General features: G+C 37.1%; 1 protein-coding gene across 1 annotated transcript; it reads right to left on the bottom strand.

The window, feature by feature from the left end:
- Window positions 1-4,165: 4,165 nt before the first annotated feature.
- LOC106903314 (BMP/retinoic acid-inducible neural-specific protein 3-like) lies at window positions 4,166-43,256 on the bottom strand. The gene is made up of 8 exons (XM_088005067.1): window positions 43,033-43,256; window positions 25,510-25,700; window positions 21,778-21,968; window positions 17,315-17,420; window positions 16,869-17,105; window positions 14,438-14,660; window positions 8,294-8,636; window positions 4,166-5,406 (listed from the first exon to the last, which is right to left on the bottom strand). Exons 1-8 carry the CDS (start codon window positions 43,251-43,253, stop codon window positions 4,636-4,638), a joined length of 2,283 nt encoding a protein of 760 aa, XP_087861193.1. The 5' UTR covers window positions 43,254-43,256; the 3' UTR covers window positions 4,166-4,635.
- Window positions 43,257-72,089: the final 28,833 nt, after the last annotated feature.

Here is a 72,089-nt window from a genome sequence, read left to right on the forward strand (position 1 = left end):
AACTGGATTTGTAGTTCTATACCATCGTAAACTGACAACAAAAAGTCAGAGATTTTCTAATCAATACTTTCCTCTGGAATCATAATGTCACAAGAAAGACTAGAGCAACTGCTGGGGAAAAAGCAGCTTATGAGCAGCAATAAATTATGGTGAGCTGCCTCGACAGAAAGGGTTTTCAGGGACCAGTCTGGTAATTGCGCTATGAGCAGAGTGCTGTTAAACATTGTAATTATGGACAAACTACCTAGGGATTTTTTACTTTGCTGGAGGAGGCATACGCTCTTTAGAGGCATGAATAAATACATAGATATATTTAAGTCCCGCACATCCTTTTCTTTTAAAAAAAAAAAAAGAAAAAAAAAGGATCATTCAACTCCCTAATTGCTCAGACTGTGTAGTTTTTAAAGCGTTTTTCATAAAGATGTGGGAGAATATTCAGAGATTTTTTGTCTCAAATCTTTCCTCAGCAGTTCTTTTCAAACCAACCAAAAACATTTTTGGACACTTAGCCGCCCCCAGGTTGACACAAAATCACAAAGGATTCACAAATGCAACCGGAGAGTGTGTCCCTAAATACTCCATGCTTGCTCTCCCTATGCTACGCTGCAGGACTCATTTCCTCTGTGTAATTGACACTGCTTCTTTCAGGGAATAGACATGCTGACATTTTGCAATGCATTCCACCACTTACATTTCATCAGACACTACTCATCCATAAACAGCCCCCGTCCAACGTAGCTTTTGACATAAGTTGAAGTTGATGGGAGGAGTAGACAAATTGAGGTGATGACTGTTAACCTTCACAGGTGCTTGACTTCCCTTTGCTCCATCGTGTCACTGAAGCTCATACAAGCTCCCTGATTAGAGATGGCATGTTGCACCTGACATTAATAAAGCTGATAGAATATTTGACCTGCAGTGCAGAAGCAAAGCATTTGATCAGGGACTGAAAAGCGCTCCAGGTTTTTGTATCTCTTTAGCTTTATTAAATTACTTTTAAACTGGAAACAATGGCAACAAGATTGAACTCAAAGAGAAAACTGAGCATTCAAAAGCTGCTGTAAAATTTCCTATTTTAAACCTGGGACTTTTCGGCATCCAAAATTAATAGTCTTGCTCCAACAAAATGTCAAACAGTGTTTACCCTCCACGTGAGTTAGGGATTACTTTGTGAAACTCGTAAAATATATATATATTTTTTTCAGATTAGTAAAGATAAAGCTAAAAGAACACTATTCCAGTCTTTCCGCTATGCTATTTAGAATTGACAGAAAAAGAGATTTGCTTTAAAGACTCCATTCTCACTTGTGCAGAATGAATTATGCTACAGTTCAAATAGTCTTGAAAGTAAATTAATAAAATTAAGGCTTGTCCTCAATTCCTTTTAAATTTCTTCCTGCTTTACAGCTGTTATATGCAGCTGTATAGCTTGCTTGATTATGTAGAAATTAAGCAAGCTTAATTTTTTTTTTAATAAGTAGAAAGACTTTATTTTTGTCTTTCTAGACTAAAACATAAGTTTCAGTCCAGCAGGTCATACTTCATGCACCTCATGTTTGTAAACAGTTTCCAACTATACCCTATTGTTTTAAACTGCCAATCCCCCCAACAAAATCACAGCAAACAAGAGCATGATCAACAATTAATGACAAGCAGTGATCGCGCAGAAAAAGTAGCTTAATTTCTGATCACTCATTTTTCCTTGTAAAAAGTAAGTTAGTTGCTTTAATGACTACTTTATTTTAAAAGTAACTAAGTTAGATTACAAGTTACAGCTATCAACTGTAACTTGCAACTAGCAGCTATCAACAGCAGCCCCCGCTGCCACAACATAAAACAACCAAGGCGAGTCAACCGCATTTAAGGGTAAATAAACATCATACGGGATTTTATGTTAACATCATCCCTCTCATATATGAGATACATATGAGATGATTGTGCCAAAGTTCCAAAGGCTTGCACCAAACAGCTTGGAACTTGACAAGTTGCAAAACTGATTATGCAAAAACCGTACAAAGAACCTGCAGAGTTCTGAGAAATACGGGTGATGTAGGAAATAACTCCACTTCATATTTACATTGTTAAAAGGGGTTGCACTTATTTTAAATACGCTTTTAAGAAAACATCCAGGTTATGGAAATTTTGTGGCCATGAATGAATATAATTACACAAACAAACAACACTGAGTGCAGGATAATGACACTGATTAAAAATAGAGCACTTTACTTTGCTCCTTCTTCTCCGAGTGCTTTGACAAGGTGACACAACCACATGAAGACATTTTGTGCAGGCATGGCTTGGTAATGGTTTGCTTTCCTTTTGAGTGGGACAGAAATGCAGCATGCTGTCTGAGCTAATTTGTATTTGTTCTAAAAGTGGGCACACTGCTGAAGCTGCATGTCAGCAGTACAATAGCAGCAGCTACTGTCCTCTGTCAGTGTCTATACTGGATCTGTTTAACCACAGCTCAGTGCTGTGCACTCGTGGCTGCTCGACAGAGCCCACTACCCAACCGTATGTGTTTGCATAAGGGAGTTAAAAATGTTCACAACAGCTTCATGTTGCTGCAATGTGTGCAAAGCAGAAAAAAACAAACAAAAAAAAACAACAAAAAAACACTGCATTATTGCAAATTCTGTGTACATCTTCAATAACAGAGAAGATAAGAAAAATGGAAAACTGAACTAAAACAGATTCAGTCAGGCCTTATTCATAACACACAGCCCATTGCACTGTATGCTCAACTGGAAAACAAGCATACAGAAAATATTTTTTCAGTTCCTTCCTTCCTTCTTAATAGACAATGTAAAAACCACTGCATAAGTAATCACAGGGAAACATAATTAAAATTAATTACAAAAAATACCTTAAATATGGGCTTGTTCAAGTCAGTGCTGTTAAAGCTGCTTATATTTATGAGCACATAAAACCATCTTCAAGTCTTTATGATGATGAAATCTGCTAAATTATATTTGACAACATTGAAAAAGAACATTTCATAAAAAAGGATCTCTCTCTATATATTGTAATCTTGGATCAGAGTGTGGGACAAAGAACATCCAGGATTGTTGCTGTCAGATGGGTCTGAGTATTTTAGAAACTGAACATGTATACTTTGATTTTGACACATAACCATGTCTTGTGTTAAGAGAGAAAGGCCCAAAAAGTAAAAAAAAAAAAGCACTGTTGACAACTGAGAGTTTTAGAGCATCATCTTCAGTTGTGCAGCACATTGAACCATGAAGCAGACTTCAAACTACAACAGAAGACCCCACAGGGTGCTACTCTGGCAGCCAAGGAAAAGAAACCAAGGCAATAATTCAGTCGGTCATCTAACTTATGAAATGAATAAAACTGGATGTTGCCTGGTCCAACGAGTCTCAATGTAAGCTGCAACATTCAGACGGTAGAGTCTGATTTTGCCTTAGAGGTGTCAGTGAGCATCATTCATAGGAGAGTATTGTTCACCTTTTGCTTGCCAAGGATCATGCTTTTCTTCCCAAATATTGTAGTTTACCATTGGGGCAGAATAAGATGGAAGATGGGACACAAAAATTACTACACATTGATACCCTCTGGACTCGGGTATCAATATAAGGATCTGGGGTCTAGCGGTTGGGGAGCCACTGTTTAAATATTACAGCTTAGCTGGGTATTGGTGTTGACCATGTCATGGTCATACTGCACCCGTCTTCTTTTGGCTACTAACAATAGGCTAACACACCAAATGCTCAACTAAGAAATCTGAAATTGTTTTTTGTTTGTTTTTTCTGTGTATTTATTATTCTTCAGACCTCAAAAAATTCTGGGATGTAATGGAACGGAAGATTTCCATCTTGGATGTGCAGATGACACAGTAACTGTGCTGCACCACTATGCTGATATGAACCCAAATCTGAGGAATGTTTTCAACAGCTTGCCATACGGGAAAATAGTGCTAGCAATGTGTACCTGATAAAGAGGTTAGTAAATGTATCTTCTTGTTCAGTGTGTTTTTTATCTGCTGTAGAGGCATTTATTCAAACCGCTCGCGTAGAAAAGCCAAAGTTAATCAAACAAAAGGAAATTATATTTGTTTTGTGGCTTTCAAATAAATTCTCTTCACTCTAGCGGGTTTAAAATACAACTTTTCAGTGGATCCACTCTGTTATAACATGATGTCTTTAATATCAATTTATCTACAAAATCTTGTTTTACACCACTGCAATCTTCAAGTCATGGAAAGTGCACAGTCACTAAAGCAAAGGAACATATAAAAAATACAAACAAACAGAGAGTACCATTTTAACCATAAAATGTCTATTCATTTAGCATTGGTACTTACAGTATAAATGAGCAGAATCATATTGAAACAGGATGGTTCAGCTGTATGTAGTGGTTTCTGAGTTTCTACAGCAGAAATATTATTTTGAGAAACAGTTGTGCATTTCCTCAAAGATCCAGCCCATTTTTTTCCCACATGGCACTGAAATGGGCATCGTCCAGTACATTCTTCAGCTGTCCATGGCTGGTTGCCTCATGATTAACCATAGAGTTTGATCATTAATAGAGACAAAGCACATGTGTATGCATCTGTATCAAGGACTTAAAAAGTTTTCCTTGTACACAATTTACAATTGAGTTTTCAACCAGCTGTTAACTGCACAGCTTGGTGGTCTCATAATCCACTGAATTAGGTAAACGTGCACTGAAGGCCTGCAAGGAGGCAAAAATGCGAACCACCTCACTGGGAGTGAGTTTGAGCCTGTGGCGGAGGAGACAGGCGAACAGGTCCATCTTTTGTTGGCCTGCAGGGGAGAGGCGATTCACACGATCTCGTATTTCCAAGAGTTGAAGGATGGCCGTGTCCTGGGAACCCTGTGTGTAAGGGTAGTCCAGCTGGAGGATCAAGTCACGAATTGCTTCTGGGTCAAAGTGCATACTGTAGCCAAACACTTGGATACTGTTTATCTTCATGTAACCCAGGCTCTGAGCAGGATCAGTAATTTCGGCAGGTTCGTAATAAACACTGTCATTTGCTCCGTCCTGAGTCTTTATCCGGCTACGAAGGTAGATGTGGATAGTTTCAAAGAACGTCTTCCACTTGTTACCCAATGTCAAAGTCCAGTTGTAACACTCGAAGGGTAGGTCCAACTTGGTGGCCTTCCAATCCGGAAAACCATTTTCATTGACGGGGATGTACCAGCTCTCTGAGTGGCTCCCACCAAAAGGGTTGATGTAAAGAGTGAGAGCAGGCTCCAGGGTACTGTTCTTTGTAAGGCAAACTTGAAGGGATATTCCAAGCAGCATATGAACCATGTTGGTTTTATACTTGTTGCTCTTTAGCGTCAACAGCATCCTCTTCCTCCACGATGGGTCAAACCAGCTGTTAAGTCTCATGTCGTTGCTGATGAAAATAGCATGAACCTGTGTGACCGAAAACACACGAAAAAATCTAATTAGTTCAGTTAAAACACATGATGTATATTGAATGCATGCAGTTTTTAGAAAGCTTTATATTTATATTATCCTTGCAATGCAACAGCACTGAAAAAAGACAACATTGTATTGTACAGAGTTGTATAGTTCACACTGTGCATTTTCAAAATCCTCATTCGAGTCTATGTAGCACAGTAAGATTCAACACGATGCTAGATGTATATGTAGATATAGGATATGCACAATATTAAATGAACAGCAAGCCGTGCCATCATTGCTGCTGTTATTAGATTTGGTTTCTGAAAAGGAAGAGGAAAGTCAGGCTGGGAAAAAAGAGCAGCAGACACACTTCACACCTCTTTATCATACAAGTTCAAGGCCTTAAATTTTCTTAAGATAAGAAGCAGATTTAGTTTGTCGGGGACAACAAATTAACCAACTCAAAGCATTGTTTATATTTTTTTTTCTTCACTACATCTAACAAGTCTCTTAGAATTTGTTTTTATAAATGGTAACAAAAGACTTTTTTTTATATGAAAGCATTTATTTTTAACAACTTCCCTTTTGAATCATAAGTTTTAATTTCATCCAGAGATTTTCTTAGTAATTAAAGCATTTAGTTGTTTTTCTTTCATCCTTTCTGTTATAGATTTGGAGTGTTTATTTAGATCTTTTCCTGTTAGTCAAGTCACTTTCAGCTCAGTTTATTTCTAAAATTGACAACTAAAGCTTTGATTTTGATATTTTTAAAATTTCACAAAAACAGACGTAAATCATTAATTTACAACAAAATATCTTGAGGTTCTAAAGAAGCAAAAGTACCCTAACCCTTTATGCTTTCTACTAGAATTAATCCCATTGAACATGTTATTTTTTTTATTTTATTTTTTTTAGGTTTAAGTAATATTTGTCACATTACATATTTTTGCCAAATTTCGCTTTCATCTTTAAATTGCAAAAGTGATTCTAAGGCCAGAGTAATTGTTATTCATGTCTCAACTGTGAGATGTAGACCTATATTAACCCGAAGTTATTCTTTCATTTCACTCTGGATTATTTTATTCCATTTTATCCAGAAGCATTTTTACTGCGGAGACTGCACAACAAAGCCAAACAGTGAGAGAAAAACTCTTCACTACAGCAGTGTCAGGTGTCACAGTGTGGGAGCGAGGCTTCCTTCTTGCAAAAGTAAAAATACTTGATTTCAAGCATAGAACTGTAACCAGTGATTCCTTTACAGTCACTACAAAGTATATACAAAGGTTTAATAGTTTAAAAAAAAAAAGAGGTTTTCTTAACATAAACTTTGTTTTTTAATGCTTTTGGTGTCATATCAGGGGAGAGAAGAAAATAAATGTTGGTGATAAAACTCAGTTTTAGCCGTATGTTCATTGTACAACAATAATACTGTGAAGCTTATACAGATTTCTTCTTTATCAGATAAATTTTCTACCATTACCAGATATTCAATGAAAGAAGCATTGAGAGAGCATACGCTCTTAAAAACCTGTTAGCGATCCATCGGGCTGTGCTGGTCATTTGGTCGATTGTAGCTCAAAGGGAGTAATTGTCTTACAATCCTCAAGTTGAGCTCAGGTTCTTCCTGTGATGTGCCTCTAGACAAGGCATTTAACCCCTGTTCCCGGTCAATATGACTTAAAAAGAGCTTTATATGTTCAGTCAATTTTGTATTTTATTTTTTGTTGTAAAACTGGTTTGTAAAATATATCTTTGAAGTTAGGATTTGCACCTCCTTTCTCTAAAGACTGTTGTGAACGTGAATGATTTGAAGAAGTGGTGTCCAAACCTTAAGCTTTCAGTACACAAGTATTTTTTAAAAAAAGAGAGAAGACATGCAGCAAAGGTTGGCAGGCTGAGATTTGAACCTGTGACGTCTGAGTCGAGGAGGCCTCCATATGAAGGTTGTGCTTTACCCCAGTTCCAGAATTGGCATAAGTAAAATATCCTGCTTTTACAGCATAAAAAAATCTAACTGGCTACAAGAGTGGGGAAATAGCTAATAGCCTTTTGTTTTGTTGTATGGTCAGACTTTGGAGTAAACTAGCAGGACACGTCCACTTCTGGCAATATCGGTTGCTGTCTTGATTTTCATCCGCTTGTAAAATGTCTTAATGAATAATTGAACACCATGCAATTGCTGCTCTAAGATCTCTGCAACAGTCTGTCTTGCCAATACAGTTCAATGCTACAATCCACAAAACTGCCAAAACATGTTAGTCTATTGGCACTAGAACAGTTGCAGAACATTTGTAAATCAAATTCAACTATCACCAGGTTGCTTTTCACTGTCTTGATTTAAGCATGTCTTTTCAGGGAGTTGAATCCAGATACTTTCTTATGAAAACTCATTTCAAAAAGTGTAATTTGCTTTATCAGTAAGTTTTCATTTTATAAATTAAGAAACATTTCAGAATGTCGTGTTCTTCTTTATGTGAAGTTTCATGTATTTGAAAACGTTTTATTTTGTTTAGAGAAATCGGGTTCATTAATCTAAAAATGCAACCTGTCATATGTACCGTTTTTAATGTGCTGTGGCATCCACATAGATTTACACAGACAGTCATACTTTACAGTGTAACAATATGTATGTATTCAATATCTGGCAATGTCAAATAAATTAATTAAATACACATAGCTAAGTTTCACAAAAACAACAAATAGGTTCCATTAAAACACAGTGTGCCAAATTGTTAAATAGAAATGTGGAGAAACTATAAAGCTTCCCTTTGCCAGAAGCTGGCCACTACACAATGCAATCCCAGGAGTCTGTCTTTTTTTTTTCTAGGCACAGCTTTCGTACAGCTCAACTAGCGGTGAACCTGACATCATTAAACAAAAGCGAACAAAGGGATACCTCAAGCCTGCGGTCTGCTCTCTGCAGTAGGTAGCCTAACTCCAAATCTTGGAGGTCCGTCTCAAAGCCTAGGTAGTTCTCTGTAGAGTCTGCCACCATGGGTCTGCAAGCCCCCTGCATCAAGGCAAATCCTGGGTTACAGCTTCCACATCGGGTGTGGTTGTCTGGTGCACACACTGCACAGGCTGAGCCTTCGCCAACAGAGCAGGGTGGGGGCGACTGACAGGGGCTGTGTTCAAATCGGCAGCTGCAGCTGTGAAGCTCCTCGGAGAACGTTCCAAGTTGGTTGTTCTCTGAGCAGTACAGGAGGGACTGGATATGGCCTAGCCAGTAGGAGTGAGGCCTGCAGGAATGACAAGTGATATAAAGAGATCAAAATACACTTTCAACATGAGCTGATTAACTGGGGAAAAGCTTTATAAGACACCTGTCTTATAATGAGCCACCAGACAGCTGGCTCGTTATAAGTTTTAAATATACAAGCCAGAGAGAATTTAACTAATCCTGGTTAAGATCATTTGCAGATCAAAAGAGGTGTATCTAGAAAATTTGTCCGTTTAACACTGTTTTATCATGATGTGTTGTTTACCAGATTCTCCTCTCTGTCTGAGACTCTCATGAATGTTTATGAATTTGAACTCCTGCCATGCTTGATGATTATTAAAGAAAATGACAGACAAACAGAAGAGCAGAGAATGTTATCTTTGATCAATTTATGTCATAAATATTAGAAGTGCACTGTAGCCGGAGGGTGACTTAGTTTCAGACATGCACACAATTCCCCAATGTGAATTGGAGTTTCATTCCATGCTGCTGCAATTTTTCCACCATGATCCCTTTATGCCTCTTATCATCTTTGCTTATAGAAGAGAAATGGTCGTCAGCATGTAAAAGTTGCATTTTTGTTCGAAAAAAATAAAGCATTGTTCATGAGTTTATATTGAGGAAAACTTTAAGTTAAATTTAAAGTGTTTGTTGAACTACTTTTGGAGAATTTATTGAATTTCATTGAGACGTTAACCCAAGTTCAGAAATCTGTAGATTTTAATAGTAAAATAAAGTACAACTTCTGGGAAATGAATTAAAAGCACATTTTCTCTTCTTCACAGAGGACCTGTGGGTAAGCCAGCAGCTTTAACACAGTAAAGACAAGACAGCGATGGTTCTGATAGTTTCCTGTTGTGATCTTGTAAGCCAGAAAAAAACACTTTTAAGAAACTGTTGCCTCTAAGGGCTATTACTGAATTTAATTTTAAAAAAATTCAGTGAACATCCAAAAAGATAAGAATCGTCTCCGTAAGAACTATAAAAATATATTTTTTAAGGAAGCAAACGTTTTAAAATAGGAATTTGAAAAGAACATAATTAAAGAAGTTTTTTTAAGTGCTAATCTTTTAAGTTATTTTGTTTAATAGCTCCTTTACCCTGCAGTACACTGATTAGTGTGTGAAGAAGAAAACATACCCAACTTTATTTTAAGATATTAGTTCCTGTAGTTTTTTTTTTTTTTTTCCAATTTAAAGCCATCTGAAAAGGCGTATATCTGTGGGATGTAATGCGACAGCAATGAACATGTATCATCTAGTTTCTTAAACTAAGCTTGTAACTATCCACCTGATCCTGCAGATCCATTGGCCGACGTAATCAGTGGATCTGCTCCTGCATCAACTCGGCAAATTGCCACCTGACAAGGTCGTCACAACCAACTGTGGACACATACTATCTTTGCTGCTTTCGCACAATTGACAGCCTGTCGCAAAATCCAAAAGTTTCTTCTACTCTTCGAAAGAGTGGACTGAGAAGTCACACCTACTGAGTCAGACTGACAAGAGCCAACACTGTCAACCAAAGTAACTTTAGCCCAATATAAAAATTGTTTGGCTGAGAAAACAGCAATAAAATATAACAAAGTTCCTTTGTGAGTGGATGGCTTACACAGCTTTGTATCTTATCAATGTGAGGAAGCTATTATTGGTCAAAACATCTCAGAACATCACTTCAAAATATCCGACTATCACCTTAAAAGTATAAATCATATATCTGTGCAGAAGCTCATGTATAGGTTTGAGAGTATTATGACTTCTTATACAAAATGAAGACTGTTGGAGACTTCAGATCTTTACTGCAGCTCTCTGTTTCTGCCCGCTGCTGCTGCCTGTTAGACTCCGCTCTCCTGGTGAGACGCGTTTAATCTTAAATAACTGCATTTTCTCTGTCTCCTGCTTCACTTGCATCTTGTTTTCCAGTTAGTTCTCCATGCAATTATAATCACATCTTCCTCTTTTTCAGTTGTCAGCTTGTCAGTTTTCTCTTGCTGGAGTCTACGGCTGCATTTATGCCCATTTTGCTTTTGTCCTTGTTTTCGGTTTCTCTTGCCACTCCTTTGTTAGATGATGAATATGATTTCAGGTAGGGTTTCTGTCTGAGCTCAGGAGTTTCTTGCCTGCTTATACATTTTTCTTTTCATCTGACTATCATTTATGTCTACTTTTGTGTCTCGGTTTGCTGCTTTTAAATGTTGATCTCTGAGAAAAAATGATAGACAGCATTTCTCTCTTGAAATGAATTTCAAGAGAGCTTATGCTTTATGAGAAACAAAGTAAAAGATGTAAACATCATTGAAATTACAAAAAGAAACATATTATGAAGAGGATGTTTGAAAGTACTTTCTGTTATAAGTGAAGATCTTGCTTTTCATTCTATTAAAGTCTTTTCTAATCAGTGTGTTTAGTTACCATGGGGATGAGAACCTGCTTCCTGTACACTTAGGACACCACTGTATCAAACGGATTTGAAGTAAAAATAGATTTTTTTTAAACCAGCCCATTCATACTACGACTGAGAATTATGACAACAGGCTACCAAATAACAAATCACAGAGAAAGTTAATTTTCCACTTAGGAATTAAACCAGTATGTAGATTGCACGCTGTTAGTTTCCTTGCCTGAAGGCTAGACTGTTAAGGGTCATTATACTTCCTCAAGTGAACATGAGAATTTGTGTGGTCATTACAATTAAACAGCTTATTGACTTTCTTTAGACAAAGTTACAGAAAGATTGCTACATAGAAAATGATATTTATCAGTCATTACTTATGTCCCCCCATTACTAGTCAAATTGCTATTTAACTACTACCAACATCTTCACTGTTATATCTGCAGAAATGACACACATTGTGCTGTTTCTTCCAGATCACCTGTTCTATATTATATTTTCTATTACAAATACTCTTCCATATGTTGTCATGTTACATCTGCAAATTTTTATGATTAACAGGGAATTTATAAAACGGACAAAAAAATGCATAGTTATGAAGTTGAATGAAACTATTTCATGGATTCCAACATTTTATACAACTACCTGGAAACCTACCTAAATTGAATTGTGATCCAAAGAAAGAACTTTACAGAGAAGCAGCAAAAAGGCCCATGGCAACTCTGGAGGAGCAGCAGCTGCCCACGTATACGGTAAGAGTCCATACACATAACTCTTTGTAGTGCAGTTCACTACCCAGACCTTTATGAAGTACCAGTGAAAGTGGAAAGCTCCAGGAAGTCATGTTTAAAGTTTACAAGTCGAGTACAGGAAACAAGATGTGATAAATAAAACAAAATTGAGTTTTTTCCCTTCATACAAAATGTAATGTGTTGTAGAAAATTGCATGCCACCATAGACACACTATGCCCACCAATATGATGCTACCACAGTGGGTGGAAGAGTCATATTGTCGGGATGCTTTTCATTAGTGGAAACGGGGAAGCTGGTCAGAGTTGAGAAGATGAATGAAGTTTAAAACAAAGAAATATTTGAAGAAAATCTATTTAAGGCTTCAAAAGACATGAGACATGAATACAGTTTGGTATTCCACAAGGTTTGTGACCCTAAACCTGACATCCAGAACTGCAACGGGATGATTATTAATAAATATAAATGGCATGCTTTTCAGATTTTTGTTTGTAAAAATGCTTCTTTTCGACTTCACAACTCAGTCATTATGGGTCTATCAAAACAAATTCCAATAAAATCACTAAAATGTGTGGCTGTAATATTTTGCAAGACACTGCATGCAAAGTAAACCAGCTTTTCAACCCATGCAAGATAAGCAAGCAAAATCAATCATAAAGTAATTTTACATAGAATCAGAGTAAAAGATGTTACAACTATAAATCCAGTTTGCCCTTCATGCGAGATTAAATTCCCTGAGACATGACCGCAGATGTAAAGACAACATTTATAGGAAATTTAGCCTTGAAAGGATTATTAAAAATCTATAAAGTAATTTTAGAGTGAATTCCTAATATCATTCAACAAGTAACTGGATGATTACAGGATCCCTTCATTAAAGCCTTCAAACAGTCTGGAAGACGCATATGAGGAAAGAGCTTTCTGAGAAGCTTATAGAAAAAAATAAGATCCGAGTCCATCATTTCAACGATGACATAAATCATTAATGCAAATAGTCAAACTTTGAGCAAAAATGTGGTGTGCCTCTAGCATAAGACTTGTTTAGACTCTTATTTGTTTGTAACTGCCAGCACAGTGAAGAAGCAATCCAAGAGAGGCAAAAATCAATCACAAGTCACTTGTTAATCTCAGGTGTAGAAAACGGGATGTCAACAAGAGGCCTTCCTCTTCTCTCTCAAAGGTGCAAATATTCAGCTAAAAATGACTTTCCACAGTGAATTAATATCACCGTGTAGAGAAAGAAAACCTAAGAGACGAAATAAAGATGATGTGGTTGTAAAAACTGAGATAAGCGAGGTTTGGAAGCTGGCGACAAAACTTCCTGCTGTGGAAGGCAATATCAGCTGCATAGATAAGCGATTAATGCCAGTTTGATATTGTGGTGGAGGAACCGGAGCAGTTCAGAAGCAGGAACGCTGAGAGAGAAAAGAGACCGAAACTGTATGTCAAGAACCCACTATAGATTAATCTGGCAGTTGATCTATGTGCTGTTGCCACCATCGCTGCTGCCATTACTGTGGTAGCTGAGCTGAACTGATGCAGCATGACTGACAGTGATGGCTAGAAGCATCACCTTTTGCAAACACCCCTTCAGCACCCTCGCATTGGCATGTCTAGGTTTTACTGACAAGTGACTGTTTTCTGGTATAGAAATAATGACTGTCTTTCCTCGGCAGTGAACACTGAAGGAGCCAAGCATTGCTATAACACACCACATCGCCATGAAGGTGGTTGGAGTCGCCTACACAAATAACAATTCAACTTTAATACTGGTGTTTTGTTTATGTTTCTGAAGACTTTTAATTGCTCATTTGATTATTTTTAGTGAATGTGAAGTTGCCTTAAATAAACCATTGCTGTTTATGTGAAAAAAAATGAAGCCCCTGATATAGACTTGGGTGTTATTTCTAAAAATAAAACGTCTATACTAAGCTGTGAGGCCAGTGACAAAAAAATAATTATGAAAGATTTAAAAAAATGTAACTTCATACTAATGATGAAAAAATGCCTAAACCATCCAACTTCTCAGGGAGGTTGGTGCTTACCTTATAAAAAGATGTGAGAAAAAGACATCACTGTATATTGTTTAAAGTGAATAAGAGTAACGTGACCAAAGCATAAGAAATCATAATCGGAAATTTGGGATGTATGAGGTAGAGTAACTTAAAGCAGGGGTTTTCATTCTTTAAACTTTTTGCTGTTGTTATACTTATTATCCCATTCACGTATTTCACTGATGTTGTGGGATTTACCTGCTTAAGCTGTGGGTTTTGCGATGCGAAATGATGCTGGTGGTGCCTTGTCATTTACAGTGACAAAAGTATGAACTGCTTTTTGCTGTGACTGCAGTTCATTTACCCTCCAGTCAAAAACTTCCCAGGGCTCAGCAGACACCGCTGTGGCAGTGGAGCATCTTCAGATCCAGCCCATGAAAATCTAAAATTTTAATAATTCTGGTTGTATTTCCTTCTTTTTTTATTTTGTTTGGCCCAGGTTCTGTTTCCTTGCTCACCATATGTTTAAATGGTGGGGGGGAAAAAAAACTATCCATTTTATTGCTGGAAAAGACTTGGTGAAGTTGGCTAAATGTCCACAGTTACTTTATGTAGTTGCTCTTTAAAACGCCCTGACTTAAGAAAACATTTAACGAATAAAGAAAGTATATAAATGTGTCCTCACCGCTCTCTTGGTATCCGAATTTGAGGTTGTCTGTGACATCTTTTACTGAGACTGAAGAGCTTGAAAATAACTCTTTGGGCTCGTCTGGAGAGGACCCGCATGCTGTTCTCAAGCTGCTCATACCGCCACTGAAACAGGCTGTCCAAGGACCACAAGTGTTGAATAGATGACACATTCAGGAAGTAGCTCTGGGGAAGCCTGGTGTAGAAGGCTTTAAATTCATCTGCAACAACAATAATCAGGGTCGGCATCATCACAGTGTTTATGTTCTGAAACACAGCATCCAGCACAGCAAGACATGGGCTAAGATGTAAAGGAGGAAATTGTGTTAAAAATTATAGACGGGCAGAAACACCACAATTCAGTTTAGAAAATATATTTTAAAACAGAAAGAAAGCAGTTCCTGATATTTTTAGAAAACATATTTAACGAGGAGGGCGATAAGTGCGGTTTAGCACTATTTGCATTACTCTCTCTACTATCAACATTATATTGTACCTGTACCTGTGGTACAGCACTCATGGACATATTTCAAAAGTAGTTAGGTGTCTGAAATGGGATTTGAAGTTCATACTTACAGAAAAAAAAGTAATACTGAATTTTAGTAAACACATGAATGCAATAGGGATTTACATGACCTTTTGCTGTACCAATACAAACAGTAGTTACAAGAATAGATAGAGGAAATCATATTCATTTAGAAGTCAGCCCGTCCATGTTTTGCATGAGCCTTTCATAAACAAGTCTTTTGGAAACTTGTATTTTTCAGAACCCAAAGTTTAGTTTATCAGGGTTGGGAAAGTAGGACAAAGAGAGAAGTTTGTAGCGTGAGCTGAAAGAATTTACATCTGAACAGATGAAAAACATTGAAACACAACACACACCTCTTACTTAGATTTCCCTGTCATGAGTGTACAGCATGTGAAGCTTGCCAACAAGACCGCATTCATGTTTACGGCTTGTTTCCGTCACATAAATTCAGCAGTAGCTTTTTTGTTGCTTGTTCATGTGGCACGCACCTCTATAAATGACAAGAATCACTTCTTGAACAACAGATCGGCATGCAGCCAAGTATGCTAAAAAAACATACTGGATGCACCCTTTATGTTTTACAAGACGAGACCCCATTTTTCATCCAGCTCCAAAAACATTGTTCAAACCCTTTCTATTTTGAGAAAGAATATGAAATCTGGATTTAGACCTTAAAATCCAATGTTTGTCTAGAAGCCCAAAACTGGGCGTAATCACCAGATTCTCCTGACAGGCAGTATCTAGTGACGTTGTAAACTAATTGCCATACAATTTACCATCTTTATTTTTAATTTTACAGAGACCTATGAAACTAACATGCAGAATATCCTTGCATTGCTGACCAGCTGCTACAACATCAACATCTTTATATAAGCAAACAAACGTGTTGAAATTTTAAATGCCATAACAGCAAATTAGGTATATCGTGTAGGTTGTGTTAACGTACTTAAGTGACACATTTGCATTTTAATAAGAAAATACACAAACACACAGCAAAGGCAGTTTCCGTTTTGTTCTATTCTATTCTGATTTAGAAAAACATAATTGGAGATATACTTGTACATCCAGGGGAGCTGGTACATCTCAGGCAACATTACATGGCTAATTTATTACTAAAGGTGCTATGTTATATTTTTGGCACTTGATAAAATTCCTTAGTCCTATGCGCTCTCTGCTTTAGTGCTAGGACTTATTTGCATCTTTAGTCGATAAAGCACTGCACTGTGATATCTCTTATTGAAGGACATTTTTATGATACTTTTAGGTGTCTGCATTCTGGACACACTCCTGCCCTCACTTTACAGTCAGCAATTAAAACATAAAGTTTGAAGGTAATTGCAGTGAGTAATATTTCAGAATAATGCAAATCTGGATAAAAAGACATCAATTTTGATTTCACCTGAGTAATAATGGTCAGGGCAGGGTGACCGAGCACAGCAATAATAACTAAACATTGTGCTAAGAGCTTCTATTCAACCTCTGTTTCCCCGGTGATTGGAAAAGCTGGACTAGCAATAAATGGGTTTTATAGCTGATTAATCTTCTGCAGACTTACTGTAAACTGCCCAAGCTGAAAGTTCTTTTTTTTTTTTTTTTTTACATTTTTTTACCTTATTCTATGCTATTCATGTCATGTTTTTAATTTTCTATATGCAGATAGCATGCCAGTATTCAATACTCTTACTCAGCTATTATTGTTCAACCCTAAATCAGAGTAGGGAGAGATATATGAATAGGATTCTCAATCAGGTTTAATGGTGCGGATAAAATACCTGAATTCATGCCCACCCTCTCTCATATAAATGATTTATATGCAAAAGTCGTATTTTCTCCAAGTATGATGAGGCAAACAAGTTGAGGGGAAGCAATAATTCCTTATTTTTTATGAGGACTTTCTCACCTGATTCTTCAAATTCTTTATAAAGCAACCCCCATGTCTCTGTTATTCTCTCCAGGCTCTCCTCCATGGCTTGGATGTCCATGTAGGGGCAGTTGCACTCTGGAAACTTGGGATCACAGTTGCACCAGCAATCATTGTCCTTGCAGACAAACTCACCCTCTCCATTGCAGGCTATGTAGCTGAGAGCAGCCTGCACAAAACTTTCTCTCAGGTAGTCTGGTAGGATCACTTGCAAGCCTGTAAAATCAAGCTGGTTTTAGTACCGCCATGAAGATGTGCACGAAGGGAGTGACAGTGAAAGTGTGGGGGCCATAAAGTGCTGGCTGAGTTGATAACTTACTTAATAAAATCTATAAATCTATACATATCTGTATGCCAAACAGATATATTTGGAAACACACAAAAAACAGAGAGAGAGAAAAAAAACGGGTAAAAATTTTACAAACCTTGCAGCTGGACTTTATTTTCAGGACTCTGAACGAGGACAGAACTGACGGAGTCAAGGTTGTCATAGTTACTACACCCGAGAGGGCCTGTTCGCGTCTCTGTCACCTGGGCAACAACAACAACAAAATGTAATTTATAACTACTCCACTTTATTCATTTTAGCAAAGTGCATACTTGATGAGAAAAGAAAAATGTTTCTAGGGTAATGTAAATGGGTAATGTAAATTGGTATTGCTGTTCTCTTAAAATAAAGCCATTTTAACATAATCAATTGTACATTTGAATGTAAAATAAGTAAGCTCCTTTCTGCTGAATAGCTGAAGGAGCACTTTGCTGTTCTCATTTTAAGGCAAGAATGGTTCCACACTCTTTATTTATTTTTTGTCTAAGCCCCTAATTAAGGACATTCCAAATGACTCTTGCCACAAAGCCCCTTTCTTCACTTCATCTGCAAGAGCCTATTTTACCTTTTCCCATTCTCTTACGGTGACAGTGACGTGCATACAAGTAGATCTCGTTTTTCTCTCTTTGTGGTTTTTTGACTTTGTATTTTGCTTAGCAATCTGTCCAACTCAGGCTTGGCAGGAGACAGTTGTTGTACAGTGATAGACGGATGAGGCGAGACAATTGGGGTAAGTTGATCAGCAAGATCATCATAAACGGTTCAATAAAAAACTGCTATTGCAAGTACAAACTCAGTATTCTACCTTTTTTATGAAACAGCATAAAACATAGGAACAAAAAGACAAATACAATGAATAAACATACTTTATTCAAAACAGAAGGAAAGGGGCATTGCTTTACTGAATGTCTTAAAATACATTCTTATCACTTTATTAAAACTTTCCTGAATTATGTGGGGTTATACGAATGCGAGGAAATGAGACACAATGCTAGATTCTAAATCACATGCATATTTAATCCTTAAAAGGAATTATTTGATAAGCCATATGATGTGCCATATGGAAAAACATTGAATGATGAGCAGAACATTCAATTTCCGCTTTGCTTAGCAGCTGCCTTTCACTGCTGATACATTCTGGTATATTACAAAAAGCTTAATAGGACATTATTAGCCACCTGTATGTAGGCATATGATAAAATGTGGAAGTAATGTGGATGGAGGAATACTGTGGTAGACTGCTCTCCTCTGCGTTTAGCAGTGTCTCTCATGATGTGGGAATGCTCTGTGTACACTGAGGCAGAAATATGCCATTTATTTTCATGATTTTTATTAAAAAAAGAATACAACTTTCTGTATTAGATAAAGAAAATGTGTTTTATTAGGGTACTTCAATACAAAAATAGAGAAAAAAAACAACTTTTTTTTTCCTGATGTTTTAGAAAGCATATAAAAAATCAGGAGGTTTCAAAAGTGACAGCAGAAGCCATCAAAATGTTCAACTGTTATCCACAGCGTTGAATACTGACATATTATTAATATTATTTAAGTATGTTTGTACATCATAAGTTTATTCACGTGCCAATTTATTGGTAGCTTAGTAAAGGTGTAGGATGTTACCTAATTTGGAAATTAATCTTTTAAGAAAACTATAAAATAGTGTGATAGCAGTTATGCAAGCTTAATAAGTGTGACTGAAACTGTTTGAGTTTGTTTTTACATTTTTGATGTTAAACCTGAAACAATATATTAGCCCATCAACCTATGAAGGATATGTGTATGGTCTGTCCACATTCATGCATTCATGAATGTGGTAGCATTGTGGTGGTTTTTTGTTTGTTTGTTTGTTTTGTTGTCTAGATACCTTAATCCATTTGACCCAACGTGTTTCAATGTTAAATAAATGTGATCTCTAGTGATACTGATGAATTAATCGTACGCACAGAAATTAAGGCATAAGTTGATTTTCATGTGGTAACAGAATAACACAGCTGAATAAAAAATAAATCATTAAATCTGTCTAAGTTTTCTCATCCCACAAGAATAAAGCAGACTTATAGTTTTGGTTTATAATTTTAGGTATTTTTTATTATTTTTTTTTTTACATGATTTGGTCTTCCTACAAATTTCAAATTTGTTAGTGTGTGCTGCATAGATGTACTGTCTAGGCACCAAACTGCACATTTCAGATTTTGCTAAAAAAGAGACTGCTTTTTGAATATGGGAATAGTATTACTGACAGCAGAAATGTGAAGTCACAGTCAACTCACAATAAATGAAGTTCTTTATCAACATACTTTGGTATTTTCCCACTACAGCCAATGTACTTGGTCATCGAACAGACAACAATCAATAGCGAGAGACTGGGTACACAGAAATGTGTTTGTCATTGCAAGAGTGCAATAAATCCAGAGGCAATCCATCGGACGGCAGGATAAAATTAAAGGTCCCTGCTGTTCTCTTGGTCAAGACTGAAGGCTTGTTTATCACTTTGTGTAGACTGACTGGCAAACAACATTTGAGTAAGGCAGAGGAATCTAATTGATTCGGTTCACAAAAATTGCAAGGTGCAACAAAAATGCATCCCTTTGCTCTTGGATATCTCTGAAGTCATTACTCTTTGTACAAACAAGCAGATCCAATCAGAAAACTTCACCCTGTACCAACACGTCCTGAAGAAATTCCACATTTCAAAGGCATCGTGATGCATTTATACTCCTCAAAAATGAGCTTCAATTTGCAATTTTCATGGCTGAAGAATGCAGGCAATGCCTCATCGGTGTTCTTTCATTCATTCCTCAGCTTGCTAGATTTTAGATTTATGCAGAGAGCTCCAATCTGTTCTGCTATCTTGTGGGTCAACGCCTTTAGGAAAGGATGCACAAGTGTGGAAGAATCTGTCACCCCTTTGACTCACTTTCCACTGATTATACAGGTGAATCTGTGCTTTTTCCACTTTCCACCTGTCAGTCACACCAGATGACTGCCTTTGGACTATTAAAGCACAACCTCACATACTCTCTGTCCCTCTGTAACTACAAAAGGAATCATTGATTCCCAGAAATAAAACAGACAAAAGCATTTGCCGCAACTCCTCTGCCGTGCCCACTTCGACTGCAAAAACTCATCGTTCTCTGAACAAATTATTGCAACAGCCACCGAGCTTTGACATGAATCTGACTCATATTCTGTTGGAAAAGGAGCTACCGCAGCCAGCTCCTGCTGCGCCCGGAGAACAGAAAATGGCAGAGAAGAGGGACGCCCTTCCCTCTGTCACCCTATTAACCCCACGCTACCTGAAGGTGACAACTGGAGCTGGTGACTTGTCCCCAGCCGTGTTTCACAGGACTCATTTATCTTCCCCTCACCATATGTGCTCATCATGGTGCTTCCTGCAGACTCAATGATTATATTTCATCACAAGCAGACGAATAAAAAGAGTATTTCTCTTTTTAGCTCTCATTGATGCTGTAATGGCGTTTTACTAAGGACATTAACTATGACAACTGTGCACAACTAGCCATCTTTCAGATGGCAAATTTGAATCTGAAATTCAAATGTGTGAGCTTGACAGCCGATTGTTTGAAATTAACCCATTTTAAAAAAGTAATACACATATAAAAGATATGGACACATTTTATCTATGTACATTTGAATCCATATGTCTATGTACAATTGTGCTATGTTTGACAGCTAAAAGTAAGTGAGAGAAAATAAAACCGATTATTAATAAATCTACACAGCTTTGTTTTAGATTATGACAAACATTTTCTAACACATGCAAACCTTTTGTCTGACAACCACAGTTACAACATGCTGGTGATCTGACTGTCGGAGTTGAAGAGTTTAGCTCGGTAGAAATTGTGGCTGCAGTACCTGTGCTGTCCCAAAAGCTTGGTGAAATTATTGGTCCCTGGAAGGATTTGGCATCAAAATGTTAGATTTATTCCTCATGATGTTTGTATAGATAAGCTAATAAATGTTGATGGTTCTCATAGCCAACAGCTGGTTTTCTGTCTTTTTTTCTTTTATATGGTACCAGTGCCCTTTATTGACATTAGTCAGACAGGAAATGGGATAATCGCCTCAGGACCACGCACAGGTTTGAGATAAAAAGCTGTTTTTTTTTTTTTGTTTTGTTTTTTTTAATTTAACTCAACATTTTACTGTAAATTTCTAGAGCTTAGTTTTTTCTTCTGTACTTTTTGCATTATACAATATGAAATAATATGACTCAAAATAGTCTAACACACTTGTCCATGATAAAAATGAAATTTTAGTTTACGAGAATGCTCAAATGTTCCAAGACAGTAAAAATTAATAAATGTAATTTATAAATGTGAACATAAGTTAGGAGGGAAAATTGCCAGATGTGAGATTGAGAATTTAGACAAGCCGCTAGCTACGTTTGCAGACTTTTGTCAATCTATTAGTGAAGCTGCTTCTCTTTAATGTGTCATTGTTTTATATCAGACTCAGTGTGGATGGAAAGTGTGATAGTATGTGCATTTACTGTGGTAAATAATATCTTAAAATAATCTTAATAAAAAAAGTCATTACCTTTATGGCAGTGGAGGCAATCTGGATGTGGTGCAGTTTGCGCAGAGTGCTCTCCCTGTCAATGAAGTAAGAAGCGGCGAGCTGGTGCAGAGCTTCCAGAGTCACAGTAGAGGAGTTACCAGAGAAATCGCTCACCTCTGCTTTCTTACTCAGCTTCCTTTTGTCCACAAATATTGTAAGGGCTTCTTCCCCTGCATGGAAAAGGAACAGAATTTCTCTCCTTGTTTTTTTAAAGGTGAATCAGAGGTGCATTAAAGCCTTGCAAGAATAACCTTTCTCTGAGCTTTCTAGAGAATATCCTGCAGTGGCATGTTTAAAAATTTCAGACTTTTTCTCTGGCTTTAACACCCAGAACACATTAAAATGAAGTGTTTATCTAAATGTGACAAAGTGTCACGCTTTCCAACTGTTTGAATAGGAGTGTAGCTACACACTGTCTATTTCTGGCACCAGACGTAATATGAATACTCCCAGAAAACTCCAGTGTTATTATGTACATGCTTGTCAAGTGACTTCTGACTGAAAGACTATTGCCAATATTTGTAGAATTCCACTTTTCATGGTGGCAGCATGTTGGAGTAGCTCCATTATGTTTGTTCTGATTTGTTCATTTTCCAGACTTTTGTTCATAATTCTTTGGATTAGGGATTGCTTTTCAGACAATTACTCCCTTTGGTCTTGGATATTGTGCAGCTGGAAGGATTTTTGCCCCCCTTTTTTTTTTACTTTCAGGGTTATTGTTAAGATTCATAACCACTGCAACAAGTGCTTTAGATTACAACTGGGAGCAGCTGATTAGCGATTCAAAAGCTCAACTAATACCTGAACAACGACCCCAAATCCCAGAGGAATTGAAAAGGAGGCTTCACAGATAAAGAGCAGAACCAGAGAGAGAAAAGGAGGAAGTTCAAACCAACTTTTCCATTGATCATATTCCCAACACCAGCCTCTTTTAGTCTGGCTTTCCAGCCATACGGACTTAAAGAGTACATGAGGTGGATTAGAAGTGTTTGCTAACAACAGATGGTTTCATCCAGAATATTGAGAATATCATCATTATATTATATAAATACAGTTATATTTGCCGGAAAACTGAATTCTACTGGAGATCCTTTCATCAGCTACACCTCCAGAAAGCTGTGAAACTGTAAATCTGTCCATTTCCCTGCACAATTCTTGAAAACTGGTAGTTTAGGCCACATAGTGTCCACGTTACAATTTTTTTAGTTTTTTTACAGTTTTATTTAATTATATGTATAATAGGTGCTTTGTCAACAAATATTATTTTACAAACATTAGAGAGAAACCATGATTGATGGTCACATTACCAAGATGACAACAAAAAAAAAAAAGGTTGTTTTTGTAATCTATATGTGGAATTTCTTTGATAAGGTTCTTCAGTCCTCTTCTCTTATCTGAAGTAAGCATGATTTATACTTTGGTTCCCGAGATTTACACTCTATGTCATCTAACAAATTTTCAAACAAGAAACATTTGCACCAAAAAAACATTCATGGGTAATTTTCAGAAATTAATCTATAGCTTAACAGTGGCTTAACCTTAAAGCGCAATTTGTTTTCCTTCAGGAGAGCCACTCAAAAATGCAGATAATTATAAGCTTCATGAAACACCAGCACAGCCTTCATAAGCACCTCTAAAGAATAAGGATTCTTGATCATAGCTAGAATAGGCCGTGCCACCCAGCATCTAAAGCCACTGATCATAGCAATCGCCTCTTCATAGGTTTAAGGGCTGGGGTGCAGCAGACGGTCTATGCTTTAAGAGTTCCTCAGACACTGCACATCATCTTTCTCATTATAATGCAGTGTTAATGCTTCTGAGTCATTTTTCTGCCAACTGCCTTTCTTACTCTACTGCTGAAGGGCACACTCCTAATATCACAATCTATTTATTAATTTCATTAAGTCCATATGTTTCTGAACACAGAGGCAATCCATACGGAACCGCAGAGACGGTTCTCGGGCAAAGATCCAAAGCAAACTCCTCATTCTCCTCTGTCTACGACACTAACACACTGGCTGAGAGCCAGAGTGTGGGGCAACATCAGCTCAGGATGCCTGAGATGGTTGCATTATGTACAGCCACTCACAACAGCAACCTTTTCAAAGCTTGGAGTTAGGGCCGAAGTAATTGACAAGTGTTGCTTTGTAAAAGCAAATCTCTTTGAGAGAAGCCTCGACCTCTCTGGCATCTTGCAAAGTTTTCCTTTTATTCCTTTTCTCTTTTAGCCATTAGTGCATGACCATTCAACAGTCTGTGAAGGCAAAAAAAAAAAAAAAAAAAAACGAACTTTGGATGACCATGACACTGCACAATATTTACGAATAAATAGTAAATGGTCTACATTTGTATAGTGCTTTATCACAAGAGGACGACAGAAAGTTACAAGCTACAGTCAGTCATTCCCTCTGACCACCACCAGCAGGCAAGGAAGGAAGATGTCTTGCCGAAAAACACGATTGAGATAGATGGGGGGTACAGGAGTACCGGGGTTCAACCTGGCAACCTAAACCAATATATTAAATTATTTTGTGATGTTTCTTTGGTTACTCTAAGTAAACTCCAGTAATGTGAATCACCATCTGCTGTCCATGGAGAACACCTGGAAGATTTTATTATCTCAAGTTGCACAGCTTAGTGAAGCCAAGATCATCATTGAGGAAAATAATTCATTCAGTAACATTTCCCCCTGGGCCATACCATATTTTATAAGCTAAATGCTTGTTCTGTGAAAAATTAAAATAATAATTAAAAGAAAAGAAAAGAAGGTGCATTATTGTGGCTTTATTACTTTGTCTAAAGCCAATGGCATAAAACAAGAAAAACAAAAATCCTGATTAACTCTGTAGCTGCACCTGATGTGCATATATATCATACTTTACATACATCTGTTGTCATTTCACTTTGCATTACTGTTGGATGTTCAGTGAAACATAGATATATAAAAAAATACCAAAGAAGAAGGTATTTAAATAGCTTCCCTTTTTGTGACAGTTTATCAAATCTCTTTCTGACCTACTCATATTCGCATTCATAAATCACACAATAATGGCTGTAGAGCTGTTATCATCTATAATGGTCTTGTCTCACACCAGGAACCTCATAAGGTTCAGTGCCTTGCTATAAAAAAGCACACTTCTGTGGGGTTCTTCAAGAAAAACGTTGCACAACTGACTTCAAAACGTCTCTGTACAAAAGCACTTTTGAAGTGAATGTTGTTAATTTATTCCTTGTTAATTTAAAAGGAATAAAGTTCAAATCAACTGGTGAATCCATGCAGTATATATGACTGCACAATATTGCTTTGTCTTTACAGTATCTTAGTATGCACTGTTAACATAGCAGGGGACTTTTCAGAATATTAAATGTGTTAGCTATTATTTATTAAGCTAGCTATTATTTATTAAGCGTTCACACTTTGCATTCCATTAAAAATGCAGTATGTTGGAAGCAGATTTACTGCAATAGATTCCCACACCAGACGCTGTTGAAAAGATCAGAGGCTGACTAACTCAGGTAAGTGTTGGAAGTGTCTTAATGTCAAACAGAAAAAAAAAAAAAAAAAGAAAACGTATGAACATGTGGACATACCACAGCTGACATCATTGCAGCATTCAACAAAAATATTACAACTGCATTCCTGTGTAATTCATTCTTGCTGTTAAACACAAAAATCGTCATTCAGAGAAAAGCAGTAATAGTTTCTTTTACCTCCAAGTGTTGCTGTTAATAAGAAGTGAGTCCCATACTTTTTGATCAGATTGTCAGTGATCATTTGGGTTGTAGGTCTGCGGCCCAGAAGCCGAATGTTTCTGATGAACTCTGGTGTTAAGGGTAACTGTGACTCCAGGAAATCTCTTCTCTCCACTGCAAGGTTGTTCACCTTCCATCGCCCAAACTCCCTGTTAAGAATAGTCACACAAGAACAAAAAACAAAGTAAAACAAAAATAAAAAATCCAAAGATTTACATGCGAGTTGCTGAAATCAAATGCATTTTTATATAAACTGCTAAAAAATCAAAAGCATAGTGATGACTTTTTAATATTCTCCAGGGAGTCCAGACTTCTAGAACCCACAAGCTGTTTTTCTACACAAGGTTGTTTATTTTGGTTATGAGTTTAGAGTTAAAAGTAACATATAAAATGACTGACCAAAAACAGGAAGTTAAGAAAACAAGATGTAAACAAACTGATCTTAAAATGTAATTAAACCTGAGATTATTTATAGAAACAGAACTTATCATGGACAATTTTTAGATAAACTATTTAATCTGTTCAATTAATTACTCAAAAAAAAAAATATTTTAGTTGCCTAATTTGTTTATCCCTCAGTTAAGACAAACAACATTATATATAGAAATATGACATTATTTCAGAGTGACTCCCATGCTCTTTACATTCTCTCTAAGCTCAAATACAAATCCTATTAAAATCAAAATAATTGATGAACTACAAAGAGTGAGTTCAACTTTTGTATCGCAAATTTAACATTTTTCCATCAATAGGAAGTTTATACCCATTTGTTTAGCATTGTATGATCATATAGATACATTGCAAAGCCTAACTTGCATATTCTCTCAAAAATAAACAATTAGACTGACTAAGCATAAATTATATTAATATCAGTTCAAAATGCCACAACCAAAACTAAAGTTGAAGTGTCATAATGTGTGTTGTGTTGGACTCAAATGCAACAGGCTGAGATTTTGAGTTGATTTCAAAGATTTGATAAAGAATGAAAAAAGAAAAAACTTACAACAAAAAGCCATAGAGAACACAAGGAGCCAGAGCAAAAGAAAAATAACATAACAATAAAGTCCTATCAAGTAACAGGAATTCTCAGGATTAAACAGGAGGAACCAGCAAAGTGTGACTGAGAATGAGTTGCTTAAGTACTGGGAGGTTAAATGATGAACAAAAGACTCAGGCTGATGAGCTAATGGGTTGCAGGTGTGGCGAGACCTGAGGAGAGAGAAAGGGGAAGTGACACAGGAGGGTTTTGAGAGCACACCAAAGACTAGTAAATTTATCTCACTAAACTAGACACAATAAATGAACATAACTAGAATCACTAAGTAGGAACTGAAGTAAAAATAGAAACGAGCCGGAACTAATAGAAATAAGTAAGGAGCACAAATGACAAAACCCACAACAAACTCAAACAACCGAAAATCCTGGTATGTAATAAAACAAAATATTCCAAGTTGTTCAATTATTTATTTTAATTGATAATGGCAATGGGCAACAATAATCTTAGTGGTTTGTATTATAGTCAACCAAAGAACCACATTATTCTGCACAGAACTTAAGATTCTTTCAAACATTGTTTTATTTTCATAAAGCTTTAATTCTTTCAAGACAACTTAGATTGGGACAGCAATGAATACTAAATATTCGGATTAGTCAAACCTAGATTAAATATTTTTGAACTGGTTATTGGTTCGCCAGAACCCAGTTTAGATGTTTTTGAAAACTTAATTCAATTTAAGAAGATAAGAAAAAAAAAAAAAGAGAAAGAATCAGGCACAGAAAGATGGGTAAGCCCAGGGCGCCATTTATACATGAGCTGCCTCTGGGCCTCGGTATTAGGTTGTTTAACTGCTTCCAAAAAGAGTTTTCACCTGAAACCAATGAAATCTGTCCTACATGCTCCAAGTATAGAGGAAGCTTTCCTCTGAATACAGCTCAATTTAACGTGAAACTGGATAAGAAAAGTCAAAGTTGTTCTAATAAAAATAATCTTTCAAACACAAACTGCTGCAGAATTTCCAACATGTTCAACTGCTTTGGCCATGATTTTTACTATATTTTTAAATCATCTTTCTAAAGTTAAAAAAGAAAATTATTACTGTACACGCACTCATAAAAATACTGGCCTTTAAGTAGAATTATAAATCTACCACATAAATTATGCACATTTTTATGTTTTCATGGAAAAACACAACCATTATTTTTCATATTTGGAACCAACATAAAAAATGATGTAGCTCTGTTTTTCCATGACGGATGAGTAAACTTAGTCTCCAAGGAAAATGTGAGCTACAATCTTAGAAGTGGTCCGGTATTGTTTGCAAAGTCCTTTTCAATTACAGCTGTTGCCTGGGAAACGGCTCAGTTGAATATGACAGGGGGCATTTGTCCGTTTTCCATTTAACTTTAGCTTCAGTATTATCAATTTTAGCACAACATCAGTCAAGGTCAGAGACATTTCTGCCATAAATGTGTATCCATGATGGTTCATATTTACTTTGCATGAGGGAACAATTCAGGAGCTTATTTTAAAAGTTCATTGAAACATGCAGCTCTGAGTCTGTCTCTCTTGTCTGTTTCTACAGATTTACAGCTTATACAGATTATATGCCACGTCAGCTTGTCACTCCAGTAATACTATTGAAATGTTTCTTTCATCATTTTTTAATTTCAGTTAAATGTTTTTTGCATAATTAATAGTACAGCAAATCCTAAAATGTTATTTTTCTTTCATATTTCTAAGTTAATTGTTGTATTTAGTGTGGACAGCAGAATGACGGGAAACAAAGCAAGAACTTCAAATAACCAAGATAAGAAAAGAACTATAAAAACAAATCCAACTTTAAAACCGAAGTTCACTTACATTTTATGTAAAACAGCATGCATGTGATGTTGGATCAGAATTGAGGATGAAATGCAAGTATTTTACAACTAAACTAGCAAACTTTAGTTCGCCAACTTTAATTGCAGCTGTTTAGAATGTATGCTTTCAAACTTAAAGCTTTAGCCATAGAAGAGCAACAGTTTGAGGTCCTACTCTGGATATTAGTTTCATCTTTTCACAAATGCAAAATAAAAAGTTTTGAATTCCGGGAAAGAAGTCACAGATGGAAATCTCCAGGGTAGTTAAAAAGGCTGAGAAATGTATCTTGTAAAGTGTAGTATTAGGTCTTCCTGTCAGCCTGGCAATAAGCAGCTACATTCCAGATAATCAGGTGAATATGAGATGAAAGGGAAAATGTTTCTTTGAGAACCATTAGTCATATTAGACAACATTCTTATTTATTAAAGAAATTCATTTTTGAAGGGCTTCATCTGGATGCCTCCTGAAAATCAAATGCTGTCTTGAGTGATTGATTGTTTTTGGTCATACTTCGCTGTGCGGCCGGAAATAAACCTTTAGTAAATTTATATGAACTGCATTGTCCAATCAGTCAAATGTTGCACTTCTCTCTTGTCACCGTAAAAGCTTGACTGCTGTAATCAGAAAGGGTTGGGCAACCTTGGCTGCAGATGATGGATGGAAGGAGTGTGGCCTTTTGAAAGGGTATATATCACATTAAACCAGGAGTAATGAGGAAAGCTCGAACACACAGATGTTTAAATGATACAAGGTGTAAATCACTGGGAATTCAAACTACAGCACAGAAAACCTAAAGAGCAGGTAGCACAGATTTGCTTCGCATTTAGTTTTAATTTATTATTACATATTAAGAAAGTCGGAGACGGTCGCACGCATTGTTAAATGGGAGCTATAAGCAGTGTGGGAAGTAAACATAATGATGTTAAATGGAGAAGTGGTGCTCGTTGACCTTTTTGCTGACACTGTAGTATTCAGACAAAGCCACTGACTAATTTCTTGCTCAGACATATCTAGTGTAGCTATAAATCTCCACCTCATTTCATGCTATACAAATAAATGACCTCTTCAAATGGGACATGGTGTCTCCTGAGTTCCACTTTGCAGCATGGAAGCAGAAGTTTAAAGGCGCAGCATGTTCTGTGCAAGAAAAAAAAAGAGGAATACATAGGGAGGCGGAGAGGGTAGTTGGGGGTGATACAGGTACAGAAAGCGTATTCGCAAATCCCTGCCGTCGTTCGTTTCTTCCGTTATCGCTGACTGTGATAAGCTAGCCCTGTCTTATCTTAAAACCCCGATAGGCCAAATGGTTCATCCTGCAGGAAGAGGATGAAATGAAATGGGTTTCACCACAGAGTTGATTTTAGGGTCTGCAATCCCTCCTACAACCACCTAAGTCATTATTATTATCAATTTTATTGCTCCTGTTTGCAGTGGCACATCAGTTTCACAAGTTTAATTCTCAAAGTACTATCTCACTGAAGAGTTCTTAGAATTTATTTTTAGGGAAAGAGAGCCTCCACTTTTCTCAAAAAGTAAAGTGTAATAAAGAATAAGACGAAAGCACTAATTCTGTCCAGTTTGTGTGAACTTGCATCCAAAAGAAAAGGCTGCATGACTGTTTTTTTTTTTTGTTTGTTTGTTTTTAGAAAAGATAAAGTGTATGCATAAAAGTTTTAGAAGAACTGGAGACCTTGAGGTCAAAGGAGAGATCACCTTCCACAGGAGTGGAACATAGCATTCTTAACACTGTTAAACAGCTGAGGATAGATATAGTGATTGAACTGCCCGTCCTAAACAATGGAAACAGCAGGGAAATGGAATACAAGAAAGTCAACAAATATCATTGGCTCAGGGAAGAGCAAGAGAGAGAAAGGCAGGTGAAGGTAACAGCAGTAGCTGTGGTCATTGGAGCACTCGAGGCAGTGACCCCCCTCACTGGAGATTTAGTTCCAACAGATACCGCAAGAAACATTGGCGGAAATGGGTTGGAAGCCAGGCCGGGCCTGGCACTGCAGTGTAAAAGAGGCTTTAGTAGCAGATACGTAGTAGAGAGGAGGGTTGATGCTATTTGGTGGAAATGTGTTTAAAACATGGTTAAGGCTCAAGTGTTTAGTAAATCTTTTTAGAATGGTGGGTTTGCATTTAAGCAGCACATAACAACAGTTAATATCAGTGTTTTGTTTTGTTTTTTTATTCTGTTTTTAGGCTTGAAAACTACAGTTTATTCGAGTCTGAAACATTATATGTAATCATATTATATCCCAATGAAGTAATCAAAGAGATTATCCTAATACAATATGCTTAGAAAAGGGCCAAACCTATGTCATCCCTCCTACCTTCACCCTGGTGAACGTGGCAGCTTTCCCTTGGCAACAGTTGCTGTGAACAGGTGGCTCAGGCGGAAGGCCCACATTGTGTTTGTATTCCAAGCCATGGAGATGCTTTCCAGTGAATTTGCAAAGCACACAAACTCAAATATGCTCATGCATCCTCAAAAACACAAACCTTCCTTCATTTAGTTCAACGCACCAGTTAAACGTCTTTCATATTCAATCAGTAAGAAAAGCAGGGAATTGATTACCTGCATAACGTGGTGCGAATTTATTACTCTATCACTGCTGAGGTGGCTCATAGGACTGATTCTGGTAATTCATCTTCTCCTGTCATTGAGCATTTATTCAAATTTAGCAGAGATGTGCATGAGGAAGACCAGAAGAGAACCATATATATATATATATATATATATATATATATATATATATAAATCCAGGCCTCCATTGGTTAATAAATTTGATTTCCATTGATGATTTTTGTGTGATTTTGTTGTCAGCACATTCAACTTTGTACAGAACAAAGTATTCAATGAGAATATTTCATTCATTCAGATCTAGGATGTGTTATTTGAGTGTTCCCTTTATTTTTTTGAGCAGTGTATATAAAAAACGTTTAGAAAGTGGAGTAGACTTGCTACTTGTCAGATGACGGAAAACGTTGTAGTATCGTTTCTGCTTCAGCACGGAGTAGCGGTTTAAACAGAGAGGTAATGAAATACAACAGACACTGACAGGCCTCTGCGTCCGCTTTTCTCTGAAGAACCTCTGAACGGGAGGAGACAGCCAGGTGAGGAAGAACTGTTCTTATCTATCGATTCAGTATTTTTATCATACAGACATTAGGCTGCTGTTGTTGTGCTATTAGCTAGCTGCTAGCTACGACTTTGCTAGCAAAGCTAGATAACAAAAAGCTTCTTCCCCGTGTATGAGGCAGATCGCCCGTCCAAAACTTGTCATCTCCATAATGGATATATGTCCGATCTTCTAATTTCCTTTGCTTCATAATGTACATTGCATTTATTCTGGCGTTAAGTAAATGTGTCTTGAAAGAGAATAGCACTTAAATAAAAGTCCAACAAGGATATTCATTTAGAATTAAAAATAACACCTGAGTGAAGTTGGCCCCCCCACCTTCTTCAAATCAGACAAAATTGGTGTCAAACGTTTGTGCTGGTTTGTGCAGCAAACATTTTTGTTTGTGCCGCTATCATTTTAAAGATATAAAGAAATGTTTCCAGAGGTCATCCAAGGTCAACCAACCCCCCACCTTTTTCAAATCAGACAAAATGGGTGTCAATCAACTCGACTATGTTTGTGTTGATTTGTGCAGCAAAAATTTTTGTTTGTGCTGCTTTGGCTTTGAAGATATTAATGAAAGTGTAAAGGTCAAAAGGTCAACCAGCCCTCCCACTTTTATGAAATCAAACAAAATCGGTGTCAAACATTAGTGCTATGTTTGTGCTGATTTGTGCTGCAAAAATTTTCGTTTGTGCCGCTATCATTTTAAAGATGTAAAGAAAGTTGGATTTCAAACGTAGCACAAACGTTTGACACCAATTTTGTCTGATTTGAAGAAGGTGGGGGGGCCAACTTCACTCAGGTAAAAATAACTCACCCTGAATTACCATGATAGATAAAATGTAGAAAAAACTCAACCCAGACTTTAAGTTTAGGGTCTGGTTTGCAGAGTATGTAGTTAAATTTTTTTCCCCCAATTATTCAATTGGAAAAAATAAACTAACCTCAGTTAAGTAAAATAAAATTGTATTAAAAACTTTTGGAATTGTAATGATTTCTTTTTTAAAAACAAATTCTTTTGTTTAAAAAACTTTTTTTAAATTAAATAACTAATTTTTGTCTTGTGAACTTAAAAAGTTATTTGCCAAACATAAACTTTTATTTGCACACATCAGAAATCTTTTGTTGTGATTTTGGGTCTTGCCCATGACGTCATGTGAGAATCACAAGCAAAACTTTGAGTCAAACAAAAACTTAGAATATCAAGAAAAGATTTCTGACATGCACAGATAAGTTTGTTTCGCAAAAAAAATTCACTTCAGGAGACAAATGTGTGATTTAAATGTTTAAAAATGTTTTAAGCAAAACTCAGTAGGCTTTTCCCATAGTGACATGCATTAACAATTCAATTTTTGTTTTTTTCTTTTTTTCTGCAGTTCCACCTTAAAGTTTGATGCAGCTCTGCTTTCCTGAATGGACCATCTTCATCTCCACTTCCAGGCAAACAGGCAGCTCTTTTTTATATAGATTACAGTACACCAAAGGTTGCTTTGTGCCCTTGTTTATATTTTTAATAGTGTAATTCTGTAAAGACAAAATATGTAAATCAGAGCTAAACCACCAGCTCTGATTTACATATATTGCTAAATTGCGGGTTTGAATATTGCAATACTTTCCTATAACAAAATAGACCTGCAGAAAGAAATTAATAAAATATCTTGCATATGCATAGTTGTATGCTCTGTATAGAGATTTACCTTAGCTTTGATTGTATATTTCACAATTTTGTAATTTATCATTGTTTATTAAACTCTGAAAGTTGTGTGGCTTTAATATTCTGTCCTAGAATGCGGTGAGATGTGCCCATTTTTTTTTTTTTTTGAGCACCTGCCCTTTTAGTGGTCTCTGCACAGCCCTGTATATATATATATATATATATATATATATATATATATATATATATATATATATATATATATATATATATATATATATATATATAACACAACTTCAGTTGTTTTACTATGTTAGTAAATATTACAACGTATTTTACATTGGTTTAACTGTTAAGAAATGTAAGGCCAGGCCTTTTACTATATTGTGGCTGCTTGTTGACGTGCAAAATAAGATAAAGAAAAAAAAAACATTGTAAAACTAAATTGTGGCATTAGTTCTACAGAGAAATGGCATTCACAATTTATTATTTTTTATGGTGAAATATGATAATGAGCCAGCCCTGATATCTCTAAAGACAGCTCATAATATTTTAACATAAAACATGTAATAAAAGCCAAGTACCATTTATAACACCCGTGATGAAATGGATACCAGGTGGTGTACAAATATACCACCTGGTATAAAATACCATTTGAAATCTTCGATGCCAGTTGACATAATTTTACTGTATTTTTTTATCTCCATTTGTGCATCAGTAAACTGCCACAGTGTGGGTAAAAAGGACTTGGAGTAGAAATAAAACATCTTGTCCTGCCTTTTCTATGAAGTGTGTGTATTGTTTAATATTGTTTGCGATGTTCTCTGGAAGAGCATCATCATCTCCACTGTTTTGAGCGGGTTAAGCTCCATGTGATTCTGACTGCACCAGTGGATCAGCTGATCCACCTCCTGTCTTTATGCTGACTTGTCATGGATCAGACCAAGACAATAATGTCCAATGTGAACTTCAAGAGTTTCACAGATGGGTCCGCTGAGGTGCGGTCAAGTGAGTAAAGAGAGAAGCGGAGAGTGGGCAGTGTTCTTGTGTGGGAGATATTGGTGCCCAGTCTCAGCTGCTGCCGCCAGTCAGTCAGGAAGCTGTCAGGTAGAAGGCGACACTATGAGCTTATTAAGCTTGTAGCGGTGCATGTTTGTGTTGGTGATGATGAAGGCTGAGGTGAAATCCAGGAACAGGATCCTGCCGTATCTCCTTAGGTGGTCGAGATTGTGCAGGATGAAGAGTAATTCCAGGATGACTATACAACATCTGCCAGAACTGTGTGCCTGGAAAGCAAACTGCACATACATGTCCTCAGAAAACCCAGTGTATGATGATCAGTAAGCTCATTCAGGTAACTAGCTACAGCTACAACAGAACTCCAGTATGTGGAGTTAAAGTGAGTCTGAAGTTCTGGCTTTGACTGCCCAGTCTGGTTTCTAAAAATCTAAATCAGAGGCAAAGAAGTTTTGTATTATTTTTTTTTTCTGTCTGTAGGCTGGAATGAGAACTAGCAGATACTCCCAAACTCCCAAAGTGGCCCTGGTGACAGTATAATATGTATGTTTTAAAGATGCATAGCAATGATCCCGTTTATTTTTATACCCTTTATTGTTGACTGTACCTTGGACATTTCTTGGAGAGTTTTGCTTGGTTAAAATTAACAAGAACAATGATGAGAGGGTTTTGTCTTCATGTCTCTTACAAGGTCAATAAGCTGCTTTTCAGCCTCTCGTGTGTAGAGATGTAGAAAGCATGGCCAAAACAAACAAGATTTACAGATTATAACAATGAATCCAGGTAAGGGATACCGTTCTTATGTAACACTGTGAAATTAGTACATCAGCCTAATTTCTGTAGAGACACATTCCGCCTCCTCTTTTTTTTTTGTTTTTTTACCCAAGAGCTCTGTGCTACATGATGCTTAAGAGTCCTTGTCTAGTGAAAATGAGTATAAGAATATGCAGTGTGGGAGAGAGAGACAGAGAAAAAGAGTCAGAGAGAGAGAGAGAGCAAAATACACAGGTTGCCAAAAGTGTTAATTTGACAAATTGTGTCTTTTTACAAAGTCTTGTTTTTAACAAATGTTAGCTGATTTTCCAGAGTAAATTGTTTTATCAAGTTTGCATTTCTACTTAGTCAGATGTCGGATATAAAATATGATAAGTATTTTTATCGGAATGTCAAACTAATCCAGAGTATCTCACAAATATGTAATACACTATTTTTGTCCTTTATGGTTTAGTTTACAGAAAACACAGCAATTTCCAAAACTGTAGAGACACATTCCGCTTCGTGGTGTCTTAGGCTGATCGTTTTTAAACGGAGTATTTTCTGAACTTAACATTCACCCCAAAGAAGGTCCTAGAGATTTTAAGAAAATGCAATCTCAAGGTGTGGAGAGGTTTCATTCAAAATGCCAAGTGCTTGGTACCTCTAGGGGGAAAGTTAATGAATCCCCAAAGTAAGGACAAGGTTTTATTTGCCTAGGGACAAGAAATGTCTATACTAAATTCAGTCGATTTCATTATTTTTGTTTGAAATATTCTGCAGTCTGCATGAGCTGTGTGTGGTTCTGCACCGTTGACAGGCAACGGTGCAGAACCAGTGCAGACTAGCCATAGACCTATGGGGAGTCTAAGCCCCCCCACCCCTAAAAATAACGTCATCATTGTCCTTTGTAATCTTCAAGAGAAATATTGATCTTTTATAGCCTATAGCAATAAACCAAATTAATGAGGCAGACTATGATATACAGAATTGATTAAGTTTATCCAGTTCTACAAAATGATAAAAGGGGTTGAAAATTGCTGTTAAGGTTGACTTCAAATTTGTTTTAAAGAACCCTTAGGAGTACATGTTGCCACAAGTAATAACGTAAACCCTTAAAGAAGAATTTAGGAAAATAAATGAAGTGACAAACATGAGCAAAAATGTAGCACTGGAAGTTTAAAAGCACCATAGAGAGAGTCTGCCTTATAACTCTCACCTAAACTCTGTTCAGAGCTTCTGCAGACTCCCCTGTGGCTTACAAAATCTGCTGTTGTTCCCTGTACTTGAAGTGCCTCCTGTATCAAACAGAAAGTTACTTTTATTTTGATCTCATCAACCTCAGAGGGAGGGCGTACCATATGTGCCCTGGTTTGTTAAATAAATTGTGTCTGGTGAATTATTGGAGTCCTGCTGTCATGGCTCATTATTTATTGATATACAGGTAACGCATCTGAAAAGCGACACAACAACTTGTTAAAACCTGAGGAGGTACATCAAAGTTCATGTTCTGCAATCCAAAGATAATTATATTTTTGTGGAAACGTATTAAAATTGACGTATGCCTTGAGATCTTCCTTGATAACCTGTGCCTATGCAGTACTTTCTGAATAACTAAGAAATGAATCATTCAAAAGAGCGTTTGTTGAGTCCAATTTTATATGTAATTTTTTTAAAAAATATGTTTAAACATTCCAGTGGCATCTGTGAAGATATTCTTATATGTTTGATTTACAAACTGAAGAGCAGAATACATCTAACTCCATTTATTTTTTTTATGTTGAGCCTATATGCAGGTTGGATAAGTCTTTTGCTCATTTTAAATTCCTAGTTATTATGTAGTACAGTGTGACAACATTTGAAAAGCTGTATTGAGTGGCTGAGATTACTGTGGCAATATTTTCTGTGTGGTGTAGAAAGCATTTTGTGACATGGTGGAGGAAGACTCCAGTCAGCAGCTACCTAGAACTCTGAAATCAGACATATTGAATAAACTTATGGAGAGCCCAAACTAGACAAACAACAAATAGAGTGTGCAAACCCTGTCTCAAAGAGTGTACATGTTGATGATAAAACATAATATATTTTTATCTAAACCAAATTCAAGAAACACAACGAGATTAGCTAGTCAGCCAATAATTGTAAAAGTGTACTGTCAGCATATCCCTCCAACTCAGAGAGAGATGGTAATCACTATAGGTAGTGATTTTAATGGCCTTGGTTGTAGGGAATGCCAGGTGTTACATATCACAAAAGACCTTGCTGCAGTATAAGCTCCCATGGCAAATTTCACTCCTAAAAAAGAGCCATGCTTGCACTCTTGAGCCAAACTAAAGCCCAGGTAAAACACTTATTGAGTAAATCTAGTGAATTACTCAATAAACATGATGTGTAGCAAGTCACTCATTTAATCAGAGGGTCGGACTGGGAGAGATCTGTTATATAGGAGCTCAGAAAAAAATGCAGCTTTTTAGATTATGGATAGATGTCTGATGCTTAGGGGTTCAGTTTGTGCTAATTAACTTTATATTGATTGATTATTAACAAAGAAACAATGTTTGACAAACCCAAGTTTGAGTCACAATGCATTCTTTTACTTAAGTACATAATTTAACTGCGGATAAGGGCCAGTATTACTAGTTAAGAACAGCACCATCCCTTGACTTGACAAAAAATTTTCTGTGATTTTTTTTATTATTTCTTTTATAAAAAAAATATTACTGATTATTTTATTTGAAAGCCAACTCAAAAATCATCACCAGTTCACCCACACAGGCACTAAAAGAAAGCTATTATTTGCCAAAACAGAAACAATCCCACAGCTGTCTGGTTCGGTTTATGAGATCGAATGGGACTGAATCCAAGTGAATTCAATTTGGGGAGATTTACAGGCTATTTACTTTTTAGGTTAGTTTTTCCTTTTAATATAAACACTATTAATCAGTGCCGCATTGTGGTAATCTAGAGGGCTTCAAACACAACCTTGCAGCTGACAGAAACCTCTCAGGGGATTCTGTGATAATGCAGAGTAATAAGTACTAAGAGCTCACTAATCACTTGGCCACATGATAACACTATTAATCTTGCCGCCCATGCAGCTTAGCTCCAATGGACCACTGCCATTTGCCAGAGAAGGAAATATTAAAAAGCTTAAACACGGCAACTGATCACATAAGCTATAAAGCATCCCTACAGCGATCCATAGATGTCAAGAACCCTGTCTATCCATTTCCAGGAGCCCCGACAACATCCTTTTTAGTGACAATGGATGTGATTCATGACACAATCTGTACTAATACCCTTGTGTTCCAGCACCTAAGACTGTGTTGCTGTCATGACAAATCTTTTTTTTTTTTTTTCTTTTGAACCACTAATCAACATATCTCATTTGACCACATGATCAGGTGGACCCCTGAGGCTCTGGAAGCCAGAGGAATGTGATATACAGTCATCTGATAACTTCATGCAAGCATGTAGCACACCGTGATTCTGTCTGCATACGGCAGATTGTTTGAAGCACGACTGTGAGGAATCTCTTCAGCATGACAACCCAAGCCAAATAATCCAGCCTGCCTTCAACCCATCCTTAAAACGGTTTTTCATAAAGTACTCTTACCACTGTGCAACATCAGCTGCATTTTCTTTTCCCTCTATCGGGTTTAGTTTATTAAGGGAGGTCCCCAAAAGCAAACATATGAGTAATTAAAATATTTCAAAATACATAAGGGGGAACTAAATGTGCATCAGCGTAGTGTAGTGCAAAGTATGTGTACTGGAATTAACACAGCAAAACAAAACATGTACTTAACTATAGTTTAATTTTTGTCCTTGGACTCACATTTGGCAAATGTGCATCTAATTCAGTCAGGCTAAATAAAATATACTCCTTTTCCATTTAATCTCTGTCATTTAATTAAATACCTGCCTACCCATTTGGAAGCTTTGTTGCAATTAAGAAATTTAATATTTTCTCTGCTACCAAAGCTTTAATAGTCTGGTAAAAATAAAAAAATAACAATAATAAATAATTTAAAAAAGCAGCCCTTTGTTCTATGACTTACTTCGCACAGCTGGTCTGAACCCTTAACTATTGCTGGAAGCCTGGACCTTGCACCAGTTTAACGCTATGAGGCTCACATAGCATAAAACAACCATAAAATTAAAAGTATTTCAAAGTATTATTATGTGGCATACGCAGAAGTAGTGCATAGTTGAAAAGATGAAAGACATGACTTCAGTCGAATTAAAAATATGCGAATTAAAAGCCAATAATTTCAATACAGTACAATAAATAAGCCTTTTGTGGCTTGTATTACCCACTTTGCACCGAGTGAGATTTGATGTAAAGTGTGACGATCAATTTTCCAGTCTTTGGTGGGGTTTGGCAGGGTTTTTCAAGCGGTTTGTCATAAAACCGGCGGGTTGCCAGTTGGGACGCCCACTCCGTCTGTCTCAGTTGTTTTGTCCTTGGGCAAGACACTTCACTTGCCATTGAGGTCATAGGGCCCGATGGCACTGATGGAATGGAAGCCACACCTCCAGTAATGTGCACTAGGGCAGCCGCCCCAACAAAGTACCAGCATGAGAATGTGAATTAGTGAACGAATGGGTGAATCACTGATTCTTACGGGGTGCAATCAGGAACATTATTCAGAATCAAGGACATTACCTTCCATGAGCTCAGCAAACATTCAGTTCTACTGGGTGTTTGCTAATTTCTGCTGCCACTAGTCTGGAGGAGCTGTGTGAGGGAGGTGCAGGGGAGAAGTGGTCTGTGAAGTGGAATCTAAGATGGAGACTGCAGCTTCAGAGAGGAGGTGGTGCTGAGGGACAGCAAGGATTTAGACACCCCTGAATGACTGCCACAGGAGATTCAAGGTTTTCTCAAAAAAAATGTATGAAAGAATTAAAGCAATATTTTGGTTATGTTTTTTTTAAGAAGGAGTAACAACACAACATCATGTAAAGCTCAAACATATATATTTTTACATAATATCTCCCTGTATCTGTATCTGCATCCGTAAAGATGCAAACACACTCTCTTATCACATACATATCAGAGATTTATATACATGCACACTGTAATAGAAAGTGTTATGATGTGCTCCTCATCCCTACTTTCTTCTAGATTTGCTGAATACTGTAGTTTTATAAGGTTGGTCAAATGCTCTCTCATCTGTGTCAAAAACAGCAGGGAATTGATCCTTCATGCTTGAGGCCAATCTTTGTGTTACTGTCCTGGACTTGTCAGGATCAAAGCTATCCTCTTTACCATCAAATAGAGACAACACTCTTTTCTTAACAAAAGGCAAACAGTTGAGCTTTATGGAGATTTGTTGAGCTCCATAAAGCACATAGTGCATAACAATCCACCACTCCACGCCTTTAGTTCAATCAAGCCTCTCTTCTCTTTGTTGGGAAATACCCACAAAAAGTGACAACCTGCTGTCACAAGATCTGACTGCAACCTATAAAAGACAGCCAGAATCACTGTTAGCTAGAGCAGACTTGGCTCTGTATAATTGCTCTCACCTTGCAATCACTGTATAATTGCTCTCACCTTGCAAGGTTTTGATAAATCTGTTACTTCTTCTCATTGATTCTCTTGTTAAGGTAGTTTTCTATGACAGCACACACAAATCAACATAAATTAATAGATTAAATTACTTTTACAATCTTTTATACCCATCAGTTTTGGATTCCCTCTGTTTGTTCCTAAATTGTTATTTTTACTTAGCTTAATTCCTACAATATCTCAACACAAACTGATAAGCACATAGTTTTAAGGGTGCTGGGAACACATGGTTACTTAACTGCATTTTCCTCCCAGGTCCTACCTTTCTTTTTTATTATTAAGTAACTTCTCACAGGTCTGCTCTTTACTTTGACCAACCTTTCTTCCCATTAACACTGCATAATTTATCTGTCCCTGCTCATGAAAAGAGGAAAGCATCCCTGTGGCATGACGTTCACACCATCACAGTCCACTGTGGTGGCAGAGTGGCAAGTATGGAATCAGTATTTGCTTCCTGCTACACACTGGATTTTCCAATAATGCCAAAAAGTTATAAACTGATATCATTTAACCAGGACACTTTCCTACATAATATTTGCTTAGTCTGCTATATGTTTTGATGGAAGCTGCAGAGGAGTCTTAGGCAATTATGCTATTAGGCTAACTATTTGTGACTTCTCTCTTTCAGCAATAGCTGTCTTCTGGTTGCTGTGCCATAAAGATCAGATTCGTGAATTGCAAAACCAATAATTATCAACAGATAATAATGTTAACAGATTTCACCACCCTAACTGCAGAAGCTCTATAGAGTTGCTTTGACCCGCTTAGATGTTTTTCTGATTAATGTTTTCCTTGCCTGGTCTATCGCTTTGGGAGCATCGCCAAGTCCTGGTGTGTTTGCAGTTGTGGCCTTTTCTTTCCATTGTTTGAGAATGTAATAAAAATAGCTTTCAATGAGAAGTCCGATGCTTTTTATTTTTATTTTTTTTAATTTCTTTTTACTGCCACTAGTGGCCTTTATTTACAGCAGATCAAATAAATACGCTCAAAATACATCGAAGATATTTAAAGGGCTTCAATGAGCTCAATATTAAACTTAAAGGGCTAATAAGATGAATAAAATTAAATCTAAATTCTATGTTTTAAAGAAAATGAGGAGAGAGATAATATCAGATTCTGGAATCAAACCCTGAGCAGCTGCATCAAGAAATAACAGCCTCTGTGTTTGGGGCTGCCACGCCACTTCTACACCATGTGCTATTAGATTTTGTTTGTTAATTTAACCCTGACTTACATGTTTTCCACAACTTCATCTCTGACTTGCCTGGCGTCTTCTTTGGTCTTTATGATTCTCTTTTTCTTGTCATAAATATTCCCTAATAAACTTCTAAGGCCTTCACAGAACAGCTGTATTTATACTACTAACTCATACAAATTGACAAAATGTAGCATTTGTGACTTCTGACACTTCCGAAAATCTGGCAAATGGTTGTTTTGAATTTAGAGTTCTAGAGTAAAGGGTCTGCATTCGCATGTAAGCCACAGTTTTTGGATTTTTAGATTACTTTTGTTTTATAACGACAGTCAAAGGGTATGAATACTTCAGCAATGCACTCACAAAAAATCTAAATAGTCTTGCAGCAAACATTCATTGATTCATTTGCTGCTGTGTCATTATGCCGTACAGCGTTGTGGGAGAAATAGGTCACTAGACAAAATGAAAAGTACACATGGGAAAGATTGGGGTCCATCAAAGGGCATTTTCCGCTGTTACACTTTTCAAAATATGCATCAGTGAAATTATTCAGCGTTTAGTTACACTGACCCATAATGCCCAGTGCCATAGTTCACTTTCTGCTTTTGGAGCAGTCATGAGTCCGCTTGGCATTTGCATATGCATTCAAACCACAGCAGAGTTCACTTTAGCTGAACCGAAACTGAGATTTTTAGGCGGATCAGGGTTTGCTCTTTTGGTCCACGTCACAGTTCAATTGTTCATTCAAAGCTCCCCAAACAAAGTAGACTTTCCAGGCAAACAAACTAGTGTTTCATTAAAGTGGACTAAAGCATGGCTGTCGTGAATGCACCACAGTGGGATGATGCAGAATGGCTCTCACTCCATATTACTACATTATGCCACCTTCAGAAATATTTAAATTTAGAGTCTTTGTCTTTGGTGCCTGTAAATTTTTTTTGTGATAACTTAATTAATTCAAAAACATAAATGTTTTTAAAAGAAAGTCTCCTAGCTGCCATTTCCACATTCTTATTAATCAAATAAAATAGCTGGAGGGTTTCAGAGATGAATAAGTTGCTCTGATTTCATATTTCCTGCAAAGACTGTGATTAAGAAAAACTTGTATGAATACCAATGCTTACTGATATAATGATGTTGAAACGTTCTTACAGCATAAGATCATTTTTAAAGGCAACTTCAAAATGTATTTTGTGAAACTAGAGAGTTGCTTAATGTCTAAAAACGATGTCTGGTGAAATATGTGAAGGTGTAGATATATTTAAAGTGGCATTTCATCACATGAGCACAGCTCACCTGTATATTTTGTATCTGGTGGAGAAGCCCTGCCGGTTCTTCTCCACAAAGTCGATGTACTCTGGGGAGTGGTGGAAGGGCCCCTTATCTGAAAGGAGCCAGTCGAGAGGTCCCCCGGGTTTGTCATTAGGGAGGCTGGCTGGAGCAGCTGTTGCTGTCGCGCAGGGTCGTAAACACACCCAGCAATGAAGGCTGAGGCTGATGATGCCCCATAGAGCCATCAGCGATAGAGGGCGGGAGGGAGGGGAGGAGGGATGGAGGCTGGTGGTGATGGGGGGGCGTTCAGCAGACAAATGCACCCGTCATTACTTGGCTCGTCCACTGGGATAACCGAGGGACCTGCATCACCTCAATGCCCCCCAAACGCCTAGAAAAAATATAAACACACAGTTACCAACCAAAGCAACACGGCAACCAGAAAAGACACAATACAAGCAAGGCAACGAATGAAAAGCTGAAAAAACTATTTTAAAGGCATCTCATTGCATGCACAGGATGATGTGTGTGAGGTGACCTCTCGTTAAGAGGTACTTTATCCATCGTCATCACAAAATGAATTACTATTACTAATTTGTCTGTAATGTTCAAATTTTGGTTTCTATTTTCAGTTATCAAGAAAGCACATTTTGCATGTCCATAAGATAATCAGCCTGATGGATGGAGTTTCACTAAAGCTCCTCACACCTGACACAGATGACACTGCCTAAAATGCTAAAGGTCACAGCAACAATGTCACAATCCAACTTCCTGGCTAACAGTTCATCACACCATTTATTATTAGGGAATTGCCCTGTCTCATTTAAAGCCAAGATATTTATTTATTTATTTATTTTGCATTTCTTCTGATGCCTGTTTTGTAGGATCCTGATCCTATGTTTAGAAACAAGTGTACACACTAGGGAGCATTAATCATTTGCCAATCTCAAAGAAAATTGCTATTTTTTTTTTTTAAATGAAGTTTTACTGCTCAAATAGTGTTTGTACAGCTTCAGGTCGCTTTGGTGAGCTGCCATAGCTCATCCTTAAGCCTGGAAAGTTTTAAAGTGAGAGAAATTTTCCATGATTTGAACTAACCAAAAGGCTGTTTTAGTATTTCTAAAAATAGTAAAACAGCCTTTACCTAAGTTTGCTGACAACACTGACTTTAAACTTAACTAAGTTATGAGTGAAGTAGAGTTTAACACTTGGTTTATCTAAATATCCTTAGCTGAAAAATTGACTGTCAGCACTTGCTCTGCATATCAAAATTACGGCCATATTAAAACTGTAGTAGTCATTAAATTATAATATCTGCAACAATGAAATGACAGACACTTCTCTATTTGTTGGATCATGTCATGCATTGCTGTTCACTTGCATGTTTTTGAATGTTAATGCCATGAAGCACATTTTATTTCATCCTTTTGGTTATAGGAATGTTTTGTTTCACACTTTGAGGCAGGAAGCTGTGAGAAGGGAGAATCCCCTTAATGCACAGCCTGATTTATTTCACCGTTTGTGTGCAAAACAAAGATTGTTATTGTTCTCAGTTGGATATGTTTAGAATATGCTTCCATTTTATCTCTCGTATAGACAAAATAATTAAAGGAACAAATGGTGCTACTAACTTCATGCCTTCTGTTTTTTATCCTATTCATTTCACTAATGACTCAGAGCATATCTGCTTAGCTGTGTTTCTCTCCTAAACAAAGCCACTACATCTATTTGCTGTTTAATTTTTTTCGTTAACATATAAAGTGCTGCTGGACCACAGCGTCTGTGTGTTTGGTGTGTGTGTGCTCAGTCTTCTCAAACTCTCAGTCAGTCGAAGGAAATAGCTGCTTACACAAAACTAAGCAGGTTTAAAAGGGAATCTTTTCACTGTCAGCACATGATCTTTTGAATCAGAGATTGCAAAGTTAATGACTTGATAGGTTTACTTAATTAGATTTTTTTTTTTTTTAAACTATTTGTCATGTTATGCTAAGTTGAAACTGAAATGTATCTGGCTGAATTGTGCGGAGGAATTACACATTTCAGTCCATGAACTGGATTTGTTTATTTCGTCAAGTGCCTTGAAATTGTATTTCCTCTGAATCCACACTATATAAATAAACTAAACTGAATTTAGCTGACACAAAAAATAAAATAAAATAAACAGATTTATACTTACTGCCTTAGCAATTTTTAACCACAGTTAAATTGGCCAGGCACTTTTTAAAATTATTATTATTATGGTATTTTCAGATGTTGGCAACAAAAGATATAGCTGAAAACTTTCACATAAACAAGACATTAAGTGACTTCTACAGATGCATGTTTGAAAAAAACATACAAAATACCACTGACCAAGCCTCGAAGACCCTTGTAAACTTGTCAAATGAAAATCAGAAGCTTGTACACTGGGAATGAAAAAATGCTTGCAAAAATCATTTCCAGAGTGTACAACTAAATAAATTGAAAGTAAAAGCCCAGTTTCAAGCCGTCAAGCTAAAGATTCATGAACAGCACTGATGCTAGTCCACACTGGCCAACTCTGCTCAATTTTGGAGGAACTTAATATTTGAAAAAGTCAGAGCAGCAGCAGAATGGCAGTGAAAGGACATATAAACAACACATATAAACTTTCAAAATAAAAATAAATTACATCTATTTAAATGCATGCAAGGAGTCTCATTTCACATGCAGTAAAACATACATATTTACTGGACACAAAGCGTATTTGTTAAATGAATAGACATTCAAATGTTGCATGTACTTTGACGTATTCCACACCGTAAAGCCTTTTCTAGCACAAACCAAATCTTCTCAAAGGGCTAAAGGTCCAGAGTCTGTGGTGGGCAATCCATGTGTGAAAATCATGTCTCATGCTCCCTGAACCACTCTTTCACAATCTGAGCCCAAGGAATCCGGGCATTGTCATCTTATAGAATACAGGGAAGGAAAAACTGGTCATTCAGTATAGTCAGGTAGTCGGCTGACCTCATTCTTTTAGCACATAATTCTATTAAAACTCAGGACCTTCTTCCATTGCTCCAGAGTCCAGTCTTCATGCTCTCTTGAAAATTGAAGCCTTTTACTCTGGTTGGTCTCACCTATTAGTGGTTTTCTTATGACTATACAGCTGCTCAGTCCCAATCTCTTCAGTTCCCTTCACATTGTGCATTTCAAAATGCTCTTATGGTTTCACTATTAGACATCACTCTGAGTACAATTGCTGTTTTTCTTCAATTTGATTTCACCAAATGCTTAAATGATTCCAGATTTTCTTTACAATCACATTTTTTCCACAAAGATGTTGGTTCAGCACTTTCCTTACAGTTTTTAATAATATGCCGGAAAGTTCCTTATCCAATTTTAGCAGTTTCTGCAATCTCTTTTTCTCTACTTGATGCATGGCAAGGAATTGGCCTCTAAAGAAGCTGTTGCCAACTGAAAGATGCAGCAATTATAAAACAGGAGGCTCGTCCGTATTTGCATAGTGCAAATCCAAATGGCCACTTATTTTGGGGGCCTCACAGTTTTTTCCTCTACTCTAAACACTGTTTTTGAAAGAGCTTGTATGAATAAAAATACATTTATAAAATAAAATAAAAAAATGTCATGCAAATCTTCAGACTGTTGTCCAGACAGAACTCACGTTAGTCTCTATCTCCGTATTGAGTCCTGTAAGTCAATTAATGCGTGTTGGTGTTTGGATGGTCTTAAGTCCAATTACAATATTCTGATGACATTCTGTCAAGTTAAGTCAACCATGTGAGCGCTTGTGAGGAGAGCACGCTTGAAAAATCACCTCACTCCGACAACACGGTTGACAGCGCAGGCAGAATGCACAGCAGTTGGTGGAGCAGAGGAACATTTACAGGTTAAAAATGTTAGATCACCATTCATTATGTGTTTGTGCACTGTCAGAGAGAGGCACATGGGTTGATTATTGAAATGTTAGTATGAAGGAGAACTTTGATTTAATGGTTTTAATGAGATTACATCACCTAGCAATTTGAAAATCAATTTCAATCTGATGTTATTGACTAGAGTCAGTCTTTATGAGCATTTCTATATAAAATACTTGTTTCATTTGCACACCAAAATGTAAAAATGAGAACTAATTCTAAACCTTTTATCTTTTTTCCAGGAATGTTTTAAATATGACTGCTATCCTTAGTTTTAAATATATATATTTAAAACTAAAACTATATATATATATATATATATATATATATATATATATATATATATATATATATATATATATATATATATATATAAACAATACTTCTATAATGCAGTTCTAGTGAGGATTTGGAATGAATGCAGAATTTTGGACAGAATTTCCAAAACTAAGTAACAAATCTAAAGATGTAGGTAATACCTTGAGGTATATCGTAGACCATTTCTAATTTGTTGGCCATCCACTCTTTTCCCCACATATTGTTTGTATGATGCTTTTTTTTATTTGGCCCTCAGTTGCTTTAAAAATAACAGCAACACTTTTCTAAACTCTGACAATTTAATTGTGATGTGATGATCCCTGCATTTTGTTTAGTTGGGGTTTGTTAGTATGTATTTTCCAGGCACATAGTACCATTATGTAGCACAATCAAGTTACCATGTTACCTTCAGTTGTTATAAAAAATACTGTATATAACAAACATGACTTAAAAGAAATTTGACATTGCAAATGGGTCTCTGTCTCTTTAAGAAGCTTGTGTTCTTTCCAACTCTCCAGCTTCAGCTAATTGCTGCTACAGCTTATCTTGAGCGCTCAAGGAGCAGCTTTTACAGTAATAATACAGTATTATTATGTAATGCGGAAGCTCGGTAAGGAGACTGAAGCTCCGGGGAAGAGATTCGTCAAAAAGGCAGCACTCGGTTACGCCACTCGTTTCTGTACCCAGAATGGTTACCAGGGGAGATTTAAGTATTTCTCAAACATGCATGAAAGTATTAAAGCAATAATCCAGGTGTGTTTTGGATGAAAGAATAACATTATTACATGATGTAAAGCTCAAAAATGTCGATTTTACATAATACTGTCCCAGTATTATGTAAATCCCTACCCTTTAAGAGGTAGTAAGCATGCTTTTAAATGAGTCTATGATTCTGTATTAAGAGTTTTTTTATTGGTCTACTTTAAGGAAATATTAAATGTCATGTCATGTTTTTACTAGTTATATATGGAAAATCATCATACTTAATAGGAATAAAGGCTTGAAGGCTAGTCTCTATGAAAACTGAATTGTTACTGAAATACATGAACTCTGCAATAATATTGAAATTTATTGAATATGGCTGTCCTTGCCTCAGCCCTTGCTTTTTATGGACCTGGTTTTCTTCGTAACCATTTTGTTGTTGGTGCACTCAGCATTGTGTATTTTCATGTCTAGATTTCACAGCAACAAAAGCAGCATGTAACACCTTGCTTTTTTTATTTACCCTGTGTACATCACAGATAAGAAGCAACATTGCCTTTACTACAGAATGAAACAATCTGGTAATTCTATGAAAACCTAAAATATGCCATCATCTTTTATATCGTGGTATACTCGGCTTATAAATAGACTATTTGTAAGGAGGATGCATCATTAACTTTCACCTGGCTAGATATTTACATGCACTTTAAGATTAGGACAAGCATCACATATTATAATATTTTCACTGTTGAAAATTAAATGACGATAAACCTTTTCTTTTTCTCACGTTACATCAGTAAGAGCTACAAAAATGATCCCTGACTGTCCAAGAACACGGTGCCAACAGTGATGTATGAGGGTGACAGCAAAATGTTTTGGCATTGCTTTGCTGCAGAAAAGGACTGCTGCATTTCACACGATGCACTGTGTCAGAAAAATAACATTGCATGGAAATGTTTAAGCAACATCTCAAGACACCAGCAGTAACAGGTCTTTTAAGCATACAAGCAAATTTGTTAAGTGGCTGTATGAAAACAAGTGAGTGTTTTGGAGTGATCTTCAAAAAGCCCTGTTCTCAGTTGCACAAAAAATTTGCAGGGAGACTTGAAAGAAAGGCAGCTTGAATGCCTGACTGTAGAATTGACCAGTCTTGACTCCAAAATCCAAAATCGCTAAAAAAAAATACAATCAATTTGACATTTGCAATAATAATAATAATAATAATAATAAAATCCTAACCTAACTGACCTGAAATAGTCACAGTAAATAATTGGATTAAACCCTTAATGTTAACCCTTAAAACTCTGACATGCTAGTCAGTGGATCCATTGGTGTCGTACCCCTTATGAAAGTACAATACTGAACTTTCTGTAAATGTAACACATTTTTTCACATTTGTACAAAAAGCTTTTCAGATTTTCACAGCATTGGTTGCAACTTAGAATAGTCCCAAATTCTGTCTTTAATTACATCCACAAAACATATAATTAGAAAATAATCCATGACATCCCTTCCTTTGTTTTGTGGCACAGTTTATTGGCAAGATTACACGGAAAAGGTAAATCTTAATTTGGTGAGTACTGGCAGAAAATGAGATTATTTTATTCAAAGTAAGTCAGTGTTTTCTGAGCACTAAGTCCGTGGTGTTATACATCAGTCTTATGAAGTGGATCAAAAGATAACTCCCTATAATTAAATTTTTACTTGGCTTATTGCCCCCCACTTATCTTGATTGCATATGTAGAATCAAATTGGAAATAGCTTACAGTCAATGAGAAAATACCTAAGGAAGATACATTTGGAAACAAGTCTGCATACTTATTTATATTTTTTTTTTTACCTTTTGAAAATTTGAATTCTACCTTACTTATACATATAATATTAAACACAGTCTAGGCGATTAAGCACAGCATAGAAATTTAAAAGAAAAGTGGAAAGAAAAATCCTTTTCACCATAAAATAAAACAACCATATTCTCTGCAACGTCTCCTTAGCTGCATTTTTTTTTTGTGGGAGCAGTAAAAGAGTGAGTGACTACTTTAACAGCTTCTGTTCTCATACTAGCGGTACTGAATAGTTTATTCGCACTGAGACAGAGGGAGATCTGTCTTCCCAGCATTTCTGTTGTCTTCTGCCATGCTCTCTGTTTGAGCTCAAGTATCTGCCTCTTTTTCAGCATATGTTTCTTTAGCAGTAAAGAGCCACCCTTTGTGTGTATTGTCAAAATGTGACAGCAAGGTTATGGGCAACAGCCTCACATTGTTTGTTTTAAGAGTAGGTTGCTCTGTCAAAATGTCTGATAATGAATCAATGAGACAGTGTAGCTGCATATATTCAATTCTCTGTATCGCAGGTAGAAACTTCCTTAGTCTACATTGTGCATATTGTGTAAAAAATGTGACCTTGCACAAAGGGAAATGTGTAGCATGTTAATATCAAAACACAGCACAAAGGTCACATTAAAACACTCTTTAATCCGATCAGGCCCCAGGCAGCTATCCAAAAGCTGATGCAGGGAAATTCTGCCATGTCTATTCTCATCAACACCTTCTTCCGACTTTTCATAGTCTTTGTTTTTTTTTTTCTGGTTGTTTCTTCTTCCCTCAAACAGCCCACATTCCTCTTCTGCAATCTCAAATATGTCTGAAACCCAGTTGTGATTCACATCCACCACATTTTACACGCTTACCATGACAGTTTTCCCAGCGAACATTCAGGCTGGTGTAGGTAGGTACAGTATTACATTATTACTCAAATAAAGTTATCTGCTAAGCCTTTATCAGCAGACTCTGTACTATCAGATGTTTGGATTTTGAAAGAGAATTATGTCAAATTTCTAATCTTATGCAAACATTGCTTTCCGTCTATCTTTCTTTAGGCAAGAAAACCCTTAATCTAAAAAAAAAACATATCAAAAGGTTGGAGGATAGAACAGGATGGAAATTTCATTTGATGCAAAGCACAAGCACTGGGGCTCCTGTAAAGCCACTCAAATATAATTTTGCACAACGCGTGCCAGCAATAGCCCAAGGCTGTTCAGATATGCTGAATAGAAATGAAAGCCATTTTTTGATGGTGCAAGGTCCTCTCAATGGAGTTACGACAACAGTGCAAATGATGAGAAAGAGATTTCCCAGACACAAATATAATGAAGATTTGCATCCCCTAAGTATGCAGATGCCAGTTCTATTTTCAGTAAAAAGCAAAATAGGATGAGCTGCAGCAAAAGCAGCTGGGTTTTGTTTTCCAAACCATGAAAGGGCCTGTGCTGCTTTGTTTTCAGTTTGGCAGTTGTGCAAACATTATCACAATTACTCTACAAGCAGTATTCAAACATTTCACTCAAATTATTAATAATAGGAGATACTCCCTCCATCTCCTTTTCACACCATATTTTTACTACTGGCTCAATCCTTATAGGCCAGCTGTGTTTCTCCTCCAGATAAAGCTAAGTTAAAAATTGTTCCTTCAAACTATAATAACATGCCTGCTCATCATGAGGGTTTTCTGCAAAACCTCTGACTTGATGCAATCAACATGGTTTTCAGAAAACTTTTTTTATCAACTGACATAAACAGCTAAACTTCAAAGCACTTTTATAACTTGAATCAAAGTGTAATGTGCGTTTTTGAATCTATCTACCCGATTAATTGAACCGATTATATATTTCTGCATATTTATTTTATTTGTTTATTTTCTAAATTATCATGAGATGTTTATTGTGAATCGGCTGACAATAAACATAATTAAATTGAATTGAGCTAGGACTGACTTTAAATTGATCATCATGATAACAGGTTAGAAGTTTGGTGTGTTTAAAGGAAGTCAGAAATTTGGAAGACTTGCTAGCTTCGTCTGATTGTCACATTTTTCCACCTGAGCAGTTTTGTCTCACTGGAGGTAATTGTCCCATATTTAAGATGTGATGAATGCATGACTATGACTAGTGGTAATGTTTTTCTACACCTTTAAAAATATATTTTGGTTATTAATATCACGGACTGGATTTTTTGGTGTACAATATAACTATGTAACGTGTACGTCGTTTTTAATATGGTCTACCCTACACAAATACTCAAGAGGACCTCAAGCATTAACAGTCACCCTTTTGCCACATTAAACCCGAAGATGGGCTTAAGTAAATGTTGGTTTCTTGTGCACTTTTCTTTTTTCAGAAATGTGCATCCATCATTATATATCATGCTTTCGAGCTGACATCAGGATTTAAGTTATAAAAATGTCCAGCAATTATCTTTCTAAATTGAGGGTCAGCATGTGTCGCCATGCACACCATGTTCAGGGTTGTTAGCCGATGAACTGATGGTTTGTCCTGTGTAAGTTATCCTTCAAACAACACCTGACAAGGTCTTATATATTCCAACAGGGAAGAAATATCTATTTGGGGGTCTTTCCTGTTCCGACATGAAACCGAAGAGGTGGTGTGAAACAAAAGGACATTTAAGTGACTGCCAGAAATGGATCTAATTCTACAACTTCTTACACCTACCACCCACTACGACAAGAGGATTCATTCGGTGTTAACTGATGAGTAGGTAGTAATCTAATTATATATTTACTTAATGAAAATTCCCCACTTCCTTGAATTAATTGCAATGTTTTGTCTTCATTCGACCTAAAGGCCCAGCAGATCAATGGCCCACAAAAAAAACTGTTCTGTTGTTTTTTGGGGTTTTTTTGTATTTTATTTTATTTATTTATTTTTTTTATTTTTTTGATGACATACAGGGATATACAATTGCTACAAAAACAGGCATTTTATTTTAAAAATAAGTGTTGAATTTTACATTTATGGACAAAACAACATCTAAACAACAGCAGTATGTTGATGGCTAATTGCTGTCAGATTAAATACTGTTTAACCTTCCTCAAAGACAACCTGATTATCAGGTTGCGACCATTAAAATCATTTTGCACCTATCAATAATCATGTTTTCCCAACTCAAAAACAATGTAATAAACCACCAGAGAATGAACATTTGCTACAGATCACAGTGTTTTATCAGAAACAGTAAACCTGAAAAAACATTCAATCCACTACTCACGTATTCTGAAAATGGAGTCAAATAATAGCACTCTGCTAAGGAAGAGCAGCTTATTAGGCTCGCTCTGCACTTAAATGAATTACTCACCTGAAACAACATCAAGTCGAATGCAAACATCAAAAATACTGGAGAAAAGTCAGCTCAAGTCCAAATGGCACTCTGGAGCATTCAGTCAGCCCAGACTTTATGAATGTATAAAATGCGAGTCAGAGGAATGTTGATGGAGGAAAGGGGATTTTCCCAACAGCTGCACATGCTGCACTGGGACACAAGGTTGTAAAAATATCACATTAACTCTGAGGTGCTTATTTACTGGGAAAAATTCAGCCATATCTTCTCAGTTTCTTTCCAGTCTTTTTACATTTTAGAACATATAATCAAGTAGATGTCGGAATTTGAAAAAAAAGGTCTGCTGCATAATTTATTAACTGAAGTTTGAACAGAAGCCTGATTCTTATGTACTGTTACATGTTACTCTCATCAACCATGTGGTTTTCTTTGTGATTTGAAATGATACAAGTACCTCCCAGAAGTGCTAATGCAGTGCTAAAAAAAGAATTAGAATAAAATATATTGTTCTTTTTATAAAATATAAAATATGTATAGCATATTATTTAAAGTGAAGAACAGAAATAACAAAATGCGTCCACGAATGATCTAAAGAAAACGTTTTTCCTCGAGGCAAAATGTTTTAAAAGAAAGTCAATAAAATGATGAGATGTTGAGCCAAAGGCACTTTTCATTACAAGCTGTGCTGGTAGTTACACATGGGTTTGACGTGCATTGTATCCGGCTGGCATGTCCTCCGGCAATCTGAAACATCTGTGTAAAAATCAGTTTCTTTGTTGATGTAACATTTTCCTTCCAAATGATCAAGACGACTGCAATAATACATGTTGCAGGTTGAGTTCAAAGGCTGCATCTGAATTGTTTTTCCAGCATCTTGTGATAAAAAAAGCCTTTTCATTTAATACAATTCAACTTTTCTGAGTGAATGATAATACCTGATATTTAGGGCTTATCCCAAAGATCTTTAATTGAAGCTGATTTCTTCAGCTCATTTAACAGTGCAGTCAGTTTGACAGAAGGAACATCCTAAAAAAATCACCTGCTGGGTGTTTTTTAAAGAACCTGCAATGCTTATAATCAATTAATTTGTTTGTGTTGGCCAAATTTTGAAGCGAGTAGCCAAAATTACATGATTCCTCTAGAGATAAAGGCTTGGCTACTGACTGGATTGTCAGACCCTGACTCTCAGCCTGTCTTCAGGAGGTTACAGTAAGCTTGATGAGATGAGGGAACTCCCAAGCTCAATCTTTTTTCTTTTTTTTTTTTTTTTTTAATTTCACCAGCCGTTTTCTTTAGAGACCGGAACAAAAAAGAGCATTCAGCTCCTGAACATCTGCTCACGTACTGGAGGATGCCAGCGCAGCGCTGGTCACCTACCAGAGCCTTGTTTGTGTGTGAATCCACCTGGCTGCGTGGTTTCTCTGTGTCCATATCCATGACTGGAACACTCCCCACCGCAGATCGTCTTTGTTCGCATGAATATGTGCAAATTGAAACGAGGCACTATTTGTGATATCTCACAGTTGGAACACATTAAAAGGAAAACAATGATGGAGAATGAGGTGGCTGTGAGGCGAGCGCTTTGCAGGAGGGGATTTGATTAAAATATTTCATCTCAATGTTTTTTCTTCCAACAGGATCCGCTTTGTAACTTGTCTGCAAGTCAGCCCTTAAACCATCCTCAAAATAAGGAAACAGGAACTGATAAACTTTAAAACTTCCCTTCCGTGCTGACTAATGAGGTTTTTGGCCCTAATTAACCCAGTTATCTTCTCTTCTACAACTGTCAACAATACCTCTCATACCAGCACCAGGGGTAAAACACAGCCTTTGTGAAATTCTAATACAACTGCCAGTTGCACTCATCCGGCTGTCATACGAAAAATAAATAAATACAAAGGATGAGCTGCTGTGGTGTCCTGGGAGGAAGACTTCAAAGGCAAGAAATGTCACCATTAAAAGTGCTCACATGCAGGCTGCTAAACACACATTTACAAAGCTGCAAACATGCATTTATAATCATTATACACTAAAGCCCGAAGCAAGAAGATACGAATCAGAGATATGTGGATCAGTGGAAGGTCAAACGAAAGTTTGAAGTGTAATGTGCAGGATGTAGCTGTGGGAGGATGGGACCTCTGCACAAGCAGTTGTGCAGGAATGACTCTGTGTCTCCTAATTGATTTTTTTGGACATCTTGAGTTTTTGTAGATCCAATTAGCAACAGGCCAGTTCTGTAAGAATGGTGCACGTTGATCTTTAAAGCACATGAAACACTGTTTTCTATCTTGTCATGTATGATTGTGATTGTTCTGTTCTCTGAATTGTGCAGTATTGTGTATGTTGTCGGGCTACCCTTTCTGTGAAGCAGGTTGTGACATCTGTGTGAAAAGGAGCTCGGTAAATCATCTTTACTTACTTATTATGCTGGTGTTTTGCAAAGCATGTGCCACACAGGTCTAAACAAGACAAAATGAAGGAGATTTTGCAAACATCAAGACCTGTTATGTCTTTGGAGTAGTGTGTTGCTTTTTTTCCTCCTTCTTTATGATCAGGTACAGAAAATTAACCTTTGTTGTAAACAGTTTTCATTTTTGTATTTTAATTTGTCCCAGGTACATTATGTTGAAAACGAGAATAGGGTAACAGTTTTTATCACATCGCATGTTTAATTTCCAGCTGCAACTATTCAATGTCACCACGTTGTGTAATGGGAGAATGAATTACATTATTACTGGACTATTTTTGTGATTTAAATGTTGCAACAGAATCTCTAGCAGGGCTGCACTGAGGCTGTATGCATTTGATGTAAGAGCTATGTTCCAGTTTTGAGAAATTCACAAAAACCTGTGGGAGTCTGGCTTATGTCATGATCAAATTTTATATGCTAGAGTATTAACTGTGTGTGGGAACTCGTTATAATTACAATGTTTTAACATGCAAGCAATAGCATTTTTTTTTTCTTAAGAGGCTTTTTAATTTTTTTTTTTATGACAACACTTAAAGGAAAATATATATGTATTTTTTTTATCCTAAATCATTGCAGATCTCTATTGACTAGATTCAGTTAGCAAGATACAGCCTAAAGTATGCCAAAAATATCCTCCCACCATTTGCACCACTCCCACCAGGTTGAACTGCTGATACAAGACGGCATCAAAGTTTTTCATTTTGGTGAAGCTGTGTAAAATCTGACCAGTTTCCTGTTGAAAGCAGCAAAGACATGCTAGATGGTCTTCTGCTGCATTAGTCCATCTACTTTAAGATTTGAAATGTTGGAGGTGGCCCTGTGTACGTTGGTTGTAACTAGTGTTTTTTTAAAACAGCTGTTGCCATACCAACCTGAGCCAGTCATATTGAGTAAATTAGAATATTTGTCCCGATAGGTTGTTTGCAAGACTAAAAAGTACCTTGTGAAAATAACCTTTAAGAAGGCATTAAACACTCTTTTTTTTTAATCCCACAATTCTGTTTTTTAGTTAATTTTTAATAGGTCCATTTTAAATGTCATGTTTTCGTTAGCTGTGAATATAAAATCATCATTATTAACATAAATAAAGGCTTTCAAGCATCCACCTGTGTGTAATCAATCTATATAATGTGTTTCAGTTGGTGATAAAGCTCCTGGCATAAATTTGTGTTTTTGAAAAATCTAATGTATTGAATGCACAAATTTGTATTTGATCTCTGACATCAACAATGCATTTTCATGCAGGGCACTGCTGCTCAACGGACATTTTATGGTTTCTTGAACTATTCTCTATAAGCATGAGGAGATGGATGAGCATACAAAAACAGAGGTTTCAGAAATTCTCTTTGCCTAGCCTGTCTGGCACCAACAAATACCGTGACACATTTTAAATCACTTCAATGCCCTTTTTTGCATTCTGATTTATCTCCCAATTTCATTTTCACCACATCTATGTGGCTGAAATTTACTGCTACCATGTGACTGACTAATTCACTATTTGGGTTAATAAACAATTTACCACCTGTAATTAATAAAAGGGCCGACGAGTGTAATTCCGCACAACTCTAATTCTCACTCACAACTCTAATAAGCTTTAGCAATAACAATAACACCAGTAAGCTTTTCCAAACGCACTTAACACTTTCATCTCAGAATGATAACGTCTCATCCGTTCTCGTGTTAGAGAAAATTTCACCAAAACACACAGTCAGACCCACTCCTCTCTCACACTAACCACCCCGAGCAGTATTTGAAGGCACAGAGAGCCACATTAAAATGAACAAGCAGTCAGCCTGGCTGCCACACTGTAGAACAGAGAGAATGGAATTATGACACGAGCTGCAATAAAAATGCTTTCTTTCCTGATAAGGATACAATTGCTTTACACAGATGAAAATAATTATTTGGACATTAACTAATTGGCAACTGACAAAGCACATTGAAGTATTTGTTCTTGAGTGTAACTGTGGTGCCAATATCGGGGTGAAGTTAAAGTAAAGGATAATGTCATGTGCTGTTCGTTCATGTGGCTGCCATATCTACTCTCGGTTCTGCATAAGAGATGGAATCAGATAGCAGAAAAACCAAAAGCGAGCGTCATTTTCACAAATCCACAGTGTAACTCTGCTGTGGCACACTGTGTCATTGTGTTTAAGGAGCATAACACTGTGCTTTTGAAAAAAAAAAAAAATCTAATCTGATCTTGAAAATGTCAGAATTTCCTCTTAAGAGCCAGAAACTTGACAGCAGACAACTCCCAGGCCAACAGAGAAACATGGTTCAAATAATACATAAAAAAGCTTTTTCCACATGAAATGGAGACCCGACTGGAAAACCCAGAAATCTAACAAAGAAAATAGCAACTAAATTGTATTGTGAAAAAGAAAAAAACGCCTTTGTGTGAGCTAACGGAGAACCCTCCATTCTTTATTTACTTGGTTTTAGCAAGTTAAAACTCAGTGTTTACCTCGGCATCTGTATTGTAAATCTTAGAGTTGAGGTACATAAAAGCTTCAGACAAAAGCTAAAAGGGGAAAAGGTCGCTTTAATAATTGCAACTCAGACTGTAAACTTCTCACTTGTGCGCTTTTTTTTTTTATAGTTGCATATAACTGAGCGGCAGAGAGCAAATACAGAGAGTGACACTTCTATAAATCACAGTGAATCCCAAATAGATCTCTTCTAGTGGTGGCCTTGTGTGAACAGGGACAAAGGTCCATCTTAAATTACAAAGACCCATTCCCTTCTCTCTGCTCGTTGCTTGCTTTTCTGTTTTGCTGGTGTTGTTCCCTGCTACAGTCCAGTGGTCACCAGAAACCACCAGAAATAAATAACCAAACAACCTTCCTGTTATGTTTCTTTTTTTTTTACCCAAGCATATTTCACTAAATAAAACTGGTAATTTAGAGTAAAAAACACTGTTGTTTTTGCGTCTGCCAATCTCCAAGATGTGTTTCTACAAGCAATTACCAGTTGTCTTAGTCAAAGAGACATTTTAGTTTAATACCACAGCTGTTCTTAATGTGAACTAATCTATTTTAATGTCCAGTCTATCTCAAGTACCTCAATGAGATTTTTTCTTTCACCTCTTTATGATGTTCTCCTTTCCTTCCTTTACACTCATATCTTTATCTCTCTCTCCCTGCAGCCTTTCTTTTCAATTTTACATTGAAGTAAAACTCATTGGCTTGCTCATTATCATAGAATAATGGGCTGTGGACATTCAGCATATCCTTACAAAACTTGACCCTGAAATAGACCCCGAACCCCAAAGCTTTTATGACTCCAATATTCTCCCCTTCAACGTCTATTTTAAGCTCAGATTTTACCTCAATCTTCATACTCCCACCTACAATTAGACATCAGTCATGGTTAGCTTTAATTCGAAGCATTCAGCAGGGGCTGTTATTCACCGCACTGAAGAGAAAAAAAAAAACGTATTGGGCTGTCTATCCAAAAATAAGCTGGAGAACCCTTTTGCAGAGCATTATTTGCATTATTTGCAATTACTTGGGTACTCTGTGGGAGGAGGCTGGCAAAGCTCCTTTTTATTTCCTCCCATTTCTTCCTTCTTTTGCCAGCCATCAAACATACAAATGGTGCTGCATTCGGCCCTATCAGCCTTCCAACACTAAGCTGTAAGAAGAAGGAGCCCTCTAAAGGACGTAATTCCTGCCTCAGGCATTATTCTCAAGTATACATGTGCTCCAACTCAGGCACACGTTTCATGTAAAAGCAGTTTGCTAACTCAGTTGGTCTCCTCTCATGTGTACAGTATATTAACTTCAAAAACAGAGGGCGTTCTGTTTGTCGCCCTGGTAAACAAATGAACTGACACAAAAGATAGGACACAAACATATTCAACCCAAACTCATATCTTAAGAATTGGTTATTTGATACTCAGGACGTGTGCTGACTGTGGTCTTGCTGACTGACACATATGAGAGAAATCTGTCTCTGCACTGAAGGAGACAGTTTGCCTTTCAGGCCTGGATGTGGTAAGGTTCACTGGTCTCCGGGGATAGATAAGGGACACTTGAGAACAGAGAACCAGCTTTGGCACTTCGGTGCAAACTCAGCCAGTGGCAGAGAGAGCTGCTGCAAGCCCCTGTTTTTTTTTTTTTTTTTTTTTTTTTTTTTTTATGTTACAAAGCTCTTCAAAAACAACAACCCACTTTTCCCCAGTGTCATAAAGTGTCTTCAAAATATGGGTTTTATGTGGAGTCAAGTTTAGAATACTACCAACAACACCCAAGCCAAATTGCAGTTTTGCCAGAATGATTACATTTAAAAATCCTATTTGCTTTCTTTGAGGGCTTTTGGCTCGCTATCACAGCCTCCACTGATGATCTCATGAGGTTACTCTGACTCAGATTCCGCCTTTGAGGGGGACGCTTAAGGGTGAAATGTATAATTATCAAATCAGTTGGAGCTTTTTTTTTTTTTTTGGGAACAACAGTAGGCAGGTTCCTCTTCACTGCTGATGCTGTGCAACCCCATTTATGTCCACACATCAGTGTTGGAGATCTGATTCTCCTCGGGTGGAGAATGCCAATGCAGCCTAAGTAATATAGATTAGAGATGTTTCTTGGAAAGGCAGATAAAGGCTGGCAGTGTTGATGAGGGGTGGGGTGGGGGCGGGAATAGGTAGGAAGGGGGGGGAGAAAAAGAGTGTGCTCATACAGATCAGGCAAGCAACGCTTGTGTGTATGCATTTGAGAAGAACCTCAGAAAATATAGAACTTTGTGCACATGTGTGAATCTGTAGTGGAGCAAATGTGGCCAGCATTCTAGAGTCCCTGCTTATTTTGTGATCAGGAACACAATATCTCATGCATAAGACAAAACTCCAGAAAACTAAAGAGCAATTATCCCCCCCAAAAAATGCTGCTTAGACAGTTAAATTCAACAAATAGAAGCATAATTACCAGTTACTTACCGAGGTCTGGAACAACACTTAAAGTTCAACTCAGTATGTCCCATTCTCTTGCAGAATCTCAGCGTTGTCAGAAGTCAGAATGGCAACGAAACTCATTTCACAGTTTGCTGGTGTTCAACAGCCACTCCACAGAGAAGAATGGAAAAAAAAACTCCAAAAGAAAAGAAAAAAAAACTATGCACGTGCACGGCTCCGAAAACAGGTAAAAGTGATTTGCAGAGAAAGGCAGCAACACGGAACAGCCGAAGCGTTTGAACCGCAAACAGCGTTTGCGGTTCTATACCAAATGACAAACTTTCAGAAAGCACGGCGACTCTCAAGCTTATCCCAGAGCAAAACGAGGTTCCAGGAAGCGGAGGCTTTGACCTTTCTGTGGATAATGACTTTACAGAATGAAATCGTCCAGCAGGAGATGGAGTCAAGAGAAGACACCAGTAGGAGGAGGAGAGAAGGGAGGAAGAGCGAGCCACCAGGCGCGCAAAGGACCTGCCTATTAGATTAGAGGGACCCCTAAGTGCAGTTTTGGCGGTCAGGAATCGGTGGGGTCCAGCGTCGGACAGATGTGATGGAATGCAAGGACGTGGAAAGACACGCAAACAAGAAGAAGACTGCGAAATATCCCGTTGCGGATTCGGTCTGGTCCCTGCGTATTGTGCTACTTGATTCGCCTACTCCGCATCGCCGTGTGGAGGAGCGCAGGATCCGGATCCTGTAGGAACTGTCATCAGGCGCTCGGCACAGAGCAGGCATGAGCGCCTCGGCTCTCCCCCTGCGCCCCTCTCTCACTTTGTCACATGTTTAAAACACAAGTAGCTCTCTGTAATAGCTGCCAAAGGAGGGTGGACAGAGGTAGGCGACGTGGCTTGAATAATAATAAGCGCTTTGTGAAAAGTCATTTCCATTCCTCACGTTAGCTGAAACGCTGACCTGCGAGGAAAATGACATTGACTTTAAGTTTAATCTGCCTCTTTTAATGCAGCATTTGCTTCTGAAGATTTGAGCAATGAAATTAAATGAATTTCCCCTCCTGAACAGCTTCGCCCCCGCCCTCTCCCGAGAAGATGTCAACATTTAAGTCCTTATCTGTTTGAGCTGTCACATTAGTTTGAAGAGAGAAAAAGGTGTTGAGCACAACGTCTAATCCTCTCCGATCACACCTATGCATGAACCATGAGTCATTAAGTGGCACTCCAAAGGCAGCCCTGTTCAAACCATCATGCAGCGGCGATGTGGCCACAGAGTGAACGAATGGGGGCTGGCATTTTCATAATGAGCATGACAGTACACATTATAGCGGCTGGGATCAGCACTGTAACCAGGCACATGATTTCATTTTAGATCGCGTTGATCAAAATCACCTCCAGAGAATGGAGCATGCTGACTGCTCAGGGAGGGAAAACTGTTGCCTTTCTAGCGCCTTTTCTTTCATTGAAGCCTTTCAGAGGAATAATGAATGTGCCGTTAGAGCCAAGGAAAGTGTTGTGTTAGAATTAAAGCTGAAAGATTGTGCATCCTTCAGTGACGGACACTTTTTTTTCTTGACAGGTACATTTCAGGACCGTGTGCTTGAAATGCATCCAAGATGTTTATCACTAGGCTAATTATGAAAAGCGATGGACGAATTAAAAGTGCTGTAAAGAAACTTAGTGAGTTTCTCATACGCATATGAGAAACTCTGTCTATCCATATATATATATATATATATATATATATATATATATATATATATATATATATATATATATATATATATATATATATATATATATATATATATATATATATAAGGTTCACCTGGTTATTTTGCTGAGCCGGAAGGAAATGGACTAAATCTGCCCTGAAACGACTAAAATTAATCTGTGAGAGCCATCAGATACTGGAGTTCCTCCATAGGCGCTGCGGCCTCAGTGTGGTGCTAATTAACCCACTTCCCGGTGTGTTTCAGCGGACGTTTAGTATGCTGTGGCGGACTGGAGCTGTCCGTGGTCCTGAAGTTGATTTATGTCGCGTCCCTGCTGAGGTTTGTGTCTGATCCGGCGTGACACAGTCTCCGTTTTATTCTCCTAAGTGCCAGTTCTGATCAGAACGAAGGGGCAAACAGTGACAACCTAAAAAAAAAAAAAAGTTGGCAATATATCGTTAATTCAACAATTTTCTCAATTGAACCCATCCATCTGTTTGCCACATTAGAAAAATGGCACCACTGTCCCTATCACGGACCATTTATCTTTCACTTTCAGCCATTCCAGGTCTGTGCTTGCTGATGAGCGCTAATCAGTGTGTGGAAGACAACCAGAAAGGTTGAAAATATGAGACATATGCACAGAACCTTGCATTAACACCACTTGTTTTTCTTTTTTTTTTTTTTTGTTTTATTCCAAAATACAAATTGAAAAATTGCGGCATGATGCATTTGCATTAAACATCTTTTCCGCAGTGCAACGCACAACCTTCAGAAGTCACCTAATTACAAAGTGGAGTTCACCTGTGTAATTTTAAAATTACACAGGTGAACTTATCTCTTTATGTATGTGAAGGCCACTGGGCTCCTATTAAGAACATTAATGAACAAACCGCATCATGATGCAAAGAAACACACCACAAAAGCCAACAATGAGGTTGTTGATAAGTTAAAGCAGGGTTAAATTATACAACATTTTCCTAACCTTTGATATATTACAGAAAACTGTTTAATCCACCATTTAAAAAAACATATGGGGAAATTACAAACTCAGCAAGACATGGCCATCCACTTAAACTGACAGGCTGTGTGAGGAGAGTACCCATGAGACCTTCGGTCACACTGGAGGAGCTGCAGAGCTCTATAGCCAAGTGGGAGCATCTGAAGTGGACTTTCCAAATCTTCCCATATGGAAGAGCAAAAAAGAAGAAAGCCACAATAAATCATGCTTAACGTGTGCCACAACATTTTCTTTTCATGAGATTAAAATGCAACTTGCATTTCACCTAAATGCAAGTGACTAAGCCCATGACCCAGAACACACCACTCCTGACACGGTTCACGGTGGAGGGAGCATCATGATGTGGGGATGTTTTTCTTTAGAAAGAACAGAAAAGGTGGTCAGGATTGATTGTAAGGCAAATGCAGCAAAATACGAGGAAATGCTGTAAGAAAACCCAGTAAAGACTGCAACTCAGTGAGAGACAATGGAATGTATTTATTTGTTAGAATGGCCTAGTCAAACCACAGCGAAATCACTTGTGGATCTTTGACATTACTTGAACATTATGTACTGCACACTGATGGTATTCTTCAAATCTGACAGATCTGGAGTATTATACAAAGAATAATAATTAAAAAAAAGTTTTGCACGTGAACAAAGATGGTAGCAGCTGTAATTTCAGTGAAAGGTCATTCTACAAAGCACTGTCTCAGAGTGGCCAAATACAAATATACACCACAGTTTTCAAATTTTATCTTCACATTTTTAAATCTTATTTATGTTGGTGTAGCACTTTAAAGACCACGGAAAGTTCACAGAGGAAAATGAGTAAAATACAGAAAAGTTCAAGAGGTATTAGATAGTTTTGAAATTCACTTTAGTGTTTGTAAATTCAATTAATAATCTTTCTTTAACAAAATAGCCCAGAAGATGTTTTATGGCTTAATGTTGGAAACCATCTTCACTCCCACATGATTTTCTTGGCTGTGACCCACTAAGTAGTGTAATTGTATTAATTTCACAATGAAGCCTTAATGATATATATTAACATAATAATGAATGATGTTCCCCAAATGGATCCCCATCATTTATAGTAGAAGTGGAGCAACCTAGTGGATTTGCTGCTCCGGTGTCTTTAATGAGCGAGGATGTGTAACTAATTTACACCTTCAGCACAGCCTCTTTAGAGGACCTGGGAGTGTCTGCCGAGAATCATGGTCATTTAAGCTACGCAGCTCTGTGGAGCAGTAGAGACAATTTCCCAGTAAACATAATCTCTCATGTCGGTGTCTGTTTTTAGTTTTAATTGCTAATGTCAGTGTTTTGTTTAGGAAGAAATTCTCTTCCATGTCAGTGATGAGTCGGATCCGGAAACATTTTATTTTTAATTCTTTTGGAAAGCTATTTGTTTGAGTACCGTGTGTGATGGTGTTTTTGTCAATACTCTGGCTTTTATTCAGAAGAAGATTATTTTCATCGTTCGTTTTTTTAGCAATCTGGCTCATTTCTTTGTAGATCATCACGTAGCAGACTGGCTGACTGTCAGGCTCTGGTAAACTCTTAAGGTAATTTCACCACAGTCGCACACAAGCTGACTTCCCCTGTAATTTGACCTTAGCTGTCTTCAATATCCCTCAGGCAGCCATCGAGGACAGTTGATTCAGATAACTCTATTCCACTGGGCCCGTGGAATGAATTTAGGTCTGTTCAACTAAGGGCCCATTCATTTTGACTCCATTTCACCGTCTATCATCTCCCCCAGAATGCCATTGCACCAGCAGTTATCTATTCTATATTTAAAACAGGTAGGATTATTTGGTGCTTGGGATGAATATACCCCATACTTCATACAGATTACCTCAAGCTATCTCAGGTTCCCCCCATTTCTATTGCTGCAGCACAGATTCGGTATTAGAATATCAACCAGAGGCAGCAGTATCTTGCCCTGTTTATTATGGTATGTGCTTATCTCTGCAATCCTGGGACAAATGCTATATGAACAGAAGGAAGTTTTTAAACTCCTCATAGAGGTCATCCAACTTTTTTTTGTACCAAAAAGAAACTCTGGTGTAATTTATTTTGTCAACGTACCTACTCAGGTAGGTTGTGTTTGACAAAATGTAAACTTTTGAGACTTGCTATTTTCAAAGTTGAACCTTTAAACTGGTGTTTCTCAAAGTAGTGGGCTGCAACCTTCTGAGGGCCCGTCAAGTGTCAGAAAGTTGGAAAAAAATAGAAATATATTTTCAAAATGTTTTTTTTTGTCATAAATTGAAGTTCAAGAAAACATTATTTGTTATGCTCATTTTTCTGATTGTCTGCCAGTCAAGAGAAAACAAATATTTCAAAATTAAGAAATACATTTTTATAAATACTTATTTAAAGCACCAAATTCCCTGCTGTTGCAGTTATGTGCTCATGTCACATCCACTTTTTTGATCCATTCAAACTATTTTCTGGGCTGCACAGTGGAGACATTGGTAGCACTGTTGCCTTGCAGCAAGAACAACAAAACAAAAACAAGTATTCTAAAAAAAACTGTTTTGTAGATGATAAGGAAAAAAATCTGAACCCCTCAGTACATCTCTGTGATAGGAAAGTAGGTATTTGTCCTCCCACAGCCATTTTATTATAAAGCTTAAAATGTTTATGATATACTTAAGTTTGCCCATTCAGTTTTTATTTCCAGTTCACTTGTGTTTGATTTGTGAAAGAAGACTTTTAATTAAATGGTTCATTTCCTGCTAATGATCCACTCAAAACATTGTCCCATATTGCGGTAGGTTTGAAGTCAGGGTTTGGGGAGTCTTTCTAAAACTATATGGTCAATTTTCTTTTCTATTTCAAAGAAAGCTTAGTTTGTATTTGTGATATTTATCCTGTTGGAACTCCCAGTCATTTCCAGGATAAACTGTCACACTCACATAAAGAGAAAATTGATTATCTTGTGCAGAGCTAGCCAAAAAACCCCAACAAATGCTGGAACACAAGTGTCACTGGCCACAGTGAAGCAAGTTTTTACATCAATAAGGACTGAGAGGTACAGAGCAAGAAAGCAGCACCTGCTCCAAGATTGACACCTTCAAGCATGAATGAAGTTGACACCTGCCACACGTGTGCAATCCAAATACCTTCTTTAGGAAATGTTCATGGTCAGACGAGACAAAAATTGAAATTCAATGACAAGTAGTATGTTTGGATGAGCCAAGGCAGTGGTTGTAAATCTAATACACTTTGCCAACTGTAAATCATGAGTGCAATGTATAAAAACTAATGGTGAGGCTGTCTCATTGGCAGTGGTAGAGGTGGATCATAGAAAGTAAATAGTAAACCTCCAGATTCCTAAAGTTTAGTCTAAATCTACATCCATCCATCAGATTGGCCCTAGACTTCAGTGTCCACACCCACTTGGGCAGCATCCTTTGGGAGTGATCCCGAAGCATTCCCAGGCCAGATGAGAAAAGTAGTCCCTCCAGCATGTCTAGGGTCTTCCTCTTGATCTGCTCCCAGAGGAAGGACAGTGAGGGGTCCACATTTTTCCAACTATGATTGTAGGTGTTTTCCTCTGAATGGATAACTCTCCCCAGAGTCAATGAGAGAAAATTCACAAAAACTGTCAAATTTGGGAATCCAATTCTTTTTTTTTTTTTTTTTTTCACAATTTCATCCCAACACATTTATAGACAATCTATTTTACAACAGTGTAAGCTTCTCATTATACTGGAAAAAAAATGTATAGCTCACAGATTTATCTTTAACGATATACAGCAGTGAAGAAGAAGGCTATGGCTTCTTCAACGCCCATCCATCACACGTAATGTACTGTAGATAAATGACAAGGCAGCAACAAGCTCTTGCTGAGAGGCTGACCTCGTTGATGAAAGCGAAAACTCCCCCACGGCCATCAGAGTACACAGAGACCCCTCTTTTCAATACAACAGGCAACCCTTGTCTGTGTACTAGGGAACTCATATCAACACTATTACTTCTTGGGGGTGGTGTGTATGTGCGCTGACAGGAAAGAAAAAACACACAATTTGTCTCCACATGGGTTGAAGAGTCCCTCCGCAGTAGCTTGAGGGTGAAGTCAAAAGGCCAATTTCATACTCCAGCTGGGGTGCATCTCCACTTCTATCTCCTAAAGGCAGCACCTGGTTCGATTTCACACAGGCATTAATGAGGAGACCTTTTAGACAAATAAAACCCAATAAGTGTTTAATAATCTCTTGCGTAATTTAAAGATTCATGCCTAATCTCTTAAAATTCTTTATTTAAAAAGTCTGCCACATTTTCTTACAGAATGTGAATATAAGCAATGTCCTTTAAACAACTGACCAAAGCATGAATATGAGGTCAAATTTTAACCTTTCACACTTTAACCTAAATACAAAGATTAAAAAAAAATCTTTTTAAGATCAGTACCAGGAAACCTAATATAACAGAATTTAAGATTACAAAATTTCCCTGACAATTTGTTTGAATTCAAATCTTTTTAATGTATTGCAGAACTATATAAATATAATCTGTTGCTATTAAATTCAGATCCAGTTACATCTGGTCCAACTCAATCCAATTTATGAAAAAGCATCTGCCCCCTCACACTTTTATCAGTTTGTTTCGTAATACTCAGGTTTTTGTGTCTCTAGTGGCTTTTATTCACCGGCAACTTGACATAAAGGTCGACAGAGAGAGAAGAAAGAGGAAGACATTCAGTAAATGTTAGGGAATTAAGGAATGTAGCCTCTGTTTATGGTGTGTTTGCTCTACCACTGACATAATTACCAGAGTAAGCAGAAATTTGTAATTTCAGTTATTAAGGGAGAAAAACTATCCAAACTAAACGTGACCTATGTGAAACAGAGAGTACCTCTTAAACATAATAACCCAAGCACACTTGAGGATAATGTTACAAACAGATGGTTGGGCATTTTCACTCAGGAGCTTCAAGTAGAGAGCAAATTCATAGTTCCATCAATCTCAGCATGTCATCTAGGACCTAAAGAAGGAAAGCCACTCCAGCCCATCACACTAGGCCAACTATGTTTGACTGCCAGTGTGATATCCTTTTTCAAGTGCTGCTATGCCAGTTTATAAGAGATGTAACAAAGCAGAAACCTTCAGAAAAGGATGTAAATTAAGTGAATTGGCATTTTGCTTTGGTTTCTGCCTTGAAGCTTTCCCATGTATGTAAAATATGTCCAGACTATTTCTTATTGTTGAATCATGAACATGATGTGTTCTTAGAGATTTTTCACTGTTCCGTGTTTTCTCTGTAGATAATTTCTCTCACTGTTTTTTTCTTATTGGAGACAGATTCTTAGAAATGGCTTTTTAAACCTTTTAAGACTAATGGGTGCCACTGACCTTGTTGTTCATTTCTTGAATTTCTTTTGATTGGGGCAAAACATGTTTCTCTTTTGAGAACTTTTAACCAATTTTATGATGCCACACAGGAGCCACTTAGATAAATTCTGGATTCTATAATTCTGGCAATAAACTATGTTAGAGAGACTATATATACCACCTTCTGTCAAATTTTAATCGGATGATTGATTGATGGCCGTGACTAATTGATATTAATTGATATTAAACCCCTCCCCCACCCGGATAGGGTTACGGGGTTACGAACTCTACCCTACATGAGTAGCCTCATGTAGGCCTGTTTACTGCCTGTCTCATATCCTTAAGAAATACATGTGCAAATTAGGAACATTTACTGAAATGTGTCATACTAGCAAGTGTTACAGGAAAGTATAAGAGTTTAAAATTTAAGTGACTGTTTTCGGAACAGATGAAGGAAATTACAAACTCATAGTCAGCACTGACTAGTCGTGCTACGATAAATAATGCAGTAAAACAGTTAAATTAGTTTTCCTTCAGTGGTATCTACCCGTTCTTACGCAGGGACACGCACAGAAATGCTTTGGTGATCAGGGCAAAGGTCAGTCCTCTTCCCTTATGAGGTTCTTCTTTCTGTGCTGGTCAAAAGGAGAAAGGTTTTTTTTTGTTCAACTATAAATAATGCCCTGGGAGCTTTTTAACATCCCTCACATAAGTATCTTTGTTCGAGGATGGTCATATCCTCCTCACACAAATGGTGTGGTTAATCTATAGGCTGTCTTATGCTTGGGGACAAGCGCAGGACGCATAACTGGCGTGGTGTGGAGGGCCAGGGTCACTCTGCTTAACTCTGTGTATCAATAAGACAATCTGTCTAAAACCAGAGGTAGTAACAACTTATCTGGGTATATTACTACATATCAAATTAAAACAGTAAATGGAACACTTTGAATGTATTCACCATCTCCACCCAACCGGCACACACCTCAAAAAGAATCAAGCACACTCATCCCTTTCACTTCTCAAGCTCAGCAGCCAATATTGTTTGGAATATATTTATTTATTCGCTTTGTTTGGAATATACTATATTTATTTATTCACTTCTAACTTACAAGTAAATTATTCCATTTCTATTGACCAATTCAGAGAGGTCCCCCTAAATAAAGTATTTGTTCGGGGTGGGGGAGGGGTTTAATATCAATATCAATTAGTCACAGCCATCAATCAATCATCTGATTAAAATTTGACAGAAGGTGGTTTATATAGTCTCTCTTATGTTGGGTATAGCTAATGAAATGAAATCCCATGTTTGTTAGTCCAAAGTACGTTATTCTCATTGTTCCCGTTTTTCCCCTTTAAAATTGTTATTGTATATAATTTATTCTTATTTGTATCTTTTAATTTGATATTTGACATGAATTTAAAGATGAAGATTAAATTTATTGTGTAATTTACCTGTGTTCAAATGTTTAAACTCTCCTTGTAAAGAATTGTGAAAGGTGATACATTTAAAAATAAAAATAAAAATACGGACTTTGTTTGAACGAACACTAACACTGCCCATCCACCAGCCAGATGGTGAATGCTTTTCTTCAGCAGGTGCTGGGAAACTGGCCATATTTAATAGGAAATTAAGCAGAATGCAGGTCAATCCTTAGAATGACATTCCCAAAACACAATGCATCCAATCCATCTGAGTTTTCTTGGTTTATCACATAAAATCCCCATAAAACATACACATTCCATCCATTCCATTGGTTGGAATGTGACAACATTTAAAAACATTTGAGAACTATAATCTTTTTTGAAAGGGACTGTATTTCAGTTCATTTCTTTCTGTCCTTGCTGTTGGTTTAGATAGAAAAGAAAACAAACGACATAAAGGTAAGAAGAAGTCATAGAGATAAATTCTCAACCTGTGCTTTGTGGGGGATTGAGTGCTGGAGAAACGGACAAGTTAAGGCATGTGAAGTGACCCGGTCCACATTACCCCTGTCACTATCTGTATTTCCCAGCTTGGCTTGATAGATCCATGGGCCCTCTGCTGACAGAGATAATATAAAAGCAGCGAGAAAGACCATTTTGTGACAGCACTGGGATAAGAAGAGAGAAGTGGGGGAAAGCAAAAATGGGGGGAAAGTGCATGAGTCAGCGAAAGGAGTCCCAACAATAAAATTTAATTTACAGTTGGTTTCAGACAAATCTGTAAGCTCCGTGGCTGCAGGCTGAGGTGATTGGACATTTGGAGGACATTACAAATAGACACTATTTTTTGGGGTATACTGAATCATTCATTACACCTACGACTACTTAAGCTGTCTGAGATGTGATGAGTTTGGCACTGTGTTGTCCACAGTTAATTTATCAAAGACGAACATGCTGCTGCAGGAACTGTCCAGTCTGCTGCTGAGTCCACCTCCATCATTAAAGATGTCAAAATAACCAGCTAGAGGAGGATGATGCCAAGAGTGTGCAGGCTTAAGCATGACATTTATATGTGTAGTTATATAAATGATCGATATCACAGTTGGGACCTGAGATGAATTTTACCTCAGTCATATTACATTGCATAGGTAAGATTTTGCTATTGATTCGATTCAAGGATAAACCCAGGGCTGACAAACGGAAGGAAAACAACATCAACAAATAAAGTGTCTTTTCCTCATAACTCAAACAAATTAAAATCATAAAGTTGTATTTTTATCACTGAATAGTGGTCATATAGAAGATTGTACAGAGAGGCATTATTTCACTGCTATAATGCAGTTCCGTTTGCAAAATCACAGAAGAAAGAACATTATAAAAAATATTAGGCTGTAATAACCTGCAAGATAAGAGTTTGCTCAAGCAACTTTTGAATTAATATAATCATTTGGTCTGCTTGGACACACGCCTTCTGTCAGTTATAAAGAATCAGATGAGCCATAAATACAGAGAGAGACTGCAAATGATCAAAACGATCTCATTCTACGAAGGTATCAGTAAAGAGAAGAGCACATAATTCAAAACTGTATTTCATCGCAGAGAAGAGACAGTCAAAAAAAGACAGTGTCTTGGTCATTTCTGGATAGGTGATAAAAATTGATTAGCTAGTCAGGCAGGCTGCCAAGAGATCAACAGCCTTCTACGCCTGACAGCAATCTACTGCATCCTCCAAATGTCAGGATTAAGAAGCAGGATTAAAAGATATAAACTTTTTCTTCCACAGAAAACATCCAGACGTGGCTAAAAGCTCCCAAAACCTTGTGGATTCCGTCATCATGGACGGAATCTAAAACTTAACTCTTGGCCACAATTTGTGGCCAAAAGTATCCTAAAACTACAATCACTTGCTCAAAAGATAAAAATAAAAAGGGATTATGTTTTTTTATTTTTTTATTGGTAGTGTAAGTAGTATCCAAATCAATAGATAGTCATGCTTTCACCTGAAAAAGTTTCTGAATAATCTAACCCAGTGTTTTTCAACCACTGTTCCGCGGCACACTTGTGTGCCGTGAGTGATCGTCAGGTGTGCCATGGAAATTATTCAATTTCACCTATGGTACCGTATTTTCCGGACTATAAGCTGCTACTTTTTCCTAAACTTTGAATCATGCGGAT

The sequence above is a fragment of the Poecilia mexicana genome, unplaced genomic scaffold (assembly GCF_051168715.1).
Source record: "Poecilia mexicana isolate PSO_F unplaced genomic scaffold, ASM5116871v1 scaffold_4, whole genome shotgun sequence".
NCBI lineage: Eukaryota > Metazoa > Chordata > Actinopteri > Cyprinodontiformes > Poeciliidae > Poecilia > Poecilia mexicana.

What these genes read in the sequence shown, in the direction of transcription:
- LOC106903314 (XM_088005067.1), bottom strand. Translation starts at nt 43,253, where the DNA reads ATGGCTCTATGGGGCATCATCAGCCTCAGCCTTCATTGCTGGGTGTGT. An exon ending in ATTAACAGCAACACTTGGAG is followed by an intron (nt 21,969 to 25,509) that starts GTAAAAGAAACT and finishes TTTTCCATGCAG; the next exon opens with GGGAAGAAGCCCTTACAATA. An exon ending in GAGCAGACCGCAGGCTTGAG is followed by an intron (nt 5,407 to 8,293) that starts GTATCCCTTTGT and finishes TCGGTCACACAG; the next exon opens with GTTCATGCTATTTTCATCAG.